At 32.3% G+C, this 72,089-nt stretch overlaps 2 protein-coding genes and 1 long non-coding RNA gene across 9 annotated transcripts; all 3 read left to right on the forward strand.

Moving 5' to 3' along the window:
* The first annotated feature begins 14,204 nt into the window (after positions 1-14,204).
* Positions 14,205-19,843, forward strand: LOC139487172 (uncharacterized). The gene is made up of 3 exons (XM_071272145.1): positions 14,205-14,303; positions 17,942-17,993; positions 19,175-19,843. Exons 2-3 carry the CDS (start codon positions 17,958-17,960, stop codon positions 19,730-19,732), a joined length of 594 nt encoding a protein of 197 aa, XP_071128246.1. The 5' UTR covers positions 14,205-14,303; positions 17,942-17,957; the 3' UTR covers positions 19,733-19,843.
* Positions 19,844-25,318: 5,475 nt separating this feature from the next.
* On the forward strand, positions 25,319-33,682 carry LOC139486530 (uncharacterized). 6 transcript variants are annotated; one of them, XM_071271440.1, is made up of 7 exons: positions 25,319-25,394; positions 26,252-26,314; positions 28,079-28,144; positions 29,707-29,781; positions 31,105-31,170; positions 32,199-32,249; positions 33,205-33,682. In XM_071271440.1, exons 1-7 carry the CDS (start codon positions 25,365-25,367, stop codon positions 33,655-33,657), a joined length of 804 nt encoding a protein of 267 aa, XP_071127541.1. In that variant the 5' UTR covers positions 25,319-25,364; the 3' UTR covers positions 33,658-33,682. The 6 variants fall into 6 exon arrangements, with proteins under 6 accessions (XP_071127541.1, XP_071127542.1, XP_071127544.1 ...); XM_071271441.1 differs by lacking the exon at positions 32,199-32,249; XM_071271443.1 differs by lacking the exon at positions 29,707-29,781.
* A 31,415-nt stretch (positions 33,683-65,097) lies between these two features.
* LOC139487173 (uncharacterized) lies at positions 65,098-71,629 on the forward strand. Of its 2 annotated transcripts, none has more exons than XR_011655780.1 (5): positions 65,098-65,234; positions 67,724-67,765; positions 69,677-69,742; positions 70,286-70,333; positions 71,113-71,629. It is a non-coding gene; the product is annotated as an uncharacterized lncRNA (long non-coding RNA). The 2 variants fall into 2 exon arrangements; XR_011655779.1 differs by having other exon boundaries at positions 65,116-65,234; positions 67,721-67,765.
* Positions 71,630-72,089: the final 460 nt, after the last annotated feature.

Raw genomic sequence — 72,089 nt, forward strand, 5'->3', positions numbered from 1 at the left:
CAGGTAAATATACTATTGGTATCGAAACTTGTTAATTATTGGCAATACTAATTATGTGGAAAACAAAAGGGTCTGGAGTGGTGTAAGTTTTAATCTACACCATTGTCCTATATTAGCTATATATATATATATAAAGTCAAATTCTTTGATTTGTCGTTTTTACCCCATGACGGCTGACAAATTGGACCTCGTTACTTTAGTATTGTAGATAAGTTATATGAATGTGATTTATACAATGAGTTCGAAAATAGCATTGAGTTATACTCTGAACTTGGTCACGTTTTTATTATTGGGGATTTGACTGGTCGAACTGGGCCGTTAGTCGATTTTGTGGAAAATGATGATATTCATTTTACTGTAAAGAATCGAATTTGAGGCGTTTTTGAATATTTAGCCGATCGTGTTCTCCTGAAAAGAGTCAATCCTGATTTAAATACAAACAGTTATGGATATAAAATAATTAGTATGTGTAAATCCTCAGGCTAAAGGATAGTGAATAGTAGGCACAAAAACGGATTTTCGAATGACTTTACATATTGTGGCCCAATTGGTATGAGCGTTCTGGACTACTTCATTGTACCTTCGTTTTATTTCCCGAATATAAACCAGTTAATTGTGTCAAACTTTACAACTTATTCGGACCATGCATTTTTACATGTAGAGCTGAATCTATTAGACACCATGCGAAACCCAGGCAAATGTTATATCGATCATGTACATGTTTTAAATCGTTCAAATCAAACCATACAAACTTAACTTGTGCAAAGAGGGAATATAAAGTTGTGGAACGTCGACTTAAGCGAGAATACCAACGTATAGAGGGTAATGCAATGGACTTTTTGAAATATAGTAACCCAAAACTGTTTTATTCTTAATTTAGGAAAAGGACCGAAAAGAAAAGTAATGTACCGTTACAATCATTCTTTGAACACTTTAAAAAATTGTCTTCTTTTAATATAGACATTACATGTGACGAAGATTTATTCAATAACACAGATGGCGATTGTGTATATCCTGAACTTGACGAAGAGATTACAGAGGAGGAGATTTCAAAAGCCATTCGCAATTAAAAGCGCAATAAAAGTCATGGAGTAGACGGTATATTGAATGAATATTTTATCGAGTATAAAGATGTGTTTATGCCCATATTAGTCAAGGTTTTCAATGGTATTTTACAGTCCGGTATATTTCCTTCTAGCTGGGCCATTGCTATACTTGTGCCTATTTTCAAGAAAGGAAACGAAGACGATCCAAATTCTAATTCAAATTCTAAGGGTTTTGATACAAACAGAAAAGACAGAATTGGAAAATCTGGCGGTGGGTTTTTAATTTATATTTCTAACATGTTAACCACAATAAGACGACATGATTTGGAAAATGATGATATAGAATCAATGTGGATCGAAATTATTTTTGTTCATCAAAAACCTATATTAATTGGTAACATTTATAGACCACCAAAAAGTAATGCAGAGTGGGTTACAAAATTTGAATTAATGTTAACAAATGTCGATATTGAAGATAAGGAAATGATTATTTTGGGTGACTTTAATTATATTAATTTGTCGTCGAGAAAGATTCCAGCTAAATGGTCACATTTAAAAAACATTTTTAACTTGTCTCAAATAGTATCAGTTCCTACTCGAGTCACACAAACATCTTCCTCTTTGGTAGACCATATTTATAGCAATGAACCACATAATATTCATTTTATATCTGTTCCGAAGTATTCTATCAGTGACCATTATCCAGTATGCATTTCTCACAAAAGAGGGTTAAAATCGAAAAAGAAAATTCATGAATATATTACGTTCAGATCTACTAAACATTTTAATGAAAATGATTTTGTCAATGACATATCACAGTGTTCATTTAATTGTGTATTAGAAATTGATGACCCCGAAGAAGCACTGTTGTCTTTTTTGAATATTTTTACTAAAGTATTAAATCATCATGCTCCACTCATTAAAAAGAGAGTAAAACGTTTGTATCAAAATGAGTGGATGAATGATGAAATTCTAGATAGCATGAGAAAACGTGATTTTTATCATAAGAAAAAAGATATGTATAGTTATAGACTTTAGAGAAATAAAGTCAAATATCTCATCGAAAACTCTAAACAAAATTATTATACCAATATCATAGAACAAAAAAAGAACAACAGCAGTAAATTATGGAAGCACCTACATACTGTCAGCGGTACCGACAATCATACCAGTATAAAAATCATAAGTGATTGTAACAAAAAGGAAATTTTAGAACCAAAAGGCATTGCTGATGTTTTTAATGCTTATTTCACAAATATCACAGATAATCTTAATATAGATCAAAACATCTACAATTCTAGTAGTTGTTTTAACAAACTTGGTGATTTTATATCGGGTCATGTACCAGATGACGTATATTTTTCTATACCACTTATGAGTTATGATTTTGTGTGTTTACAACTAAAAGCACTAGATGAATCAAAAGCAACAGGCCTTGATACCATAAGTGCAAAATTTTTAAAGATGTCTTCTCATGCTATTTCACTACCACTTTGTCATATTTTTAATTTGAGTATCAAAACATGTATTTTTCCATCCTCATTTAAACTGGCAAAAGTCATACCAGTTTATAAGAACAAAGGCTCAAAACAGGATGTTTTTAATTATAGACCAATTGCAATTTTACCACTCATTTCTAAAATCCTTGAAAAACATGTGAAAACACACTTAGTAAAATATCTTAATAAATACAAGTTATTGTATAGAATGCAGTCAGTCTTTCTTGCAAACCATTCTTGTCAAACTGCTTTAACAGCTTTAATAGATAAATGGCTTAAAGCCATTGATGATGGCGATCTTGTTGGAGCAGTATTTCTAGATCTAGCAAAAGCCTTTGATGTTCTCAATCATGAACTGCTTATTCAAAAATTAAACAAATACAAATTAGCTTATACTTCATTACGTTGGTTTACATCATATTTGGCTGACAGATATCAGAAAGTATCTATTTCAAATACATTTTCAGACGTACAAAAACAAAAAAACGGGTGTACCTCAAGGATTCGTATTAGGACCGGTGTTGTTTTTAATTTTTATTAATGATCTTCCTTTGTCTAATCCTAATCATAACACCGATTTATTTGCTGATGATAGCACCATATCAGTCATTGGACAAAACAAAAGTTGCATCAGTCAAAAACTTAATACGGTTTTACAAGATATTTTTCGCTGGTGTGATGACAATAAAATGGCTGTAAATGTATCTAAAACGAAAGCTATATGCATTGGATCTAAACAAAAGCTTTCCGTTACATCAAATGAAAACATTAATCTTGCTTTAAATGGACAACAAATTATAGAAAGTACATGTGAAAAAGTTCTAGGTGTTTTTATTGATGCATCTCTATCTTGGTCTTCTCATATCGATTATATAATCAAAAAAGTTAACTCTTCTTTAGCTTTACTAAAAAGGATAAAGAAATATCTAAATCATAAAGCTAGACAAATGTACTATAACCCATACGTTTTACCTCACTTAGATTATTGTTGTTCAATATGGGGAAACTGTAATAACTTTCTATTAGATAGTTTACTAAAACTGCAAAAAAGGGCAGCAAGAATAATTTTAGACGAACATGATTACACCAAACCTTCAAGAGAATTATTTCACAAATGTAACATTGTGCCAATCACACAAAGAATACTTTATCACAAATCATTACTAATGTATAAGGCAAAACATGGCTTAGCTCCAGAATATATGTCCAGTCTTATTTTATCAGCTTCTGCAAACCAAAAATATAATACGAGATTTTCATCCTCAGATAATTTTATTATTCCAAAACCAAATACAGAGTTGTATAAGTCTAGTTTCTCGTACAATGGACCAAAAGTGTGGAATGCTCTTCCTAATTCAATAAAAAAATCAAATACAGTATCCGAATTTAAACATAAATACAAATCTATGTACTTTTAACATTACCATCATATTTTTACTGTAATGCCATATCATAATTGTTTATTGTATTTTAAATTGTACATAATCTTTATTTACCATTATTATTGATGCATTGTTTATTTGTAATGTAATTATTATTGTATTAAGAGAGCCTTATTGAAAATTGGTATAATCCAAATGAGTTACTCTCTCTAAATAAAGATATTATTATTATTATTATTAAATAACTTTATTGCACCGCGGGTAAAATATCACGTTGCGATTGGTTTAACGCCGTCATGTGGTGACCTCCTATGAGACCGTAGGGGTTAGTAAGTTTCATAGGGGGTTCATGACGCGTTAATGGTGACATCATCTATTACAATTGTTGTGTTTCATTGTTTATATTTTAACATAACGCAGCAGAAACAGCAGTGTGCGATAAATTGGTTATACGGTTAACTAATGACCCCTACGAACCATAAAGTGTGAATAAAATCCATAGGGGATTCGGCCTCCGGCCTCACCCCCTATTTAACTAACCCTCTATGGATCCGTAGGGGGTCAGAAGCGAACCATATTACTTCTAATAGAGGTATACATAAGTCTTGTAAGTAATTTCGCAAAAGTATTTACTTCCGTATTAAACCAACATTTGGTGGACTGGTCCGATTCGTTTTTCAGTTCGGCTTTCGCCCAGGTTTTAAAACTGTAGATGCAATTTTTACCCCAATTTCTGTAATTGTTAAGTCCCTATTAGCAAGCAAGCGTCTTTATTGTTGTTTTGTTGATTACACAAATGCATTCGATACTGTTCAAAGGCTTCTGCTATGGTATGAATTATCAAAAATGAGTATTCAAGGTAAACTTTTAACTGTAATTCAATTCTTTATTACTTTGAGCAAATGATGCTCATCAGTACAAATATAATATATATGCAAATACAATATATCATAAATAAATACATAAAACATACATAACTGATAAATGAATACATCCGAGAAGAGTAATAATCTATATTAAGTATTGGTTATAACATGTCTGTTCTACGTTTAAATGCATGGAAAAGAAATTTACAAAGGTTACATATGTCTTTTACATTTTCTGTGCTCAACAACTGTAAAAGCTTAAATGACGATGGACGCTTATAATAATATGGCTTAATATACTGTCTTCTAATTGCATTATAACAATCACACTGTAAAATGAAATGAAACTCGTCTTCTATTGTATTTAAAGTACAGAGAGTGCATTTTCTTTCAGATCTATTAACACCGTGATATCGTCCTGTTTCAACAAATAAGTTATGTGAAGACAATCTTATTCTCGTTAGATACACTCTAAAATTCACATGTTTAGTAAGGTAAAATTGTAAACGAACATTATTTATACAGTATTTATATAAAAAACACTTTGACGAGCCATCCAATAATTGATTCAAATGTTGATTAGCTTGATCAAATATTCTAGTTTTGACAAAATACTTAAGAGTGTCATTTACAACTAAATTATCTTGGTTATACCAGAAGTCATTCAGACCCAAATTAAACAATAAATACTTCAGTTGATAAATCCAACTATTTCTGTTATTACATTGATTCCGTACCTGCTCTTTGTAACAATTTTCAAGAATACAATTATTCGTTGATAAAAGTTTAAACCAGTATCTTATAATATTATACAATCTAGAATATATCAAAGGATATCTTCCAAGCTCATAATACACCATTACATTTGTTGTACATTGTTTGACACCTAAAATATTTTTGCAAAAATCTAACTGAACTTTTTCAATATTAGGAGCTTTATGAAAGCCCCATATCTCACTGCCATAGCATAAAATACTACTTATATATGTATCAAACAAATTAAGGTATGTGAAAACATTCAAATATAAGGATGACACTTTTGATTTCAAGGCAAATACAGCTTTCCTGCCTTGCTCAGCTAATTGTTTTTGAGTTTTTAAAAATTTTCCGTTATAATTCAACAGAATACCTAAATAACAAAATTCATCAACAATGTCAATAACACTACCATCAAAATACCACTTTTCTTCAACCTTCACATTACCACCATTTCTAAATACCATTATTTTTGTTTTAGCATTGTTCACAGTTAAACCCCATTTTTGAGTATACAATACAAGTGTGTCTAACATATCTTGTAAACCTTTTACAGAATCAGAAAATAGTATCATATCATCGGCGTACATAAGCAAAAATAGAGACAATTCCTGTACTTCATACGGTACATTACCGTTATTTAAAAATTCCATTTCAAAATCGTTTACGTACAATGAAAAAAGGATTGGAGAGAGTACTTCCCCTTGCATTAAGCCAACTGTACTCGTGAACTGCTCTGAATAAAAACCATCAATTCGTACACATGATTTCACATTTGAATACATTGATTTTAGTATTGATAAAAGTTTCCCTGTTATACCAACTTTTGACAATTTCAACCATAAATTCAGTCTACATATTGTATCAAACGCCTGTTTGTAGTCTACAAAACAGCAATACAAACGATTCTTACTGGAGAGTGTTTTTTGAATGACAGTTAATAAACTAAACATCGCATCAACTGTACTGCTGCCCGGCCGAAATCCAAACTGTGCATCAGTTATAATGTCATAGGTATCGGACCAAAGTAATAATCTCATATTAATAATGGACGTGAATAATTTGGCCAAATTACTAACCAAACTTATGCCGCGATAGTTTACAGGATCAGACGGATCGCCCTTTTTAAAAACTGGAACAAGTATCGCAACTGTCCATGTTGTCGGAAAGTAACCAGAAGACAATACCCTGTTGAACATTTCCTCTAAGAACGGAATCAGCACATCCTTATATTCAATTAACATTTCATTCAGAATCCCGTCAATTCCATGACTTTTCCCACGTTTCAATTTGGAAATACATTTCAAAATTTCGTCCTGCGTGATAACACGGTCAAGTTCTTCGTATGTAGTGTCTTGTATACTCTGTGTGTCATTGACTATTGGAGTGTTACTTGATAACTCTTTAAAATGTTCAAAAAATGACGAAAGGGGGACTTCTGTATTATTAGCGCGCTTCTTTTGGAACATTCTATAAAACTTTTTAGGGTCGCTTTTACGTAGATGCTCCAGCATGTCACCTTCTTGACGTTTATACTGCCGTTTTAACTTATTTTCGAACACTTTGTATTGTCTCTTCGTAGAGATTAGTCTCTGATGATTTTCTGCTATTTTGTTCTTATTAAACATATTTAACGCACTTAAATAAACATGGCGAAGCCTTCTACACTCACAATTGAACCATGGCTTATCAGTAGTTTTACATACAAATTTTCGGCTAGTACGTTGAGCTCGAGAGTCAATTGATTTATTACTGGAAATTCTAAAAAATGGAGCAACAATATCCGTTAACTGAGTAGTAAAAGTTTCAATATAATTGTCAATACCATCTTGTGATTTTTTAGCATCACAAAAAACTATTTGGCTGAGTAACCCACTATTCAAAATTAAGGATTCGTAACACTGTTCTTTTAAGTCATCGTTCCACCGAAAACTGTCAAATGTACTTGAAGATACATTACGGTTTTGTTGTTCATGTGTATAAGACAGCGTTTTGCATTGTAGACGTATGTGAAGAGGCGCATGATCACTGAACGAAGTAAAGTTACTAACTATAAACTGTTCCACAATGTGAAAATAGTCAAACGGTACTATCAGGTAATCAACGACACTCATACCACGCGAACCACAAAAAGTAAAATCGTTTGCCGTTCCATCTTTGTGTCGACCATTCACAATTCGAAGTCCAGTACTTCTACACAAATTTAACAGTTTTGTTCCGTACTCATTAGTACCTTGATCAGGGTTCCTTCGGACAGGTAGATTATTGTCACTCATATAGTTAAAAATGTGATTGAAATCGTCAAAAATTGATCCATACAAACTATCATGCTTAATAAAATCATTACCTATTGCAGTTCTAGCATTCATATCACCTAATAAAAATACCTTAGAAGACTCAGTTGAATATTTTTCAACACAATTAATCAGTTCATAAAATATATCACATTCATACATTTTATAATAATTTGAGCTAACTGGTGGTAAATAGACACAACCAACATAATAATCTTGACCACAAATTGTCACATCTTTTGATACTTGTAACCATATAATTGTATCATGGAGAACTTTAACAACTTTAATAAAGTTAGTAAAACAGTTTTTAATCATGAGGAAAATACCTCCTCCCTGTTTATATTTACTTTTTAATAAAGGAACGGCTTTACATGAATAACCATCTATAACATTATCATATGCATTATCAATCCAACACTCAGATAAAATAATTACATCATAAGAACAAATATAATTTAAAAAGTTAGGCTCAGACAGTTTGTCATGTAGACCCCCATTAATGTTCCAATACAAAAATGACAACGATGAAATACTTCTCGATGTTTCCTAATCAGATTCAGTATGCATTTCGGCTAATATTTCAAACCGGGACCCATTTTGAGAACTAGAACTAGCTTTCGGACTACTAATCTTGGAAGGAATTCTGGACTTGGTTGCCTTCTTCTTGGTCCCTGAATATCCTGGAGCTGACTGAGCACCTGTTGTCGAATTATCTGACTTGTGAGTGTTTTTTGTAGACCTACTCGATTTTATATGACTGTTTATGCGTATGGTTTGGTGTATTTGTTCATCTGTATTCACAATTAAATTCCAATTTAATTAAATCTATGTATACTAATGTGTCTACTTGTGTATGTGTTGATGGTTTTAATTCTGAGGGGTAACTTCTTGACAAATAACAGTAAAAATCATTGCCAAATGACGTTTACAGTAATGTGACGATAAAAGGTTAACGTTCTTTTAAGGGATACATTTTTTTATTTATTTTTTACAGATCACGTTTAATTTATCAACAAAAATAGCGGTTACGATAATTATTTGAGACCTCTGACAAATTATGATGAGGACTATTTGACGAATCATGGTAAATTTTACCCAATTTGACGCTAAAGGTTGCCGAAAATGACCGTGTGATGTGGGATTAGGTTGAGTGTTCCCATGAAGAATAGTACACTAAAGTAAAAAGTACTTATTCAAAGTAACATGTATTATAGTTACTATTGTGCATCACTCAATAATAGAACGCTTTTACTTTTTTTCTTTCTATTCTAGAATAATATGCCGTCATGCACATATTGAGAAAATTCAATGCTTATATTCGCGTATTACGTTTATTCGACCATATGGATGAGCCTGTGCTTGCTTATTTCTTTTCGTCTTGAACATGCGTGAAATATTAGTCACTGGTCACATTGGTTGCGACATCGAAATAATCATTATTATAGAATTCTGCTATAGTTTGTACCTCCCCCACTCAAAATATCCTTCCCTGACAATAAATGTAAGCAGGACAAAACTGTTTTTAAAAAATAATTTCGATATTTTCAACAATTCTATATAGGAGTGTTGCGCATTCTTTTACAATAAGCGGACATGTGTTACTATATATATCTACTAGGTATTGAAACTTTAAAGATATTGAATGGTGTCTTTGTTCAATTATCGGAAAATGTTATGCACTTTAAATATACTTTTTTGAATTGTTAAGGTGTATTTTACCAGTGTTATTTCAACTGATCGGGCGGAGCTTACTTTTTAATTTGTATGAGGACAGTCTATTAGAAGATGGGTGCGATAAGGTTGATTGTCGTTATAATTATTATTGATTTCTAATCACCTATCAGTGTTACCAAACGGATATACAAAAGAACTGTGTGTTTAATGACAAGTATGTGACACTTTAATAAAATAAATTATTATTAATATATTATTTTTATTTAAAATTTGACTAATTATTACATGTACATTTCATTGATGAGTTTATCCCAAAACTCCTGTCTGTAGATGGACTGGTCGTAACTGTAAATAAGCGAACCGGTTAAACCCCGCCCAGTCAAGTGAAATAAATCAAGTAAAATATACACTTGGTCGATCTATATAATTGCATGTATTTAAAATGACAATAACTGTTATTTTTTTATATATTTTTAGCAAAAATAATAATGTAGAAAAATTCAAATTTGTTTACTTGAAGATGGAACTTTATTCAAATTTATTGTCAAATATTATTGGAATAGGAACAATTTTTATAAATTCTATAATAACAGGTAGTAAAAACGAACCCGGAAGTCGGAAATACAATATGTTTACCTTAACAACATATTCAGAGAAAAAGGGGGAGGGCATCTTTAATCGCCAACAAACAATGTATTGTCCCTTTTCGATTATCCTAAAAATGCATGCATCACACACGTATAGATAAATGTGTACTACGAATTTAAATACATTCTTGTACTAAAGTGTAGCATTGGAAAACATCCAAAATCATGATACAAGACTTCAAATTTTGCATCACTTCCGAAAAAGCTTGACATGTATTTCGAATGCCATTTACGGTTGCTGTAAAGTTTTGTTTTGTTCATTTTCGAATGGTTCCCCAACCCCTCTACAACTCTAGATGCGGCGAATGTAATAAATGTATTCTGTTATTCTTCGTATTCTTTTTTATGGCCCGTCTAATCTCTTTTCTTTATATTGTAGCACGCCATTATTCTCTATGTGCCCAGTTTTGTTTTGTTCAATATATGTTTCGGGCCGATTATCCTTTATTCTATCAGCCCCATCAAGAAGAATTATAGTCATTTCGTAACCCCCCCCCCCCCCCCCCCCCCCCTCCCCCCAAATTTCGTACCCTGGAAAAAAAACATTTCGTACCCTGCCCATTTCGTTACTGGACCATTTCGTACCTTGACCATTTCGTACCTCATGGAATATTAACATTTATACCATTTCTACATCATGGGAGATTTTTTTCGTACCTAATAGAAGCTCTGTATGTATGCCGTTTCGTACTCTCGAATACATACTGGTTTCCCGTTTGCATTGTTTTACACTTGTTGTAATTTTGGGGCCCTTTATAGCTTGTTGTTCGGTGTGAGCCAAGGCTCCGTGTTGAAGGCCGTAAATTGACCTATAATTGTTTACTTTTATAAATTGTTATTTGGATGGAGAGTTTTCTCATTGGCACTCATACTACATCTTACTATACCTAGCATTACATGTACGTCTATAATTCTCTATACAGTCATTTAAAAAAAAAAGTAAAATCACAAAAATACTGAACTCAGAGGAACATCTAATTAAACACGTCAATTGTTGAAATGCTTTGAATTTTATGATAGTCAGTGTGTACGGTAACGGTCACTATACGTCTTTAAGTTTAATAGAATCCGGTTCGTCAGTTTCGCGTTTATAAATAGGGTCAGTCATGCATTTTTTATATCGTAGGTTATATTTTCTAAATTTGTATTAATATATCCATACTTTAATTTTAGTTCAATTATATTTTTTGGGGAGTAGTAAGGTTTGACGTCCATTTTCACTGAACTAGTACACATTTTTATTTAGGGGCCAGCTAATACCCACCTCCGGGTGCGGGATAATCTTGCTACGTTGAAGACGCATTAGTGGTTTTAGGCTGGTATCTAGACTTTGGTCGAGTTGTTGTCTCTTTAAAATATTCACCATTTCTATTCTCAATTTTACTATATATAGTCAAATGGATTCATCTTATTTGATGGATTTCGAGTTTTTGTATATATAAATCACCAATAAGATAAACCGATTCTGATTGAAATTTTGAATTAATTCTTACTTTATATTTGCTATTCCAGGTGCTGATGCTGCCTCATGCTGTCCAGTCCTGTGAGCATGGCTGTTGTGGAAACGAATGCTGTGTTAATAAGTACATATTACAGAGGGAACTGATTTGGGGGGAGGGGTCTCATCACGATTCACGAGTTGATTTTTGTGTCAATCACGATTCACATAAAATAAATAACCATGATCACGGATCACGAAAATATGAAAAATAAATCTGTAGAAAAAAGGATCACGATAGCGAAAATTAATGCGCCGAACACGACGAAGAACGAAAATAACCCATTAGGCCCCTAATTACAGGATTTTTATAAACTCGATATATATTAAGTGTTTGGTTTTGATAATTCGGTCGAGGTCAGCAGACTTTTGGAAAAAAATTCCTCTGTGAAATACTGAGGGCTCATAACTGGAAAACGAATGAGATATAACAATTCACCAATACATTCTCTTATATTCTCGTCCGTTGCAGGCAAATGTTTTTCCCTACATTTCTGTTGACCCCGCAGTAACATTTGCTGGTAAAAATGTTCTTCTTCGCAACGAAATTTATCAGAATTTAGTAATGATTTTCAAAGATTGTTCTGTTTTAACTAGGACTACCTTCACAATAATAACAGTATGTAATATGATACATCATTATGATCATAGTATAATATATGATAAATATCCGGGTATCTGTCTGACAAATGTCCGGGTATATGTCGATATTTTCACTTGTACTATTACCTGATGTCAGCGAAAAGCAAATAGCAGTGTTAATTTGAACATTATATCGTTTTTTTCAGCAAATATTTTGAATATTTGCCATGTTTAACCCTTCCACATCCTTTATTTGCTTGTCCCAAGTCATGCCTGTCATATTTGTTTTTCGTTAATTGTTAAGTTATAAGTTAAGCCTTTAGTTTTCTCAATCAAATTGTTTCATATTTTTCATTACTGGGCATTTTAAAGCCGACTATACGGTATGGGGTTTTCTTATTGTTTGATGTCGATTTGTTGCTTATAATTGCTTACATTCACTTCATTTGAACTTAAGGCGATATTTGTCTCATTGGCAATCATAACTTATCACCTTATTTTATGTGTTTTGTTTCTCGTTCTTTTTTTTTGTTGTACTTCGCGCAGTATGAATTGGTAAAGCTTTTAAGAGTTAGGAGTAAAGAGTTTAAGGCGTTGGTTGATACTTGCAACAATTGGTTTAAGTTGAATGTTTTACCAGAAATTAGGCACAGTTTTAATCATTTTAATTGTTAACCTTTTGTTCCTGCAGTGGCCCTAATATCTTGCTAAGAATGTTTGGCTAATTGAAGGCTGTACGGTGCTATTACATCTACGAACTTTGGTTTTCAGTGTCGCAATATCAATCATGCCAAACTTCATATTCGATATCACCTGACCCAGATGAACAATATCGAACTAGAAAATATGACAGACTAGATAATTTAAATTTCAAATTGTAAATTTCCCATTTCTCTGCACCGTATTTGCTTATTTTCCTAAACGATATACAAGATTTGAACATCGATTAATTACAGTAGTCTTAAAAGAGGGACGAAAGATACTAGAGGAACAGTCAAATTCATATATCGATAACGCAATGGCTAAAAATGAAAAAGACAAACAGACAAATAATAGTACACAAGAAACAACATTCAAAACTAAAGACTGAGCAACACTAACCCCACCAAAAATTGGGGGTGATCTCATGTGCTCCAGAAGGGTAAGGGTTCTGCTCCACATGTGGCACCCGTCGTGTTTCTCATGTTATTACAAATCCGGTAAATAATCTAATTCGGTTGGTCACATTCATGAAAAGGAAAGGGGATTGTAGTGACGACGCAAGGAACATATATAATATCATCTGTGAAAAGGTTATTCCATAACGGTCAATCAACTCATAGTGGCGTCCTTGAAATATACGAAGGGAAATTTATCTTCAATTTTTCACTTTTAAAATTCAAGTTTAGTTTGTATTTGCTGACTTGAATATCATTAAGTAAATTTGAGAAACTACTAGCCACATTTGTATTTTTTATTTTATCATGTATGAATTGTTTTTTTGCTTTTGTTTTTGAGAGCTTTTCAAATAACAAAAATTAAAAAATTATTTACACCTTGCTGGTACAATTTTCTGTTTCAAATTTTTCGGATAAGAACGTTGTTATTTTAAATTTTAATTCTAAAAGGAAAAATAAATGACATATCAATTCTGCCTGAATTCTCGATAATGTGCTGAGTCAACTATACGGTGTTTTAGTGAACTTATTCAATGTTTCTCACGTGTCGTGACACACATGCACTAAATTAGTGATACATGGCTATTTTGTAAATACTCAGAAATCTAAATATTTGAATTATTAGAATTTTGTAACAAAGAAACGACAAGAAAAGAAATTTATAGAATGATGTTCGTCGGTTTGACCTCTTTAAAAAATCACTTTGATGAACTAAATAATTAGTTTTTGTTCGAATGCAATCCTATTTCCACGAAATTTAAACGAACAGAAAACTATTGAACGATTAAATTACCAAAAAATATTGAATGGACATTTGCATGCTGTGGTGGTTTTAAAAGCCATGACCAATCTCATATTTGCATCTGTTTGAAGAAAGGCGAAGACACATTTAAAAACAGGTATGTTCAACCTGAATTTAACTTTTAGTTTTTCTTCATTATTTTTTAATGTTAATGTTTTATATTATGTTATAATTACAAGTATTTCTATATGAGCAGACCTACGTTAATTGCAGGGTTACATCTTTATATTTTAGTTTATGTACATATTTGATTAGTTGATATTACAAAACATTGAGTTTTAAATAATCATCTTGTTATACTCATAATTTGAAACAAGTCCAACTCCCTGAAAAGGCTTTGTCAGTTGTGCATAAATAATACTTTATTTATTCAAAAATGGAATACTAGAAATCTAAAACAAAAGTTTTCTTCCGTTTGTTTTTCAAAATTATACGGCTACTATGTATATTTCGATTTCCCATGAATAACCCAGAAACATACAGCACACCGAAAATTTTAACGATTATATTTATATTATATTTTTAAGGAGGTATATGTAATTAATTATTGCTTCACTCATAAGGAAGTGTTTGACATGAATAATTGGAGGTTCATTTGTATATACTGTGTAATCTGTTTAATCTGACCCCTAAATAATTCAACATCCTTCTTTAACCAATACATTTGCATGGTCCCAAAACACAAATTATTCTGACAACCTGCTTAATCCGACATTCTTTTTTGGCCCCCGGTTTGTCAGATAACACAGGTTACACTGTACTTAGTTTTGACTGTATTTCAAAAACAACAGACATATTTATAATCGAAATAGTATTGATACTAAAGGTCAACAGACTGTACATTTCCCTTTGACCTTTTGGTTGATTTTATGCGGTCGGTTTTAATGTATCGATTCAGGCGCGGATCCAGAGGGGGGTTCCGGGGGTTGGAACCCCCCTTTTTGTTTGGACGATCAATGCATTTGAATGGGGACATGTAATTGGACCCCCCCTTTGTCCTGGGTTAGGAACCCCCCTTTTTAAAATGGCTGGATCCGCCCCTGCGATTCAATCCATCTCAAATACGGAATTAGTTAAGTCGAACTGAGTGCGCGTAAAATTAGTTTTGATGTGAAACATTTCAGATCAAAATGTAGACAAACTAGCAATATGTACGGGGCGCCGAATGGGACTCTTGTGGTTTTGTACAAAATTCAATTCTGTCATAACAAAATCGTTTTTGTCTTACAAAACTATGTGCTACAGACTTGTTTTGTGAGAACTTCAATTTTGTGATGACAAAATTCATTTGTGTAGACAAAATTCATTTTTGTCATGACAAAATTCATTTTTGTAGACAAAATTCATATTTGTCATGACAAAAGTCAATTTTGTCTAAAAGGTATGCAAATATAAACATATTTGCATACAAAATTGACTTTTGTTACCCGATATGGAAATTAAATCACAAAAGTCAATTGTGTGAGGTAAGATTCAATTTTGTGAGACAAAATTGACTTTTGTGGGACAAAATTAACTTTTGTGAGACAAAATTGACTTTTGTGAGACAAAATTCAATTTTGTGAGACAAAATTCAATTTTGTGAGACAAAATTCAATTTTGTGAGACAAAATTCAATTTTGTGAGACAAAATTCAATTTTGTCAATTTTGTTGAGACAAAAGTCAATTTTGTTAATTTTGTTGAGACAAAAGTCAATTCTGTCAATTTTGTTGAGACAAAAATCAATTTTGTTGAGACAAAAGTCAATTTTGTTAATTTTGTTGAGACAAAAGTCAATTTTGTTAATTTTGTTGAGACAAAAGTCAATTTTGTTAATTTTATTGAGACAAAAGTCAATTTTGTCAATTTTGTTGAGACAAAAGTCAATTTTGTGACGACAAAATTCATTTTTGTGACGACAAAATTCAATTTTGTAACAACAAAATTGACTTTTATGTGACAAAATTGACTTTCGTGAGACAAAAATCAATTTTGTTGAGACAAAAGTCAATTTTGTTAATTTTGTTGAGACAAAAGTCAATTTTGTTAATTTTGTTGAGACAAAAGTCAATTTTGTTAATTTTATTGAGACAAAAGTCAATTTTGTCAATTTTGTTGAGACAAAAGTCAATTTTGTGACGACAAAATTCATTTTTGTGACGACAAAATTCAATTTTGTAACAACAAAATTGACTTTTATGTGACAAAATTGACTTTCGTGAGACAAAAATCAATTTTGTTGAAACAAAATTCAATTTTGTTGAGACAAAAGTCAATTTTGTTGAGACAAAAGTCAATTTTGTCTCACAAAAGTCAATTTTGTCATACAAAAGTCAATTTTGTCTCACAAAAGTCAATTTTGTCAATTTTGTTGAGACAAAAGTCAATTTTGTCAATTTTGTTGAGACAAAAGTCAATTTTGTCAATTTTGTTGAGACAAAATTCAATTTTGTCAATTTTGTTGAGACAAAAGTCAATTTTGTCAATTTTGTTGAGACAAAATTCATTTTTGTCAATTTTGTGTAACAAAAGTCGATTTTGTATGCAAATTAGTTCACAGAAACCAAACTAAACTAATTTGAATACAAAATTGACTTTTGTCGCCCAATTTTCAAATTAGGTAACAAAATTCAAGTCTGTGTAACAAAAATGAATTTTGTCATGACAAAAGTGACTTTTGTCCGCTGATAGATAATTTTGTATGACAAAATTTTAAATTTGTAGTATGATACAATTTTTGTTAAACTGAACTTATTTTTGTTGAACAAAAGTCACTTTTGTCCGTACAAAATTTAATTTTGAGTACAAAACCACAAGAGTCCCATTCGGCGCCCCGTAATATGATCGTATCACAAAGAAATGGGTGTGTAAGGTGGTTACTGGGTCATTATTAAACCTTAATCATTATCATGTTACGGGGATTTAAATGTTAACGTCATACGCTATATATAACAGGTATAAAACAGAATATTAGGTGATAATGTTGTGTATTTTTGAGGCCCCTCATGGGGGGTCCTAGTAATCACATAATCACCATTTTTTTGCCAATATAATCACATAATCATTAAATATTTGCTTATCTTTAGTAATCAAATAATCATAAACTAAAAATACAGTCCTAGGTAATCAAATAATCATGAAATATTTGGCTTTATAATCAAATAATCATTAAAATAACGGCCAAGTAATCACATAATCAAAAACCCCATGAGGACCCTCATTTTTAAATTATGAAAACAACACATTATATCTTTATGGTGTTCGACGCGTTTTTCGGGGTTAATCCTCATCATGAACGCACATAATTGAATAAATGATATGTTTATCAATTTAAGAGATCATTCGAATCATTCAACACTCGCAGTTTTCTTTCATACGGAGTAGATTGTTTTAGCCAGACTTGTCCCTGCTTTCTTGTACTTACATATCATTTCTAATGACTTATATCTGTAATATACTTAAACAGCACCAATGAATTTATACAGCATCCATCTTCTGAAATACGTACTCAGAAATTAAGCAATTGTACCTAATATGTATTTTCGCCTTAATCATGGTCTTTTACAATAAAAAAGGCACAAATTAACACTTTGGCATCCTATAATGAATGTAATGTACCAATGATTTCGGTTGACAAAATGTATAAACACAACATCACTTTTTGAACAATACATTCATTAAAAAAATCAGGATTGATACCTAGGTAAAGATTCCATCAAAAAATATTGACAGTTATGTTTATTGATAATTTTAGGAACTTGCCATCAGCTATGTCGGCGGAAGGAAAACCTAAAGACAAGGCAAAGGTGATTATATTTGTCCTTGAGGTGTACGAATAACAATAACAATCATTTTAATCAATGCTGTTGACGAAAAAAAGAATTATAAAAAAATAAAGGATGAAAACGTCAACAAGAGAAAGTTTTAATAATTTCCCAACCTGTTCCGTTTCATGCCGACATGGTACTGCATGATTAGAGAATATAAGTTGTCGATTTTGTTTAAGTGAATCCAGAAAACTAAATTCATTGTCACTAACGATATAAGAGTAACTAGCGACTACAAAATAGACATTCATGAAAAACAACAAAAACATAAACAAAACAATAATCCTTAAGATATCAAAAATCAAAAACAATCAGTCATGGCAATTATCTAACGTAAACACTCATTTAAATTTGAAGTTTTGCAATCAGTACAGGTTTAATTAAAATTTAAAACACGACTGCAACACAGGTACGAGAAAAATGTAGGACAAATATTTAATACTGAAAACAAAACTCTACACAACTCGATTTGTTCAAGAAATAATGTATTTGCATTGTTTCTCTCCAAATATTTAATTGTTGTGTGATAAGGGCAGGTGTAGTCAGTCAAGATACTTTCGTAAATATAAGATTTAATCCTGGTGTCTATGATAAGTTTATTTCCAATAGATTTCTACAGTTTGTTCGATCGTAACACTGACACACACATACGGGGTCAGTGTTTGCAATGATAAATTTTGTTTAACCAATCGTTGATATGACGAAGAAAATTCCTAGGGTTGGACTTGAGCAAACATGTTTTTTTTCAGTAAAGGGAGAACACACGACGTTTATTATCACTGCCCTAGTATACATATGTTTAAGGGGCCAACTGAAGGACGCCTCCGGGAGCGGGAATTTCTCGCTACAAGACCCATTGGTGGCCTGCGGCTGTTGTCGCTTTGACACATTCCCCATTTCCTTTCTCAATTTTATTTATTGGTCAAGGGTTAAAACGAAATCCACAGTAACATTGGTATCTAATCGATCAATTCTGACAGCAGTATGTTTTCCTCACAAACATCTTTTTTATTACATTTGTAAATACCTAACTGGGTCTCAAATAAACTAAATTACCTATTGTGTTTACTCACAGAATAAAATCTAAAACAAAATGAGCATTTGGTATGTGTTAAACCAAATACAAAGCAATTACATACAAAAACTATATTTTTTTTCAGCTTTCAGATTCGCAAAAAGACAACGAGAGTACTATCGACCCTTTAAACAGATTTTCAGAGAGCAAGAAATTTATACAAAACATAGCAGATGTTGCTCTTATGATGGCAAATATTTCACAGCTGCGAGCAGTTTTGGGTCTAGGGGACAAAAACGAATTTTATATTCCTCTTCTTACACTTATAATTCTATCATTAGTGTCACACACGTTGTTCGTTTTTATCACTGTAATTAGAGGACATTTCATTCGGAAACATCAAACTGCCGTGCGTCGAGCGGTGAAGAAGTCCAATTCACAAGAGGAGAAAGTACAGCCTACTGGAAATAACCAACTATCACCGGGAGAATCGGACGCAGATCAGTCAAAGACAGTGGGGTTTTGTTGCTGCTGTGTTAAAAAGGAAAGAATTGAAGAGTATTCCGATACCACTTATTGCCAGTGTCCACATTGCCATACCGATCTTTATCTAGGATATTTATGTTTCTTTTTCGTATTCATAACTATTTGTGCTAATATAGGAATTACTGGCATTGGCATTTCTGGAGACTGCAAATCTTAAGAAACAATTAAAATTTAGATAGCAATGTTTGACAATGAAATAGTAAACTAATTATCTAGCCTTAATACTAACATGGAAATTTATTATTTGAAATAAACATAGTCCACTCTGTGTTTTTGTTAGATATATTTCTATTTGTATTCATTTGAAGAGTTAAACCTTTTTCAACTGATTTTTATAGTTCGTTCTAATATGTTGTTCTGTTAAATCACTGTCCCAGGTTAGGGGAGGGTTGTAATCCCGCTCACATGTTTAACACCGCCGCGTTCTGTATGTATGTGCAATTTGCAAGTCAGGAGCCTCTAAATCAGTGGTTTTCAGTGGTTTTCGTTTGTTGATGTGTTACATATTTGTTTTCCGTTCATTTTTTGTACATATATTATGCAGTTATTTTTCTTGCCTTTTATAGCTGACAATGTGATATTGACTTTGCGAATTGATTAATGCCGTACAGTGTTCTATAGATGTTAGTTTCTATGTCATGAGGTCTCGTGTGAAGAGATGTCTCATTGGCAATCATACCACATCTTCTTTTTTAAAGTACATGTAGTATTTAACGATATATTCCATGGTGTTATTTAACATATTTTACTGGTATAAAATGCATACTCAATAAACAAGCGTTATCCAAAGTCTGAAAACATACTATCATAACTTGATTGTACTCTTTTAGGAGCATAGAAACAAAGAACACAGGGATAAACACAATGCCTTAAACCAAAGAAATACAAAACTTTCAATTTAAGTTAAGAAGATGTGGTGGGAGTGCCAATGAAACAACTCTCAATCTAAGTCACAATTCATGAAAGTAAACAATTATAGGTCAAAGTACGATCTTAAACACGGAGTTTTTGCTTACACCGAACACTAAGCTATAAAGGGGACAAACATAACTATAGTAAAACCATTCAGACGGGAAAACCAACGACAAAATTTGAAATGATAAACGAGAAACGAAAAACACTTATGAACCACATCAACAAACGACAACTACTGAACATCATATTCCTGGCTGAGCACCGGTGCAAACAATTGCAGTGGGTTTAAAAGTGTTGATGGTACAAAACCATCACACTTTTTTGAAACAATAGTATAACAGCACAACATAGAAAGACACACTTTAAAATATAAATTTAAGTGGGTTAACTCAATCAAAAGACATATTAACACATGTGAACATACACTGAACGAACAAATTTGATCTATGTGCAGTTGTTTTGGTCGTATGACTTTTGTCGTGACTCGATTTTGATCTATGTGTAGCTGGTTTGGTCGTATGACTTTTTTCGTGACTCGATATTTGTTCATTTAGCTATTGTGTCTTTAACTTTGTGCGTTCTTTGTGCAAATGTGTCTAGATGTGACGAATTTGTACTTTATCCTTCTCTTCCTCATCATCTATCCCCCCCCCCCCCCCCATTTTGAGATCATCCGGAAAACTGTAGCAACTGTAAGAGGTTTCGCTAGTCACTTAGCAGGTTTTGAGAATCTGAAAACAATAAACTGACCAGCAAAGTCAATATCTACAAACAATGCGATCTTAATTGTCAATCATTATTCCAGTAAATGATATCAAACAATATACTTTTTTGGTTTTCTTGTCTTAAAAATAATCTGGTATTGTATGATTGCTAAATATTCACCAGAGTCCACGTGACGTCGATGTAAGTAGCTATATATCACCATACGGCCTTCAATAACAAAACTCATACCGTATAGTCAGTTATGGAAATACTTACATTAGAAACAACTCCAACGAGATAACTAACGCCATGCGTTATAACAAATCAATAATATATGCCAAATATGACAGACAGCAATCAAGGACAACTGCTGTACTGATAAGGGACAAGAACATATTGAATTTTGAAATATTAATTCAAAGATACGGAGATGTAGGAGAGCCAATGAGACATATTGCAGCAATAGTTAAAATTGTGTTTAACTATTTTAAGTCGTCATTAAGACCTTTAACAATCATTAAATTTCTAACTATAAAGTCAGCTTTTAAAGGTTTGATATGAAAAATATGAAAACAAAAATTCTAATCATGCAATACCATTTACGAAAAACAAATATGACAAATATGAATCATACACAAGTACTGAATTTCAGTGTTCTGACTTAAATATCACCAGATATTTGCAATAAAAAGTTTTATAACTTTTCTATCAGTCTTGTGTTTTAAATTATGTGTATAGCAGTTGTATAAACAATGAATCTACCTAAGAGTTTTTTTTACTTGTCTTTATTCATGTTATTCGTTTATGTCCTAGGACCTTTGTCGTGTCTCGATATTTGATCATTTATTCATCTGGTGTTTGACTTTGTGTGTTCCTGGTGCAAGTGGACATAGAGGCGCAATTGGGATGAAAGATATTTCGACAGTGTTTTTCACAATTAGATTTCTGTTTGTTTATAATTTGCATAATGTATACCTTATCGGAAAAGTGTACAATAAACGGCATTATGTATTTATTAAGAGTATGTACTATTAAATTATATAAATAATCAGATGTGATTGCAAATGAGGCAACCTTCTACAAGAGACCAAATAAAACTGAAATAACTAATAAAGGTCTTAAACAATGAGCAAAGGCCGTACCGCATAGTCAGCTTTAAAAGATCCCCTAATTACAATTAAAACAATTGTAACGACAAAAATGTCCTTCTCCTGCCCCTTCTGCATCTGCTCCTCCTCCTGTTCATCAATTTATCGATCGGAAAATCCATTCAGAAATTATTGCTAGTTGAAATTCTTTTTTTTATTACCATTCTACTAATCTTGTGTTTTAAATTTTCATGTATGTATGTCGATATTGACGACTTCAAGTCTAAACCTCCTGATTGCACTTGTGCTAGTTCCCAATTCACATATAATCCCGCTGGCCACGTTATTACCGGTGACCTTAACATTGTTAATAACACTTCTCTACGAAACGTGTTATCGAAAGGTCCGAAATATCGTGAGCCTAAATCCATCAATTGGAAATACAACTTTAAAATTTTGATGGATTCAGTCGAGGATTATGCCAGGCAATGGGCTAAGCGCGAGAAGGAAGACGTAGACACTCTATCCGAATGGATAAAGGCAGTGAGATCCTTAATACAAATCAGAATTAAGAAACTGAATGGGTCCATCAATGCCCATGCTACGTCAATTTTTAAAGACCCAAATGTTGCTAAACACCTATCCGACCTCCATGATAAATATGTTGTTGTCCCCGCAGACAAAGCCCCTAATAACATCGTTTTTGTCTGTAAAAGTCATTACATTAATTGCTTGATAAACGAATTAGGTATAGACAATTCACTTGGAAACTCAACATATACCCTCACGACACTTACCAAAGAGGAAATCCTGGATAATCATAGGTCTGTTCTTTGTTCCTTTGGTATTTCAACCAAAGATGAAGAACTGGATCTTCCATCACTGTATTGGATACCTAAACTACATAAGTGTCCTTACAAACAGCGGTATATTGCTGGGTCTTCCAAGTGCTCCACAAAACCTCTTTCTAAATTATTAACATCCATTTTATCAGCAATCAAAGACGGGCTTCAAAGTTATTGTGAAACTGCCTATTCTAGAGGTGGCGTGAATCAGATGTGGATACTTAAAAATTCCAAAGATCTTTTAGAGTACATACAATCTAACTCTCTTTCATCTTGTAACAGTATTAAAACATTTGACTTCTCTACTCTTTACACAAGTATTCCACATTCCAAACTTAAAGACAAATTAAAAGAGTTGGTATTACTTTGCTTCATAAAAAAGAATGGCCAACGTAGATACAAGTATCTTGTCTTAGGGAGGGATAAATCCTACTTTGTAAAGAATCACTCTGATTCAAACAAAAAATTCTCTGAAACCGATATTATCAAGATGCTTGATTTCTTGATTGACAACATATTTGTTACGTTCGGAGGACGTGTTTTTCAACAGACTGTCGGCATACCAATGGGAACAAACTGTGCCCCTCTACTTGCTGACTTGTTTCTTTATTATTATGAGGCTGACTTCATGCAGGAACTTCTTAGGAAGAAAGATAAGAAGTTAGCAATATCCTTTAACTCTACTTTCCGCTATATAGATGACGTACTTTCACTAAACAATTCAAAATTTGGTGACTATGTGGAACGCATCTATCCCATCGAATTGGAGATAAAGGATACTACAGATACAGTTAAGTCAGCTTCATATCTTGACTTACATCTAGAAATTGACAATGCGGGTCGGTTGAAGACAAAACTTTACGACAAAAGAGATGATTTCAGCTTTCCAATTGTGAACTTTCCATTTCTAAGTAGCAACATTCCAGCAGCACCTGCATACGGGGTATATATCTCTCAATTGATACGATATTCCCGTGCTTGCATTTCCTATCATGATTTTCTTGATAGAGGGTTACTGCTCACAAGGAAGCTATTAAATCAAGAGTTCCAAATGGTGAAGTTGAAATCATCCCTTCGTAAATTTTACGGACGCCATCACGAGTTGGTTGACCGTTATGGAATAACCATTTCACAAATGATATCGGATATGTTCCTCACGTCGTAACTACAATCCCCTTCCCTTTCATGAATTTGACCTACCGAATTAGACTATTTACCGGATTTGTAATCACATAAGCAACACGACGGGTGCCGCATGTGGAGCAGGATCTGCTTACCCTTCCGGAGCACCTGAGATCACCCCTAGTTTTTGGTGGGGTTCGTGTTGTTTATTCTTTAGTTTTCTATGTTGTGTCATGTGTACTATTGTTTTTCTGTTTGTCTTTTTCATTTTTAGCCATGGCGTTGTCAGTTTGTTTTAGATTTATGAGTTTGACTGTCCCTTTGGTATCTTTCGTCCCTCTTTTGTTGTTGTATAAATAAAAGATATGGCAGTCCTCCACTGTAAACCAAATGACGCCAAAACAAGGATCGAACTCGTACCGTATACCATTACATTGTATTGCAAGCTATATAAACACACACCACTGATTTTACCATTGTAAAACAGTCTGAATGAGAAAAAAATACGGCATGCTTTATGTTTCAAAAAGAGGTTTGGGTTTGGTTTTGTTTTGAGTAACGTAACGTGCTTTGTTTTATTACCGATTTAATATCGTCACATTCTTTCAGTTTTGAAATTGAATTAGACTTCTACAATCGTAACATAAATTTTCGGTCAACTGTTTATATTGATTAAATGTTATGTCACCCAAAAGCAAACCAATTTAAACGACTTTCACTAGTTGCACTGAAATAAAAAAAAAAATTAGTTGTGACAAAAAGAGATACGATACAAAGTGGGAGTTAGAAAATCACGATTAATATAGAAATAGATAAATGTAACACCATATTAAGAATATAAAAGACATGTTTGTCCTAATTTCTCATTTAATAATTAGAACTATTACCAAGAAGCACAAGAATACAAGTTTTTTTTACTCACCACAAAACAGAACTTAAGATCTGATTAAATAATGGATCTTTGTCGTATAAAGTCCTTTCCGGGTATTTAAACAGAAATAGAATCATTGTAAACTCCTTTTTAAAATAAATTTACAAAGAACTTTATTGATATGCATACCAGGTAGTTTTCTTACACTGATTTAAAAGTTCATGGTTAAAAATATTTTTATGAATGAATGGACCGGCAATGGCAGATCAAAATGTAAGTAGAACTTCAATCTTCTATAACTTTTACTGTATATATCATGTATATTGTTAGTATCATTATTATTATAGTCATTTCATTTTATCTTGTATTTTTATCATTATCGAAATCCTCACTGTTTACGACATAACGTGTTTTGTCCGTTTTGTTTTTAACACAGTGCATCGGCAAGGGGGGGGGGGCGTAATTTTAATTTATGAAATTTAAATTTTAATTTATTAATGGTACGAAAATGCATGTAGATCATAATCATTTAATTAAAGATGTACAAGTTTGTCTTACTTATAGGTCAGTATCATTGCGTTCCAGATTTGGTTAAGCTCCTGCAACATTGTACAAACAGTGTGTATGTGCATGATCCAAGTATTTTCCTTCATCACGAAATATAAAATCTAAACACTTGAAAACCAGCGATGCATGCAAACACTTTAACTTAGGAGATATATGACAAAAACGACATGAAAGGAATAGTTACGTACAATGTATCATTAGTAGATTATTATATCGTCCCCACATTTTATTCGAAACAAGAAGTCACAGAAAATGTATGACTTTATTGTTTTCATTAAGATAAGTTAGAAAAAATATTTTGAAGTATCTTTTTTAAGAAAAATGTATAATGCAACTCTGACATTTTGAGATATTCTTTTAAAAAACGTATGACACATTGATTCTTTTCTTACAAATAAGTAGAACACTGAATGTATCTGCTATCATTGATATATTTCTGTAACAAGCTGTTTACTGAAAATCGGAAATCTTGCTATTTTTGTTTTCCTTCCAAACGAAAAGAGATATTGAAATCTCTTAATAATTTTGAAATTTTCATAATTCACGTGCATTGATGATTTCAGGATAGCAAAAAGTCACCAGAGGATACATATGGTTCAACCAAATCACTCAATTCTGATGATGAGGTATATTGTATAGAGTATATTGTGCATCATAAGGGAACATCCTTACATCTTCCCTCACATTATTTAAAAAATAGTTAAATCAATGGTTACAGAAAAACTATGACAATTGTTTTCTTTCATAAAATAAGGCTGTTCAAATTACCTGCTGAAATTTCTTTATTCTTAAACGAATTGTATATCACCAATACAAAAACATGGTTTTGTTTTGAAAAATATTAATTAAATCTTCATTAAGGGGGTTCGCGGGTCTAAACTATTTACATAGGATTTCTCTATATTTTTCTATAAATGAACTTTATCTTATAGTTAACCAAAAAAATAAAATAAAAAAGTGGGGTCACCGTTTATTTCCGCTCACAATCTGCCTTCGAAAGAAGCATACATTTTTGTAAAAGGTGTTTTTTTCTGTTGAACTAATAGGAGAAATAAAGGTAATATCGAAAAAAAGAAAGAAATTTATAACAGAAATCGCTCAAATTTTACAATAATTTAGTTTAAGTACAGCTTATATGGAAATTGTATTAAAAATAATAGGTCACCGATGAGTTAAAAAAAGATATTTCAATTTTAAAACCAAAAAATGGCATTTTTCCACCAAAGGGAGATAATTTGGAACTTTTTCAATGATGTATACATTTTTAAAGTCATCTGGGGCCAACACGAATTGTTTGTTTTGAATGATTTTTGTACCATATGATAAGTAACAACTACAAAAGGTAACAAATAAAATTTGAAATGAAAAACAAATATTTATTTTTTTTCTGAAATGTTTATACCCTCGAGCCTCCTTAAGTTCTAAGTTAAGACCTTTAACACATATGTATTATAATTTATACATCTTCCGTTTATTTTCATCCATTATTTCCTTTCATAATTGTAAACTAGTTTAAACGTTTTGAAATGTAGCAATTTTTGATTTTTCAAGGAATAGTGTATTTCAATTTATTAACAAATGTAAAATGGGAAACATTTCCATATCTCTGGGGTAGCAACTCCTAAAAACTTTTTTATTTAACATATTATATCTATATGACGTTATTTCAATAGTTAAAAATTATTATATGAATGTCATGTAAAATACTGTATGTTGTATCTAGTAAATATGTTATGTGTATATGCCCCCCCCTCCCCCTGGGGACCTACTTCGGAAAATAAAACTGATCTTGTCATATCTTAGCATATCTTATAATTCATGTGCTTTGATAATGTAAAACAAGCATGTCATAATCCGAGACTACACATGTGTCGACAACCCAAGCACTGAATTCGGAGACCGGGGTGAAGGTTTTATATTTTTAATGTTAAAAAAATGTAATTGATGTCTTAATTAGGTTAATGTTATTTATACATGATATCGTTTACATATAAGTTATCTTTAAAATATGAATATATTAACATCTTCCCTTATATTCCGTTTATCTAAGTAACGTACAGGGTTCAATGAAAACGCATGATAAATTGTCTTTCTATGTTAGAAAATAGGCCAGTAAATTACCTGCTATAATCCATGCATATCTTTACATAATTGTATACTAGTATAAAATTTAGAAATTTAGCAATTTTTTATTTTTAAAAAAAGAACGTATTTTAATCGACTTAGAATTTAGAATGGGAAGCGAAAGATATCAATTGGACATTAAAACGATAAACAGCGCAAGTGCAAAAAAAAAAAACAGATAAGAAAATATAGAAAAATTGAGACTGAGGAGCACGAACTCCACCAAAATGTCAGTTTTTATAAATGATGTGTATTGATAATTGCAGAACAGCCCGCCTATACCGGATATCACACATGGAGAGGAAACACAACCCTTTGCGTCGAACCCTACGGTAAAACGTTGATGTTTGATGGAAATTAAAACAAATGCTAATACGTAGTAGTAAGATAAAAATGAATCATCCACATTTAAATTTTATATAATTGACAAAAAAGGATAAAATGTCATGTACTTATACTTCCAAGGCTTTAATTTTCTTTTAGTTTGAGCACTTCTGATTAAAGGGGAATCAAGAAATAGCTTTGCATCACGAGATGATTAAATGGTTATTTCGATGTCTCTTGTTTCTAAATCATATATTCTCTTTAAAAAGAGAAAGCAGAAGTACCGGTACATGCACATGTGTAAAAACCTAGACGATGCCTATTGAATTTAACAATGAAAAAAAAAGAAAGCTAACATTTCGGGTTTTGTTTTATACCTTTTCTTACGTTTATAAATTTAGATATGATTAAAATCAAAATATAAAGTTCGTTTTTATACCGAAGTCCGTCTAGAAACAGGTCTTTTTTTCTAACATATTTTGCATTTTCGTTTCATCGAAGATATGTATTGTTCAATCTTAAAGCTGCTTTTGACATATATTGCTAATAAAATCAACGGTACCATTTTGTTGCACCAGATGCGCATTTCGACAATACATGTCTCTTCAGTGATGCTCGTAGCCAAAATATTTGAAATCCAAAGCTTACATAAAAGATGAAGAGCTATAATTTTGCTAAACGTTCCTTCAATGTAGCTCCGTTTATGTGCTTCACATTGAGTGGTTTTTGAATACGTTATGTACGGTCAATGGATCTAAATGGTTTATGATTTGAACATTTAAATACTAGCAAAGTTCGTGTGAAGCATTAGCCTGATATACTATCTAAAATCAGCTGTTCATGCATAATCTGTAGAAGTACAATATGTAACATTTCAACTAAAAAGTAAAATCACAAAAATACTGAACTTAGAGGAAGATCAATTGGGAAAGTCCATAATCACATGGCAAAATCAAATAACAAAACGCATCAAAAACGAATGGACAAGAACTGTCATATTCCTGACTTGGTACAGGCATTTTCAAATGTAGAAAATGGTGGATTAAACCTGGTTCTATAGCGCTAACCCTCTCACTTTTGTAATGACAGTCTCATCAATTTCCGATATTTTTACATTGATGCGTTAAATAAACAGACACAATAAATATAATAGTCAAAATATGGGTACATCAGTCATCATCGTTTAACAATTTTAAAAGGAACAATTTAACAGAACACAAAAAAACATCTACTATCTACGAACACATTTATTGAGTGTCTGACGTCAGAAAATTTTATACGTCACATAAATTTGTCGTTCAATGTGCGTACAAACAATTTTAAAATTTTCATGGGAATGTTAGCATACAGGGTTAAAAAATCAAAAGTATGTAAGAATAAATTTAAGAAATAGACCGAGATTTAAACTAGTCCAAAAGTTATATATAGAATTTATAAGAATCCAAAAATAGTTAATACCACTACGCGATTGAATGATTTTGACGTTTGTGGTTCAACGTATATCGTAACATTTCGACTAAGTGTTCTACTTTTGATATACTCATTGTTTTCATGATTATGGTGATTTCAGGAACTCATACATTTAAAAACACAGTCTGATGAAGATCAGCATGCTGAAATAAAAGATATGATTGTTGGAGAAAAGGTGTGTATATAACACATACATTGTCTAAAATAAAATATTATCATAGCGTATTTGAATTTTGATTATAAGCTTTGTATCAATGACCAGAAGCTATGTATTTAGAATTTTGGATCATCAATGCTCTTCAACTTTGAAATTGTTTGGCTTTATATATTTTTTTATATGAGCGTCACTGATGAGTCTTATGTAGACGACACGCGCGTCTGGCGTACTAAATTATAATTCTGGTACCTTTGATAACTATTTGTATCAAATCTTTCTACTCACATATTTTAACTAACTTTTTTTCCGGAGATGTATTGATATTAAACATTTCACCCATTCCATTTAAGCAAGAAACAAAACACTCCAATTTATATTTATATTTTTATCTTTAAATGATGTTTATAAAAGCAGTGTAAGAGCCTGTAGCCTTTGTTAGTCTTGTATTATTTTAACTTTTAGTTTCTTGTGTACAATTTGGAGTTTAGTATGGCGTTCATTATCACTGAACTGGTATATATTTGTTTAGGGGCCAGCTGAAGGACGCCTCCGAGTGCGGTAATTTCTGGTTGCATTGAAGACCTGTTGGTGACCTTCTGCTGTTGTCTGCTCTATGGTCGGGTTGTTGTCTCTTTGGCACATTCCCCATTTTCAGTCATTTTTAAGACATAATAAGTAGTGATTTCGATTCATACTTCATAAGTGAAATTAATTTGACCACATACATCATTTGATTCTCTCATAAGTATTGTAAAGGAATATATATATTGTATTGTGCTTCGTTTTTTACTGTTACCTTGCAATCAAATTAAAATATTACATATGTCTACTTTCATGTTATTTATTTAACCGAAAATAACTTATCGTTACGCACTGTAATAAATTGATCAATCGCATGAGTGCTTGCATACCTAATTGGTTGATTTCATCTACCCTCGTGTCCCTTTTGACCCAGGTTCATAACAGAGTTCAATGATAACGTTTAAGAAATATTTTCTTTGCTATGGAAAAAAATACAACAGGCCAGTGCCTGCATTTGGCTGTGCTTTTTAACTTTTTGGTTTGACCCGCTCTTCAACATTTGTATTTGAATTTAGCTCTTCTAATATTTTGGTTTGAGAATCACTGAAGAGCAATTAATTGTCGCAATGCGCATCTTGTCATTGAAAGTAGTTGCAATTAGATGTTTAAATTATTTGTTTGCTACAATTAAAACATTTTTTAAAAGGTTGTTTGTTGACAATCAGAAATCTGTATTTATCTTAGGAATGATTTAAACCACTTCCTGTTCTAAATTTCAATTTAATGTTGAACATATTTCATGTGTGTTTATGATTTCAGGACAGCAATCCGTCACCAGGGGCATCAAATGATGAGTCAACTCATTCACTCAATTTGGAGCCTGAGGTAAACCCTTTAATATGTGTGATGTAAATGAACGAATGAACTAAACGAATAAAATGGAGAATGGAAATTGGGAATGTGTCAAGGATACAACAACCCGACCATAGAGCAGACAACAGCCGAAGTCTTCTTTCATTTGTATTTTAAAAAAAGAAGTTGTCGGTGCCACATAGTTTAAATCTTGTCCGTCATTCCGTCATTCCGTAATTCCGTAATTCTGTAATTCCATCATTCCGTCATTCCGAAACAAACCATTATACGGACCTTTTTTCTAAATGCTTTACGACATTGGGCTGATTTTTGGTTCGTGAGCTAACCATGATGAATTACAGATCAATTTTAAGTTTCGTTCCTGTCCGCTAATCTTTGTCGAAATTACGGGCTTTGGACTTTTTTGAAATTTTTGAAAATCACAGTTAAACGGACCTTTTTTCTAAATGTTTTCCGATATTGGACTTATTTTTGTTACGTTAGCTAACAATGACGAGTTACATATCAAGTTTAAGTTTCGTTCCGCTCCGCTAAGTTTTTCGAAAATTAAGGGTGTACAACTTTGAAAATTGTTGAAATCACAGTTTTATGGACATTTTTCTATTAGCCTCCAGATTTTAGGCTGATTTTTCATATTTGAGACTACCATCATGTTTGTGTTCACATGTGTAATTGCAATTGCAGACTTTTCATTTTTTTAGACGGGGCCATTCGTGTCGCTTTGAATGTAAATATCATTGTAAATATAACGGAATTTGATGAGACTGTCATTAAAGAGTGAGGTTTAGTGCTTTAAAACTAGGTTTTATCAACCATTTTCTACATTAGAAAATGTCTGTACCAAGTCAGGAATATGACAGTATTTGTCCATTCGTTTATGATGTGTTTTTTCATTTGATTATGGACTTTTCGATTTGATTTTCCTTTGAGTTCAGTATTTTTGATTTTATTTTTTAACACATCTAGTTTTTTTATATTTTTACAACGTATTTTAATTTAAAAATGACAATTAGACCATTTAAATGCATTGATATTTTTAGGGCATGACAACGCAAAGTGCGACTTCCCAGTCATCCAATACAGAGCGTAAGGTAACTATTCTTTCATTCATGATGTAAACTGACCTCATCTGTCGTTTATACTGTGCAGACGAAGGCGACATTATTTTACCGATTTTCAATATCAAATATAAATTAAGACGAGACATATCAAGGTATCAAAGACAAGCTAAGTAAGAACTAAAAAGGAGCGTGAGCAGGTATATCGACAGGTTAAGAGTCCCCTGGTATAAATGCATTATCTGTCATGAGAATTTAAACTGAATATCATAATCAGGAATGGATCACAATCAGTAAAATGACAAACGACTATAATACTTGTATTACAAAAATACTGAACTCTGAGTATAATTCAAAACGGAAAGTCCCTAATCAAATGGAAAAATCAAAAGATAATCCGCATCAAACGAATGGACAAAATCTGCAATATTCTTGGTACAGCCATTTTCCGATGTAGAAAATGGTAGATTGAACCTGGTTTTATAGTGACAAACCTCTCAGGACAAAAGATTGCATACTAAAGAACATTCTCGATCATCACGAATAACATGTTTAACCTATATATTTAAAAGTCATACGATGGATAAGGATATTTTACGAGTAAGAAAAAGAAACTTTATAATTTGAAAGTGGAAATCATCACGTGTGCAATAGATTTTAGTGGTCAACTTTTAAAAATATTGTGGATTGACAGATATCAAACAAATTTTGTTACTTAATGGTATCCTTATTCATTGTTATTTACAAGTCGAATTGTAATCATAAGATAAAAGCTCATTTTTAAATGTGGGTTATTGAGTCACAGTACGGCATCAACATATCTGAAATAAAATTAAAGAAATTAAGGGAAAGTTTTTCCATTTGTCTAAGAGAGGGTTATACTTGGGATAGCCCCAAAGACGTGCAAGGCTTTCGTTTAAGTAATTTAAATCAATAGTTATATTTTTGGAGAAAATAGAAGGTCATTTAAACCTATTTATCTTTTCAGCCGAAGACGTGGTGCTGCGTTTTGGTGGGCACAAAATGTAAACAAATCCTTGAAGACGTGCCACTTTTGTTGGCAAATGGTTCACAGCTAAGAGCAGTTTTTGAATTGGACGAGAAAACCCGATATCATATTCATCTTCTCACACTAGTTATTCTGTCGTTAGTATCATACATATTTCTCGTGTTTTTCACTATAATTGGATGGTATTTACAAAATAAACACAATGATGCACTGAATTCAGAAAAAAAAGATCAAGTTGAAAATGACATAGTAAAGTATTGCTGTTGTTGTACCAAAAAGTACCATAGTGATGAGTACAACGAAAGCGATATGTGTCAATGTCCATATTGCCATGTTAATGTGTACCTTACTAGTACCTGTTATATTCTTGTCTTTATAACAATTTGTGCTAACATTGGGATTACAGGAATTGGAATTTTTGTAGACTGCTAGCCAAATAAATTTGTTTTCAATTTGACACGACTGTGTTCTGAAATGAATATTTTGAGTACTTGTATGATTAAAAGTAATAACTTTTTCCAAAATTCTGAAAAAAATCAAAGTTCCAGAAGCTAAAGGTCAAATGTTTCTATCAAAATGTGAGCTGAAAAAAATCAATCAATTGAAACAATATTGTCTATAAATGAAACAATCTTAGATCAGGTGACAATAATTTCAAAGTTTATCCATTAACATGATTAATTTGAATACAAATTATATTTCCATAAAAAATATCGTAGGAACAACTATGACTTATAATAATTATTTTGTGTGTCGTGTTTTTTGTTAGACATTTTATCATTGGGACAGGACGCACTGAATTTATCTATGTTATTTAGAATCCGACCATTGCAATGGGCTACTTGTTTAACTATACTATGGTGCACGTAAACGAATTTCGGGTTGACTTAATTAAATAAAGGCAACAGTAGTATACCGCTGTTCAAAACTCATAAATCCATGGACAAAAAACAAAATCGGGGTAACAAACTAAAACCGAGGGAAACGCATTAAATATAAGAGGAGAACAACGACATAACACCAAAACGTAACACACACAGAAACGGACCAAGCACTTAAACTGTATTGACTTCAAAATATGTCTTTAAGTCTGAATGATTAAAAGGTGTTTTAAATGCGAAGTAGACGAACATTTACTCAATACGGGTTTTATTTTTATTCTAGAGCACAAGACTTTGTAATACTAAATTTTCAAACCCATTCGAAAGTGAAGGTTGATATGTAATTCTTAGATGTACGATTTTTTTAATAGTTGTTATTGGCTTTAAACTAGCTGTTAGTAATTGCACGTACTCTCAGTTCTGTACTTAGTTTTGTGTTGTTGTTGGGATATACAAGTACCCAGCCACGTCCACTCTGTGTTCTTGTTAAATGTGTTTCTTTTTGTATCCATCTGATGAGTTAAGCCTTTCTTGTCTGATTTTTATAGCCATCCATGTTGGTTGACCGTTTTGAAACAACCGTTTCACAGATGATATCGAATATGTTCCTTACGTTGTTACTACAATCCCCTTCTCTTTCATGAATATGACCTACCGAATTAGACTATTTACCGGATTTGTTATAACATGAGCAACACGACGGATGTCACATGTGGATCAGGAAGCATCTGAGATCACCCTTTGTTTTTGGTGGGTTAGTGTTGCTGATTCTTTAGTTTTCTATGTTGTTTCGAATTCATATGTACTATTGTTTGGCTGTTTGTCTTTTTCACTTTTAGCCGTGTCGTTGTCAGTTTATTTTCGATTTATGAGTTTGACGGTCCCTCTGGTATCTTTTGTCCCTCTTTTACACCACTGTCCCAGGTAAGGGGAGTGTTGGGATGCCGGTAACATGTTCAACCCCGCCACATTCTGTATGTATGTGCCTGTCTCAATCAGGAGCCTGTAATTCAGTGGTTGTCTTATTTTACATTAGTCACTTTTATAGTTGACTATTTGATATGGGTTTTGTAAATTGTTGCAGGCCATAAGGTGACCTTTAGTTGTTAACTTATATGTCATTTTGGTCTCTTTTGGACAGGTGTCACATTGGCAATCATACCACATCTTCTTTTTTTTCTATATTGATGCAAGTTGTGTTGAATACGTCAATAAGACAACCCAATGGCCAAAAACATTTACTACCAATTACATAATAACATATACAAAATATACCAACATTCATAAGTTAAAGAGGAACCAACACGAACTGAAACAACAAAAAAACACCAATAAAAAGCCAAACGGACGAACAAGCAAACAATAGTGATCAACCAAAACAAAAAGTCATGATACGATTTGTTGACGATTCTCATTCAGTTATTTGAAAACCATGAAAAGAGGATAGGATTATAGCTTCAATAAATGGGGCACGTCTGCGATGTTCTATGAAACAAATATCACATTGTGGTGAGTCGATACGTATGAGAACGTCTAAACGTTATTCATTTTATTAGTTATGAAATTAAGATATTTGGAAGCAGGAACTGAAAAGTCTGTCGAAATCAGGAAGAATCAATGAATGTGTTTGTAGATAGATGTTTTTGTTTTCTGTTAAATTGTTCCTTTTAAAATTGCTACACGATGATGACTGCTGTACCCTTATTTTGACTATTTTATGTATTATGTATGTTTAGTTTACGCATCATTGTAAATGTAACGGAATTTGATGAGACTATCAACAAAGTGAAAGGTTTAGCGCTATAAACTATTTCCACATAAAAAAGTCAATCTTTGGCCTGTTTCATATTTTTGATTTGTGATATTATTCTGAGTTTTGCACCTCAATAATATTGATATTATCGTCCAAATTATGTCAATTGATGGCTGTCTTTGTTGGACTTCTTAGTAATTGTTCATTTTGGAATTAAAAGGAACAATACTTTTAAATGTGTTCTATTTAAATATTTAAATTTATAGTGTCAGTCAACATAGTAATGAGTGCAGTCGTATATTTAAAATGTCCTATACAATGAATAATCCAACCCTACCAATACTTGGAATAATGAATGTAAACAGAAGAAAAGGTGCATTATGCAAAACACCAAAAACATCTACAAAACTTATTACATTTTGTATCGATTAAATGAATGATTAACTTCTCCCTGATGCAATACGTAACCCCATTCATGTCATTTCGGTTACAATTATAAATATTGATCTTCATTTCAACATTTAATCTATTATAACCTACGTTGAAATTAACATTAGAAGGAGAGTGACTGAGCAAACTAAAGTTATTTCAAATAAATTCCAAGAAAAATATATTACAATACAAGCACTGAACATTCCTCATAGTCAAGATCACGTCATTCATTTTCAAATAAAACCCAACGCGTTTGGATTAAATAGATATTGCAGGTGAAATTCCGATTTGTTTTCAGTTCATTCTTACCTCAATGATTAAACTAAATAGTATGATTGACATCTTTTTTTTTAAAAGATTTTATGAAAATAACCAGAACTATGTCAAACGATAACAGTTTGTGGTTGGAGTTTCTTCCAGTAGCCATGACCTGTGTACTTATAATTCGCTAACATTTAAAAATACATATTCAAACAGTTATTTTCAACGAAATACAAACTAGTTTAAGTTTACCTACAATTAAATGTTTTTTAACCAACATTATTATATTACCACGAATTCACAATACAATAATAACAACATGCCGTACTTTTTTATACGGATCATTGTGCCTATTCATCAACGTGTCCGTTTGCTTTCATTGATCATTGAATATTTATATTAATCCAAGGAGTTTTTCTTTACTTGCACTTGCTAATACCAATTGTTTCGAAGAAGAGCGTGTCAATACCTATATATAGCAAGTAGAAGAATAAAAATCACACGTTGGACTGTATAATATAACTCACTTATGTTTTCAATTTCGGTAAATAAGGCGTTAACATCCCCATTGAGTTAAATAGAAAACACATCACAACTTAGTGCTTATTAAAATATATGCAACGCAGTTTACTTATTGTAAACATCGTGTATTTTCTATTTAAGACGTCTAAATTTGTCATCCCATACTCTATTCGGTCAATTCATCCTGTATACTTAAACATTTATAGGTTAAAATTACTAAAATGAAATAATATTTAAAAACGTTTTGCTTAAGTTATTTTCAAACTTGTGTATTTATTGCAAATATTTCATAACATTTGACTTATTTGATTAATCTTAATAATAATGGGATTTTGTCTGATGCTTGGTCCGTTTCTATGTGTAAAAAGTAAAAACACAAAAATACTGAACTCCGAGGAAAATTCAAAAAGGAAAATCAAAAATCAAAAGGCAAAATCAAAAGTCCAAGCACATCAAACGAATGGATAACAACTGTCATATTCCTGACTTGGTACAGGCATTTTCTAATGTAGAAAATGGTGGATTGAACCTGGTTTTATAGCTAGCTAAACCTCTCACTTGTATGACAGTCGCATCAAATTCCATTACATTGTCAACGATGCATGAACAAAACAAACATACTCAAAGAGTAAAAATGTCAAAAATAAAAAAAGTAAAAAATGTTACATTGTAGTGTTGTGTCGTTGGTCTCTTCTTATATTTAATGCGTTTCCCTCAGTTTTAGTTTGTTACCCCGATTTTGTTTTTTGTTCACGGATTTATGACTTTCAACAGCGGTATACTACTGTTGCCTTTATTTAACATCCCCATTGAGTTAAATAGAAAACACGTCACCACTAAATTACTATTTCACTTCTCAGTAACGGCACTACGTAGAATGAAATTATGTTTTAGGTTTATTCTGTCAAAATATACAATAATTGTATACACACACAATAATGTATATAGTTCAAGGTTTTATTGATGGAAATTTAAACCGATTGAAATACTTCACAAAATATGATTATAAAAACGTACTGTGAATTTCTATATGAGTAACTATTCCTATTCATATGCAATACAATGAATCACTATTTAAGCATATTGATGCTTATTGGACGTCATAATTTAGAAAAAAAATAGCTTGTGCTACTTATATAAAAATTATTTGTTCCTAAAAGGTGAATTAAAATTCAAGAAGTTAAATCACAATAGAAAGACGTGTAATATCACAGTGAAGTTAACTTTTTTTAACGGACGAGGAAGTACTGTATGATGCTGATTAAGATGCGACTGTTTTCAATATTTTGATTAAAATTTTCTCAAAAACATTGATATATTTTTGTTTTCTAGTACCATAATTTGAAAAAGAAAGAAATATAAGTACTTTATTTTGAATAAATTATCTTATTATCATTATCATATTTTCTCTTCCGCAAGTTAGATAATTTGGCAAGGTCAAATCTGTGCTAAAAACATCCCCGGCTTTCAAATGTTGAGGTTTGAGCGTTCCTGTTAAAGGTAAATCCAGGAAATAGCTATGAACGCATGACATTTATGAAGTGTTATTTTAATCATCTACAGTAAATTAAAAGGGGTGAAGTATTTATTTCATGATTTTTTACTTTTCAGTCTTTAGGTTTTGAAAAGTATTTTGATGAATGTTATTTGCATTTTGTCTTGTAATCTTTTACTTGTTTTTTGACAGTTTTTTTCATGTCACCTTTTATCTTGTCTGAAACACATATTAGTCCGGCGGCTACAAGCATATTTCAGAAGAATTGTGCACATCCTGCTACAAGCATGAAATTTGGCATAGACCTTCCTCAACTATTACTCTTTTATTTCAGATAGGGAGGCTATTGAAAAAAATGTCTCACTTCCAGTAAAATCCAAAATGGCGGACATCATACTTAAATCAGTCCAATATCGAAGGCTAGTATGTGAAAAGGTGTTATTACCATGCTACTAACATAATATTGGGTACCAACCTTTGTAATATACTACTTTTGGATAGATGATATAGATAAGGTGTCTTCAAAAACCCTACTTCCAGTAAAATCTAACATGGCGGATATAGTACTAGAATAAGCTTATTTTTAGGGAGGGTAATTGAAATGTGTTTTAATGTATTGCTACTATCATTACATTGGGCAGGAACCCTTCTTTAGTGCTTTTTATGGATACAATGTATATGACATATCTATTTAAAACCTATCCGGTAATATTCAGAATGGCGGACAGAGAAATATCAATTTTCTATTTTAATATTCAACTTTTTTCAAAATGTAAAGAAAATGATTTTGTTGTAATTTTTGCTTGTCATTAAACTATAGGCCTCAAAATCACTAATTTTATTCTGTTGTAAATTTTTAAATCATACTTCCGGTAAAAAACCCAAGTATGGTGTAAATTTAAAAAATGTGTTCTCAATCCATATCTTTGATTTAGAGTTTTAGATAGATTGGTTAAAACAAAATAAAATTACTGAAGTACTTTAACATTTTTCAAATTACGACTGATTGGCTAAAAATACATATTTATTCACAGTCACAACACATGCAAACAAAGCAGTGCACGGGAGACCCGATTTTCCACATTTACAAAGACCGCGACATCCTCTGTATCTGTATCTGTATGAATACGTTGTCGATACCAATTTTGGCTTTAATATAACGGTAAAAGAGAGCGCCGCCGATTTACTGACGACAATGTGACGAGGCGCAAGAGCAGATTTGACGCTGTCTACGCTTGATGCGCGCTCTACAGTCTCATCTAGCTGATTGTACGCTATGGCTGTCTTTACAAAGAATGAGTTTGAGTATTGTGGTCTTTTTCGTAGTTGAATGTCAAAACACTTAGTGATTATTTACCTGCTTTTTCACAATATTTGTTGCGTGGTATTCTTCGAACTTCTTGGCAGTTATGTTTCTCTTAGGACGTGATTTTTTGGAAAATTCGTCCGGTTCAATAGCGGGAATCAGCTCTAATCCACTTTGTACATCAATATCAACTCCTAGCTTGTTCGTCTTCCAATTGTCTGGAGGTCTTGTAGTTCCAGTTGGGCAAGCATATTGGAGACAAATCCGTCCTCTCTTGACTTGTAATCTATGGTGATAAATTTTGCCGTTTGACGTTGTATCCTTTCTAACTTATTTATGTGTGTTACCGTCTAGGGGTCACATACTATGGCTTCAAATTCCATCGTTGATAAACGAGCGAGATGTAAGCTGTTTTTATGCAATCATGTGGGCAGTATTTCAAGTTTCTTCTTTGAAAGCATAGTGTTTAATTTGCCTTTCATTGCCACGTTTTATATGTGGGTGGTCCATTTGAGGTCTTCCTAAATTTGTAAGCATAGGTACGGGTTATGCTTGACTTGTTGTAGTATGTGTCCATTTAAACTGTAGATTTTATGGCTTTTGTTTCTGATGCTCAGGATGTAGAATATTTTGGTATTAGACCGCATTCCCTAGGACATTCACAATGTACAAGCTTCTGACAAAATTATGAGGCCTTAGAAAGAGTTATTTAAAAGTTATCCTCTTTGTCCCTTCGCCCTCCATTAGCGCCTGAACTGGGTAGCATAAGAGTCAATCCCAAGCTCGTCCCCCTAAACACCTGCCTTAGTATATTGCACGTTTTACATGCTGGAAAAATTAGACCAAGTTGAAAGAATACCCTCAATTAGTCTTCCCTTTTACGCAAATAGTTATTTTCTTTATTCGTTAACCATGTTAATTCCATCTGATAAGTTTTTGTGATCTTACAGTTAAACCTCGGCGATTTAGGCTGATTACTCATCATTCTTTATGTCAAAGTTACATCTTCAAAGCCATCAATGTCTAACACGCAGTCTTTATTGGGCCTTTTCAAACATTCTGAGAACCATATCACAACTGGTAAAGACACGGAACAAACAATAAGTGTGTGTAATCACTCATTACCAGGTGCATTTTAAAGGTCATTGATATATATTTATCCACAGCAATTTGCCCTCCCAAACACAATCCATAGTTTGTCTACCCCTGTCACGGAATAGCGAAACAGTAACGATTATTCGAATCATGACACGTGCAAGTTTGTGTTTCATTGCATCAGACACATGCACCATGATTCTATTGTCAGCCTCTTAAGGTGAATATGGTGATAAACTTGAAATACATCTCAAGGTAGATAAGATGGAATATCCTGCGCATTTGTTATTAGAAGCAAGAGCTACATTTAGGGAAAAGGGGATACACTTACGAATCAAGAGTCAAAACAAGATTACGACAATAAGAAAGAACTTTATGAGTTTCTTTCCCAACAGCTTGCTCAAAAGATTTTGAGGAAAAGGTAGTTGTAGCAACAATTGTCAGGATGTTCTGTGTTATCCACCACATGGTGATGTTTCAAGCTTAGCATCATGTTCACGTGAAGAGGCTGACATTTGAATGAAGATGCATGTGTCTGATGCAGTTAAACACAGATTTAACTGAGTCATGACTCGAACAGTCGATACTGATGTTGCTGTCATTCCTGTTTCGCTTTTCAGTGACATAGGGGAAGACAAACGTTGGCTTGCATTTGGAAGTGGAAAAAGCTTCAGATATATATATATATATATATATATATCCATGACCTTTTAAACACTCAAGGCATTGGGAGATTACACGTTTGCTGGAAAAGGAACTGCGTTGGTGACGTGGTTTGTGTTTAAAGATGCGACTCTATCATTTAGAATGATGATTAATCAGCCAACATCACCAGATATGAATTTGACAATGTCATTGATCGAACGATCCGTGGTTTTATTGTAAGACCGAACAAATTTATCAGATGGGGTTAACGAAGCAACAAAAAATGTGTTTTTGGAAGAGGAAATACTTATTTAGGCTATTCCCACGACTTGGTCTAGTCTTTTTCAGCAAGTAAAACGTGCAATATACCATGGCGGGTGCAAATAAGAAACAAGCTTGGTATTGGTTCCTATGCTGGCTAGTCCATTGCTTATGGATGACAAAGGGAAATTATGATCCATGGGAACCTTTTTGGACAACTCTTTGTGAGGCCTCTTCATCTTATCAGGAACTTGTACATTATACTAGAAGATGTAAGAAACAATACCCCGATCTTTGTAAATTTGGAAAATAAGCTCTTCGATTGTGAATAAACATGTTTTTGCGGCCATAAATAAGTCATTCTAATGATGTTCAAGAACTTTGAGTGATTTTATTTTGTTTTAATCAATCTATCCAAAACTCCATATCCAAGATATGGATTGAGGACTCATCTTTGTAATTTACGCCATATTGGTTGTTTTTTTTTTCACCGGAAGTGTTTATTTTGTATTTAAACATATAAAGCTGAATAGAATTAGTGGTTATTAGGATGATTTAAAGCCAAAAGTTTAATGACCAGCTAAAAAAACCCCATTTTATTTACATTTTGAAAAAAGTTGAATATAAGAATGAAAAATTATCAATAGTTCTATGTCCGCCATATTGGATATCACCGAAAGTAAGGGTTTAAAAGACATATTTCTTATACATTGTATCCATGAGAAGCACCAAAGAAAGGTTCCTGCACAATATAATGATAGAAACAATACTTTAAAATACATTTCAATTACCCTCCATAAAAATAAGATTATTCTAGTACTATATCCGCCATGTTGAATTTTACCGGAAGTAGGGTTTTTGAAGACATCTTATCTATATCATATATCCAAAAGTAGTACAAAACAAAGGTTTGTACCAAATATTATGATAGTAGCATGTTAATAACACCTTTTCAAATACTAGCCTTGGATATTGGGCGAATTAGAGTATGATGTCCGTCATTTTGGATTTTACCGGAAGTGAGACATTTTTTGTAATGCCTCCATATCTGAAATGAGAGAGAAACAGTTGAGGAAGGTCTATGCCAAATTTCATGCTTGTAGCAGGATGTGCACAATTTTTCACAAACCCGCCGTACTATATGGGCTATTTGATACAATTGCATTAAACATTTTAATACAGTTTAAAATTATTCTAAATGTTCTTTGTTTAGCATTTTACAATGCACGTCTTTATTTGTTTATTATATGTACTTATGATTAAAGATGATTCTTTCACCGTGTTTCGTCATGGTTACGTACAAAATCTATTACATTTTGAAAATTTGAAGGGATCTTCATTTTGATAGTTTAAATTTATTAGATTATTTTGCCAAAAATTAATTATGTGCTCATAACGAAAGTTCAATAAAAAAAAACACCCATGGACAGAAACATTAAGAAACTTATGATATCAGTTGCAAAACATTAACCTCTTGAAATAGACAGCTAATCAACAGCTTATTGCTTATTATAATATAGTATATGATATGTTGTTAATTTGTTGTTGACATTGTGTATTTTCTATTGGTGCAATCAAGCTTTGCAATCCCTAAATCTCGTTATAAAGGTAAATTAATATGAATATGTTACACTATCATACATAGGTTCATTCGTTTGATGTGTTTGAGGTTTTGATATTGCCATTTTATTAGTGACTTTCTGTTTTTGATATTCCTTGGATTTCAGTATTTGTTGTTGTTATTGGTTTTGGTGGGTGGCTTACTTATGTAGTAATTCACTTTATATTGGTATAACATAAATATAATGTAAATACGATCAGTCCTTGTTTGGTTTTAGCCTCGGTCACACCTTACCGGATAGCTCGAACGGACGCCTAGCGAGTAACTTTTTTTCAATCCGTTCATGTCCGTAAGACGTCCGTTCTTTTCCGTTAGACGTCCGTCCATATCCGTTGCATGTCCGTTAAGCATACGTTTAATCCGTCGACGTCCGTTGAAAGGACGTCAAACGGAAAAAATGTCCGTTAAACGTCCGTTAGGCGTCCATTTTGTACGGTACACGTCCGTTTCGTTTCCGTTTTGTATCCGTTACGTGTCCGTTATACATCCATTGGAGGTCTGGAAGATAAATTCACCAACGGACTTCTACCGGACGTTTAACGGATAAAACGGATGTTGAACGGATGAGAAACGGACTTCTACCGGACGTATAACGGATTAAACGGATGATGAATGGATCTGAAACGGATAAATGCCAATTGAACATTTCGCGTCACAAATGCCAGTCAGATTTCTTAAGGTTCATGAATTCTTATTATTCATTATCGATCTTAGAGTATAGGCACGTCTTCATAATCAAGCAGTTCTTATCCAGGCCAGGCACTGCCCTTTGGTGGAATTTTGAAGAACAAACCAAAACCAGTTACACAGAAACATTTTGAATATTAATGCGATTTACATGTATTATTATTGTCGCCTTTGATTTTTCAGTAAATCTTGTTCATCTGTTCAATCAGGTACGCTTCCGTTAGGTGTTCGTTTTATGCGGTACTCGTCCGTGGGATGTACGTTCAACATCCGGTCCGGTACGTTTCTGTTTCTCGTACGTTGCATATCCGGTGTGTGTCCGTTATGCATCCGTTGCACGTCCGTTTTATTCGTTCAGTACATCAACGGACTCCCAACGGATAACAATTTTGTCAACGGACAACTTTTATTTTCAACCGTTAGGCGTCCGTTCGTGATATCCGGTAAGGTGTGACCGAGGCTTTTAGTATTACATATTGACAAGTCATTATATGAAAATGTGACGTACAGTATTTTTGTGATTTTATATTTATAGAATGATTAATTGGAAATAACATTTGAAGACCTTTTTGTTTTATCTATTTTTATATTTCATTCATTGTTAATTTTTCTTAACATTTAACTTATCTGATTAAGTGGAAACACGTCTGATAAGAACCAATGTCTTGTAATTGTTACAATGTCACTTCTAAGTGAGGAAACTTCTGAGAATTCAATTAGGTTTAAGTTTTACTTGTCAAAATATACAATTATTGTTAACACAGAACATAATCGATTTTAGTTTTCTGTGTATTGAATGAATATTTAAACCGACCAAACTGCTTAACAATATATGATTATAAAAACGTACTGTAAATTTCTATATGAACCATTGTTCAAATTCCTACAATACAGTGACTCATTATGTAAGCATAGTGATGTGTATCGAACGGTGATAATTTTATTATATAAAAGCTATGTGCTTTTTAATGCTGATTGAAATGTGATGGTTCTAATTATTTTCGTACACTGTTCTCTAAGACATTTTTATTTACTTATGTCCTTATTTGAAAAAAAGAACATAAAAGTACTTTATCTTAGATAAACTGCTTCATTATCATTATCATATTTTCTCCTCCGCGAATATTATCCGTTGCAATAAAAAAAAAAACCTCTAATCGAAGTGAAATCATCAACTATTAAAATGAGGAAAACAAAGAAACAACAGGAACACTGAAGTGCAACATAAAAAAATCAAATACTGAGGTTTTTAAAAGCGTTCACTTAAAGGTAAACCCATCTTTAGCCGAATGAAAAGTGTTATGTTAGTCATTTTAAGGGGGTACAGGAGTCTAAATCAAAAATGATAGAATGTGTTTATACTTTGTCAAAAATATAATAAAAATGACAGGTCACCGGGCATTTTTTTTAAGTTACAGGTTGTAACAAATTGACACATTTTGTACGGATTACACAGGAAAAAAACAAATTTTGTAATCAGAAGTTTTAGTTAATGCTGTGAGAATATCAAAATAAAAGATAGGGTCACCAGGAGTTTTTTTCGGCTTAAATGTTGAATAGCAAAATTTTATGTAGATTCCTTCAGAAATGCACTATTTCGGAGTTATCTCTTCTTAAAATGCTGAATTTATAAACATAAAAAATCAAGAAAAAATAATCTTCGCTTGTAAAGTTATTAATATTTTTATAAGTTAAAATCTTATAAATGTATTTTTTTAAATGAAAATTCAAATTAGTTATCTTCATTCATCCTCAAATTTTGCTAATTTGATTTAAAGTTCACTCGCTGGCAATCATGCCACATTGTCTTTTTTATACTTAGATTCTCTGTTAACAATACAAGATGGTGAAAGACACCCATACCACCTTATCTTGTCCAGAATATGTAGTTCTCGGGGCATGCTGTTTAGCTGCCAGGAAACATAATTTCTCTGTCTTAACTCTGAAATGCAGCTGAGCTACATTTGTACTCCTCGTCAACTCAATTATGTTCATGTTACTTGTACCCTGTTTGGAATATTGGATACACGCACTTTGTATTCAACAATATTCAGTAAGAAACAATATCAAATTCTAAGTTTGGAAAATTAACCTTCAACCTGTAATTTCTAAACTATATAATTCCTATGTTTCAACCATAATAATAGATATGATGAAATGTTTTATATCAAAGAGAGAGAGAGGGGGGAGGGGGTTTAATTGTAAAAAAATTAAGATCATGACAAAACTATCGATAACAAGTATTGTCTCGTAAAACGTGCTGAAGTTATAATTTACACATTATGCCATTTATAGTTTCAAGAAGACAAATAAAACAACATAACTGTTTGGGTAAGAAACACGGGAATGTGAGGTCAGGAGCGAGAGTCAGGAGCAGAAAAGATTGGTATCGAGTCTGTTAGCTCCCTAAACCCATATTCTCATTCTACACCCCTATCTGTTTTATTCAAAAACATATTGAATTACTAGACATGAAGTTAAAAATATGTTGTATTCTTTCTTTGTGATTGTGCTGACGAACTTGGTTTCAATGTTGGCGACTTAGCAACACTATGATCGATATACCCTGATTAGATACTTTAGATGTTTAAAGAATATCTTTGAGGAGTTTGAATCTGCTGTTAGTCATGACAGGAGACGATGAAAAAATCTTTTTAAGGAAGGATCGTTTTCAATAAGACGCCAGTGTTTGTTCACAAAAGATGCAAGATATGTCACAAAGAAAATATACAACATATAAATAGCATCCAATTGCAGAACGCAAATTTGTGTGGATGTATTATTATGTGGAACTTACAGGTTGCAATAAGTTGGTGAAAAAAAGAAACACCATTTAACATCCAACTGAATAACCATCGGTCATGTTTTACAAAAGAAAGAAACTGAACAATCACAAGACTTCTTTTAAAATTTACCACACTTGAACATGGCTGACTCAATGAGAGAGACGAGAAAAGATTTAGAAACAAATCAAAACAATAATCTTAAAAATCATACAATCTAAAGAACAGCTTTTCATGTTCCAGCATTGATGGTTATTAGCCCTTTGAAACCGTATTATACGGTGCCTGGCTGTTAGGGAGGACTCTTGACAGCTAGAAGGGCTTTTAGGTAGCCTCTATAAAGTCAACAAGCCAAACTAACACGATAATCTGTATGCCAGTGGTGTCTAAGGTGTTTGAAAGGAGTAAATGGGTTGTCCTTCACTCGACCAATTAGCAGTCTGTCATCACGATAGGTAGTAAAACGAGGTCTTCCGGACCTTGTCTATCATTTTGAATTCCTGATTCAACATGGCGTTGTTCAAAATCTGACAATGACGGTGTGATTAACATTGAAATGGTTACCAATGCTCCTAGTGCTCCTACCGATATTTGACATGTTAATTGCATGTCAACGTTCAGTAACATATAACTTACGCCTTGCCATAGTTAACAATGACTTGATAAAGGTCATATTTCACCTGTACGAGGTACAGTAGGAATATGATTTAAAGGCATGGAAACAGTGTAGTTGTAAAAGTTCAGATGACTTAAAAAGATGCTTGGCGGGTTTATCGGCGTTTTATTTGTTTTGGTCGAAATGAATTTTCTTAGTGTATGTCATAGGCAATTCATAACATCAAACCTTAATATTGTTTTCGCAACAGTTAAAAAGTAATGGAAATTAGATTTAGGTGGTGCATAACTTTTGTCGAAAAGTACACATGGACAAGTCTTAACATAGACTTAAGTCGAGAATGTGGCATTTGTTATCGATTCATTTGAAGTGTTTTTAATTTTGATTTTGTTGTTTGATGACATTCAGTTTTAGATTTTCCTCGAAGTTCGTTATTTTTGTTATAATTTAACTTATTTTTGCAAACAAATGAGGTCACATTCCTTATATATACTTGACACAGAATTCATACATTATGTTTTAATAGAGTTGAGGGGTTCATGGACAAACCGTTGTTGAATCCGTCAGCTTGAAGGAAAATTGGGACCTAATACTGACCAAACACAGAACATTGTGTTGCATTGTAGATTTTTAGATAAATAAACAAACCTTTTTCGGCTTGGCAAAACTAAAACCTTTCCGATGTCAATTTGTCAGTACTGTTAATCATAAAAATATATATAACATATCTTTTGTTGGGTTTTATCTATTTTTTCACTATTGGTAGTATCTTGCAATAACTGCGCTTCTCTAATAACATAAACGATATCAACTTATATGCATCAGTTGTGCATTTTGACAATCAATGTCTCTTTAGTGATGCTCGAGGAAAATTATTTGAAAATCCAAAGCTTAAATATATCATACTAATAAATCATTTACTTTTGTTTGATGTTAGAGGACCTCCTATATACTCTGAAGTAAAAGAGAAAAAAAGCGTTTGTATTACCAGTATTTGATTCACTTCTTTTCTAGAAAAGACATTTGTAGTAAATCAAGCCGTAAGTTATGTTTGGGTAGTAGAAGTTGAAAAGGTGGATTATGACATTTCAAAGCGAAGAGAGTATTTTTTTGTAATACTACAAAAATGTAAAGATTGTGATTAAAGAAGTTAGAGTAGAATTGCAATTTTGTCAAGCGAAACAATTCCGCTTATTGCATATTTCTCATCGTAACATTTTTAAATATCTTTTATTACTGTTTTGCATCAAAGAAGGATACGGATTTTTCTCTTGAAAAACCAGGTCCATGATTAAAGGCAACAGTAGTGTACCACTGTTCGAAACTCATAAATCGATTGAGAAAAAACAAATCCGGGTTACAAACTAAAACTGAGGGAAACGCATCAAATATATGAGAAGAAAAACGACACAACAGAAACACAACATAAAAATGTAACACACACAGAAACGAACTATAATATAACAATGGCTATTTTCCTGACTTGGTACAGGACATTTTAAGAACAAAATTCTTAAAATGGTGGGTTGAACATGGTTTTGTGACATGCCAAAAAGTTATCAAAGGTACCAGGATTATAATTTTGTACGCCAGACGCGCGTTTCGTCTACATAAGACTCATCAGTGACGCTCATATCCAAATATTTATAAAGCCAAACAAGTACAAAGTTGAAGAGCATTGAGGATCCAAAATTCCAAAAAGTGGTGCCAAATACGGCTAAGGTAATCTATGCCTGGGATAAGAAAATCCTTAGTTTTTCGTAAAATTCAAAGTTTTGTAAACAGGAAATTTATAAAAATGACCACATTATTGATATTCATGTCAACACCGAAATGTTGACTACTGGGCTGGTGATACCCTCGGGGACGAAACCTCCCGCTTGTATGGCAATGTTAAATATTACATTTAAATGACAACATTACATGACAGGACTACAATCCAATTCATTTGGGATTGTATAGGACAGAGAAGACTAACCAACGAAGCTCAGATGAAAAAAGTTCGAAAGCTAAAACAAGTAAAAAGTTGAAAAGCACTGAGGAAAAACTGTGCCCAATACGGCTAGGGTTATCTGCCTGGAACAAGAACATCCTTCTTATTTAGAATAATTCATACTTTTGCAAACAGTAAATTTTATAAAATATGGTCTTTTTGAATTCTGGCTATTACCAAAGTTTTCCCTTGTAATAAGCATGATTTATATTTTTCATCAGTTCTTTAGATTTTTAGTAGATACACTATTATTGCCTATATTTTTCATAAGACTAAATAGGAGATGTTGATTCGAGTATATTGAGAAGGGGGGACGAAAGATACAAAAGTGACAGTCAAATTCCGTGACCAATAACTTTAACCTGAAGGAAAGACGGACGAACGGAAAGACAGACTGACGACGAACGAACGAACGAACAGACGATGGCACAGACCAGAAAGTATAATGCCCCTCTGCTATCGTAGGTGCGGCATAACAATGAAGGTATCAAACACTAAATATTAATATTGCATCTGTTTGGTTTAATAGTGTATAAAAATGCATTTCTGGTTGACGCAATAATTAAAAATTATAAAAATGGTTGTGTTTGAGACATCAGAATTCATAGACCAGGATTATTTGTTGGTTATTATTTATTCATATATTGTAATATATGGGCTTTAAACGTTGACAATAAGGTAAAGGTGTTGCTGTTGTAAGAAATTGTACAAGTTCCAACTTTTGTTTTCATACCTTTTTGTAACCACCAACGCTCTCTTATACTCGATCTGGTCTTTCGAATTGGTTTTTATATTAACATCTGATTATTACCAACCCAAAAGAAAAACCTTCACAGTAAATCTGAATAATAATCTTGAAAGCTGATAAAACTGATGTTGATAGTTTGAAAATTTTCCAAAATTTCATGGACGTCATCCCGAGTTGGTTGGTCGTTAATAAATAACCGTTTCTCAGATGATATCGGATATATTCCTTATGTCGTTACTACATTCCTCTTTCCTCTTTAAGAATATGACCTTCCGAATTATACTATAAACCAGGTTTGTAATAACAAAAGCAACACTACGAGTGCCACATGTAGAGTAGCATCTGCTTACCCTTCTGGAACCCCTGATATCACCTACAGGTTATGTTGGGGTTCGTGTTACTAAGTCTTTCGTTTTCTCTGTTGTGTCATGTGTACTTTTATTCGCCTGTTTGTCTTTTTTCCTTTTTATTTTGCCAAGTCTTTTCATTTTATTTTCGAACTATGAATATGACTGTCCCTATGGTATCTTTCGCGCCTCTTTTGAAAAGAAGTGTTTGGATCAGTTGGTAGACTAAGCAATACAACGTTAATTAAAACAACTGTTTAAAGACTCTTTAAGAATTGAGTTCTGGATCAGAAAAACAAGATAAAAGAGGGACGAAAGATACCAAAAGGACAGTAAAACTCATAGATTGAAAATGAATTGACAACGCTACGGCAAAATAAAAAAAACAAACTGATGAACAATAGTACACATGACACAACATAAAAAACTAAAGAATAAACAACACGAACCCCACCAAAAGTTAAGAGTGATCTCAGGTGCTCCGGAAGGGCGGATTCTGTTCCACATGTGACACCGTCGTGTTGCTTATGTGAACTTTGAACATTCAGATAGTTTTTGGCATATTGTTGGAGAAAATTAACAAATTTCTAATTCGATGTCACAGAGTTACAAATAAAAAATTAAGTGTCTGTAGGCTCATACAACTTGAGTATAACAAGTTTTTGAAAGAGAAATTCTACACCAGTGACCCAAACCATAAAAAGGAATTAAGATGTTAATAAATTCATTTTCGTTTGCAAATTAAAGTTTGACTTTTGTCATGTTGTAGAATGCCACATTTGCTATATCGTATGTTCACTTAAAGATGCACTCACAATATTGTACCCTATCATTTAATCTATATCCTAACTAATTTCACATCATGAAAAAATCCAGGAAAACATTGGTTGAAAGTATATAGTAAGTATTAGGTCAGTGCGCATTGTTTATTTCCAATACTTGGTTCGTAGTAATAAGTAATACAGTAACGTTTTTTTTGTATCGATATGATGAGTTGATAATTTTAAGTTCAATTGTTATAGTTTGTTCAAACTTTGTGATGTTAATCTACTATGCCAGGTGACGGAATGGTTGGGACCTCCGACATGTGTTGCCACTATTTGTTTCTATTTGTGCATGCTGGACCTGTAAATGAGTGTTGGTCGTTTGTTGCAGTTTTTTTAATCTTTATCTTCCGTTGTTAGTTTTTACATACTTCGTTCTTGTATTTTGTAGTAGCTCCTCTGTTATACATTGGGAAATATTGGCTTCTTCAAACATATTTTACCCTGCATTAGTGCATGTTTGTATATCAAAATTCTTGAAACTATAATTCAGAGGTCGTTGTTCGTTCATGCCTGTTAAATTCATTTGTAATTTTTTAGTTTCATTGTTTTCATTATTTTGATGTCAGGTACTTTTTCTTAACAAGGCGGACTGTAATCCATTGTTTGATGATTTCAGATCAAATAAAATTTCGGCATGTGATAAGTGAAACAGGGCCAGCCAGTCAAAACTCTAAGAGAGTTCTCAAGGTAAACAAGCAGATGTGTATTTCGACCATTCTTGCTCCTCATTTTTTACATTAAAAACCTATTATCAACAATGATTAATCTTTCTTACCAAAACGGAACGAATATAATTCCAAGAAACACGAACGAGATAATTTGCTGCTGAATGAGATTCAATACCTTAAAACTATTCAAAATCCCCTATTATTGATATGTTTTACTTTCTTCGTGTTTTATATTGTTTGTTTTGTTGTATCAATATAAGGGAAATTGACACGACGGTCATACAAGGAATATGTTGAGCTAGCTATTCAACTAGCTTTAATATCCTATTGTTGAAAATGCCTTTGCCCAGTCAGGAATATGCCAGCTGTTGCCCATTCGTATGGTGTCTTTAAGCTTTTAATTTTGCAATTTGATTAAAGACTTTCCGTTTAGACTTTCCCTCGTAGTTCAGTACTTTTGTGATTTTACGTTTTGTTTATTGTTGACAGATATAATGTACATTGATGCATTTTATATGCCAAAATGTCGATAATGAATAGTTAATTTTCATCGAACATGTCGAACAAGGAATGGTTAAAAAAGGGATTTTAGAAAGCATATTTGTAAATAGTACTAAATTGCAAAGAAAAACAGACAACGCTAATATTAAAATAAAATTGAAAATGGAAATGGGAATGTGCCAAAGAGACAACAACCCGACCATAGAAAAAAAAAAACAGCAGAAGGTCACCAATAGGTCTTCAATGTAGCGAGAAATTCCTGCACCCGGAGGCGTCCTTCAGCTGGCCCCTAAACAAATATATACTAGTTCAGTGATAATGAACGCCATACTAATTTCCAAATTGTACACAAGAAACTAAAATTAAAATAATACAAGACTAACAAATGCCAGAGGCTCCTGACTTGGGACAGGCGCAAAAATGCGGCGGGGTTAAACATGTGTCTGAGATCTCAATCCTCCCCCTATACCTCTAGCCAATGTAGAAAAGTAAACGCATAACAATACGCACATTAAAATTCAGTCCAAGAGATGTCCGAGTCTGATGTCAGAAGATGTAACCAAAGAAAATAAACAAAATGACAATAATACATAAATAACAACAGACTACTAGCAGTTAACCGACATGCCAGCTCCAGACTTCAATTAAACTGACTGAAAGATTATGATTTCATCATATGAACATCAGGCACAATCCTTCCTGTTAGGGGTTTAGTATCATACCATCATAAAATATATGAGAAGAACATAACCCGTGTCATGCCAACAACTGGTGTTTGAATAAATGTGTTTAGTTCCGATGCAAAAGTCTTCTTTCGAGTAAACCAAAAAAAAAAAACCCAACAACAAACAGTTAATATATGCAATTTAACATAGATATAGATATGAAACATCTACACTAAATTATCACAAGCAATTACATATTTATAACAATTCCATTTTCCTAATATTTCAGGTCACGCATCATTGTATCGGATTTGAGAACAGAAGACCTCTTCCTAAAAAACCGAATGTATGCCAACAACATTAATTAGATAGTATCGCACAAATGAAAGTGAAGGTCAATGTAACGCTTCGTGATTAAAAATCACTTGATATGACAAAGTGATATATCAAAATATCTTTCATTAAATAAGCGTGTAACATAAACACTATTCTGCTAAATAAAACAAAATACAAATTTGAAAGCAATGGATATTCATATATTGATTATCATGACCGTTTAAAAAAATAACTTCAATATGAACAATGCTTATATGATAATAATTGATGATGAATAAAAATACAAGCATCATCAACATAACGATACTTTCATACGCCAATTTAATTAACTATCCGTTCTAGATATATAGATTCCACCACTGCAACGAGTGTGAAACACTATTCATCCGCCCGAGACAGTAAAATTTTCAAATTCAAAACGCAAGGCTTGCCCGAAAGTTTTAAAAATTTAAAAATTACTGTCGATTGTAGATAGGTAATGTAACACACGAGATTGTTATACTGTAGGCAGGCAAAGTTATTCTTTCTTCTAAAATAGTGTGTTCTTATATGTGACGTCATTAGGCATTTTTTTGTTATCAATTACGCCACAATCAAACCAACTGTTGATTAAATAAAAACAAGTCAATATGTAAGAAAAACAATAAATCGGCGAAGAATTAAAGAAACACCAATAATATGTTATTTTCAAGATATCAAATTTTAGTAGTATTTCGTTTCCAACCTGACATGAAAATTAAATGGTATTTTATATAACTTAGGATAATCTCATACTATATGTATAATATATTTATTTTGAAATATAAGCTGACGATAAGTTTTGTCTTACTTGAGTAAACCATTTCGAATTTGACAAAAACTTTTGAACACGCATAAAATTAGAAAAAAGTTTAATTATAACAATTTAATGAAACATAAGAGGTTAATCTTAATTTTTTTTTTATCACAATAGCAATTAAAACGTCGCTAAGGACGCAATGACGTCACACCCTTTGGAATCAGGGCACAATAACCAATATAATCCCGGGCAAATATAAGGTTATTACATATGAAAAACCCAACGTACTCGTAACCAATTTGTGACAAGAATGTTCTATTCCACTGCCTAAGCTTTGTATACTATTTGAACTTCAAATATGAGTTTGCATACCGGTATTTTATAATCTGCTTGTTTTATTACTAAACACGACATATTGATAAAAAGTACGGATAAACATTAATAATTTAATTAGTCTTTTTGTTTTAACGTCTGAAATAAATTTGAACACGATAATGATATTTGCTAATAAAATTGAGAATGGAAATGGGGAATGAGTCAAAGAGTCAACAACCCGACCATAGAGAAGACAACAGCAGAAGGTCATCAACAGGTCTTCAATGCAGCGAGAAATTCCCGCACCCGGAGAAGTCCTTCAGCTGGCCCCTAAACAAATATGTATACTAGTTCAGTGATAATGAACGCCATACTAAACTTCAAATTGTACACAAGAAACTAAAATTAAAATAACACAAACCTAACAAAGGCCAGAGGCTTCTGACTTGGACCAGGCGCAAAAATGCGGCTGGGTTTAACATGTTTATGAGATCTCAACCCTCACCCAATGCAGAAAAGTAAAAGCTATTTAGAAATTAAGTAGTTCAAGACGCTATTAACATAAACTGCGAATAACGTCGCATGATTTAGTCAAGGATTTGAAAGGGGAATATGATATTTAAGGTGAATATGAAGTTTATTTTCGACTTCACTTGTGAAAGATTCAACCAAGCAAATGTTGATTTCACTATCAAAATCAACATGCAGTGGATTAATTCCATTTGTTACATCAAATAATATCATTTACAGTCGATTAAGATAACCATGCAGATTAACAGTTTTAATTCACAGTTTATTTTATAGATAAATTTTACACTTACACAAATGTCAATACTCAAAAAATTTCAAAGCACGAGGTTAAATAAATATTTTACTAATTCAGATGATCTTTTACTAATACTACTATATCATACTATTTTGTGATAGGGGAAGGGGAGGGGCCAATCAAACGAATTCCTTAAAACAAGAAAAACAGTTAACGATTCGGAGGACTTATGTTGACAACCTGACATTTTGAATTTACATTTAAACATTCGAAAGACTCGTATCAACAAATAAAAACTTATATATTTATAATTTCAGACGAAGAAGAAGCTAGAACTAAATGGTGCAATTAAGAATCAAGAAGCAAAGAACGAGGATGTAATGCAGCACAATGTAAACACCCGATATAGTAATAACAAATTTAGAGACAAAATATTAACAAACAAAAAAGTAAAAGATATTGAATGCATTATGATAAAAAAAAATATGATAATAAACATTAAGCCTTAGATCAAAATCCATTCTTTAACTTGCGGAAAATGCCCGTACCAAGTCAGAAATATGGCAGATGTTTGATCTTGTTCCGTTGATTGCTAGCGTTTGAAAAAGCAAGCTTTTATAGACCTCCAATTTTTGGTATTTACCTTGTAGTCCAGATTATCATTACATGTTATAATCAAAATGCATTAATGATGATAATTAAACGTAGAATAAAAAAATATATACTACCTTCCGAGGAAAACTAATCGTTAATTATCCATTTTTAGATGGTGACGTTCCCTTGTCACCATCTTACGGTATGTATATATCTCAACTTGTACGATTCGCTCGTGTATGTAACAATGTTTTAGATTTAATCGAGAGAAATTTATGTATTACTGAAAAATTATTACACCAGGGTTTCCGACATCACAGACTATTCAAAACATTTACTAAATTTTATCATCGGTATAAGGACAATATGCACATGCAGACTTCTTATACGTTCCGATATTGCACATCCAATATTTTATGGAATTATTCTTTATAAAGCACAAAAATGTCAGTATTTACCTCAGAAGCTAACAAAACCTTTAAATAGACTTACTAAGAAGGGATATAGTTACGATAATGTTGTCAGGTCATTACAGATTACATATTTTGGCGTTAATATGGATTCACTTATAGGGTCTTTGCATCGAAACTGAACACATTTATTTAAAAACCAGTTGTTTGCATGACACGGGTTTTGTTCTTCTCATATATGTTATCTTGTTTAGGGGCCAGCTGAAGAACGCCTTCGGGTTCGGGAATTTCTCGCTGCATTTAAGATCTGTTGGTGACCTTCTGCTGTTGTCTTCTCTATGGTCGGGTTGATGTCTCTTTGATACATTACCCATTTCCATTCTCAATTTTATTTCAATTGATATTAAATGTTGTGTCTATCTATGTTTGGATGTAACACTATTGTTTCAGGTAAAGGTAAAGGTTGGTACCTATTAAAACATTTTAAACCGCTTCATATGTTTTTGCACCTATGTTACTCGTTTCCAGTTTTTTATATATAGATTAGACAGTTGTTTTTCCCGTTTGAATGGTTTTACACTATTCCTTTTTGGGGCCCTTCATAACTTGTTGTTCTGTGTGAGCCAAGACTCCGTGGTGAAGACCATACTTTGAGAGTTTTCTCATTGGCACTCATGTCACATCTTCTTAATTCCATGTACATGTGCAAAACGACTTACAATGAAGGGTCTATTGTCATTTTCAGGTAACGGAGGAGCCAAAGAAAAATGATACAAAAAGCAATACAAGAGCTAAAGACGAGGATGTAAGACAATTAACTAAGTAAAACGTAATTCAAAGATTTATTCGATTACCGATTTTGACGTATAAGTAAGAAAAAAACAAAAAATTATAAAATACATTATAGATGAAGAAGTTGTTCTACATGTTTTGTGGTTTGGAAAACAAATCAATCACGACATCATTTATACATTTTTTTTTATCTCAATTTGGATGATAGCCGAATGCGAGTGAAGAGTATAAAAACTCACTTTTTATACATTTTTTTCCAGCAGTAAGAAATAAAAATGTATTTTTCTACCTCATTGGCAGTTTTTTAAAGGTGTTAAAGTCATCTTAATGCATATCATATTTAGGAATACAATTTAAGGTTGTACGAAACTCTATAAATTAAAAAAAAAAGATTTTTAACAGAAACATTTCCCGACACATTTAAATGGCATATGATTAAAATTGATAGTATACATATAAACAGATTAAAAATATAGTCCGTTTGCTGGTGTTTTTAGTCATATGCCATTTAAATGTGTCAGGAAATGTTTCTGTCTATAGCTAGTTTGCATACATTGGAAATTTTTTCTATCAAAAATGATCAGAAATAACATGGATTGTAGTAAATATTCAGCCATTACTTTTTAAATCAATCGTAATCAATTAATAAAAAGGCATGTGAGGTTGAGCGGGCAAACATTAACATGGCACTGCATAGATAAAAAAGTTTTGAAAATCTGACAAAAAGACTTCAACAAGAGCAGAAAATATCATCAATAACTAGTTTGAAGATAAAAAGTAAAATCACAAAAATACTGAACTTAGAGGAAGATCAATTGGGAAAGTCCATAATCACATGGCAAAATCAAATAACAAAACGCATCAAAAACGAATGGACAAGAACTGTCATATTCCTGACTTGGTACAGGCATTTTCAAATGTAGAAAATGGTGGATTAAACCTGGTGCTATAGCGCTAACCCTCTCACTTTAATGACAGTCTCATCAATTTCCGATATTTTTACATTGCTGCGATAAATAAACAGACACAAAAAATAAAATAGTCAAAATATGGGTACATCAGTCATCATCGTTTAACAATTTTAAAAGGAACAATTTAACAGAACAGAAAAACATCTACTATCTACGAACACATTTATTGATTAAAATATTTTGATTATCTTTTTGTTTGTTTTAACAATTGTTCAATTTGAAACTCGATTAACATATGATTTCTTTTTTTGTATGATGAACTCGCAACTTGTAACTTGTGATTTATAAAAGTAACATTTTGTTTTCAGTCAGCGCTGAATGATTCTCACAATATCAACCGTTTTGCAGAGACTAAAATTTTTATACAAACAATAGCAGACGTGTCTCTTTTGATGGCCAATTTTTCTCAGTTGAGAGCAGTTTTGGACTTTAAAGAACATAATAAATTTTTTATTAGTCTTCTAACATTTATAATAATATCTTTACTGTCACACATATTTTTTGTTATCATCACTGTAATGAGAACGAATTTTAACAATCGCCACCTTATTACAGTGGAACGTGCCAGAACAGATACAACTCAACAGGGAAAAGTAAGGTATTGCCTTTGTTGTACAAAAAAAGAGAGACGTGATGAATATGTTGACACCGGTCTTTGTCAATGTCGACATTGCCACACGAATCGGTATCTGAATTATGTCTGTATGATTCTTGTTTTCATAACAATTTGTGCTAACATTGGAATTACAGGAATTGGCATTTCTGAATGATTGCAGTAGAACTAAATACTAGTTGATTTGAGAAGAATTAGCCAAGTGATCCATATTTTAATAGCAATCCAAAGCACGTATTTTTCAAATACATCTATTCATGTTATATAGGTGTTTAGTTTTATAGTGTCTTCTTCTTTGGCAATAAAGTTTTATCTTGTTTATGACTTATGCATTAATGCCTGCGCTGAGTTTTTATGAATCCAAGTATAACTGTATAGGATGTTTACCCTATCATACTAAAAACAGAAACACCACCATGAACTCAAAATTCCACCTTATGATTCTATTGGTGCAAAATAAATAAAATATATATACAAATACAATGCCTACAAATGAACGTTATTTTGCACTACCATGTCTAATCATTTTATACTATAGATATTTAAATGTCCTATACATACATATTTGATCCGTAACTTGTACTTTGACATTTATACTAATTACGATGAATATCAACAGAAAGCAGTTTTAAAATATGATACGAACTTCCACATATTTGTCATGATTTTCTTCCAACTGATTGCACACGTATACATTCAGTCACCGAAATGTTTAAATTGTTTTTCATTTGAAATAACAATTTGCAGCTGCTTTGTTGATCTTTTGAAGTCATACGATTGGTGATCTTTTGAAGTCAGTAAATGTTATTTTTTAAAATAATCAGTCAAAATATCTAAGCAATAATTTTGAACGAACATACATATAACATGCATTTTATTCTTCATCGCATTTACAAAAATAGATAAATAAAAATATCAACATTACTGTATACTATCACATTTGATTTATAACGTTCCTATCGTATCTTCTTTCTTTATTTTTCAAACAAATTTGACATATAAAATACTAGTATATTACCACATAAGAATATATAAAATTGAGTATGGAAATGGGGAATGTGTCAAAGAGACAACAACCCAGCCAAAGAGCAGTCGAAGGCCACTTCTGTTTCGCTTTCTACATTCTTTCAAATGTATTAATCTTAAATTGTTTACCGACATTTTCTCCCCCGTGGCCAACAATCTTTGATAATTCTTTGAATTTATTTTGGTATACTTTAACAAATGTGAATGTATTATGGATTTTGATTTGAGATTTACTGGTAAACGGGAGATAACTAAAATTTTACTTTGGTATTCGATTATTTATAAACATTCTATATAAACATTATATGAGCAAAACCTAGCGTGAAGAAATATTTGTCAATACGTTTTGTTTCTTTTCCAGTCTTTTCTATGATTTATAAGATAATCTTAAATCTATGTTACTTGAAACCCTACTACCATTTCATTCTATTTATAAAAAGTGATCTTCAGCGGCATATAATGAAATGCAGCTTTGTTTTCATCGGCATATTGGTATTTGGAATTTGAAATATTGGGATTGTGATACCATCTCGCTTTTATAAATTTAAAACCTAAAGTTGACAAACAATTATATATACTTAAGAATATATTACGAACAGCATTGTTCATTTAAGTCTGAAAAGTACTGAACCTATATCAACAAAAAAGTTCAATTACAAAGTTGACACGTTTTGGAGGATCTCATTTTTGTCGATTTAAAATCTCATGATTGCACCTCATTCAATAGTAAATGCCGTACGATTGAAGATATAAATATATGGCATGACATATATGATTTCCAAAGATACAAGTCTCCACATGAGACAAAATGTTCATAAATAGACCCCACAATATCTAATTATCAACTATGTCAATACAACAGTTCACATAGAACAATATAAAAACTTTAAATGTGCATTAATGCCAGAATTAACAATTTGCCACAAAAGAAGTAAGCAGTGCACTCTACTACTATCAATTGAAACCAATAAAAACTATCTTTATCAGTTACATAATTAACGAACTAAATATGAAAAAAACCGATATAAATAACAAAACATAAAAATAAATAGGGGGAACGTAACGAATTCGACATTATTTAAACATTAAGATCTAATTTATATGCGTAAGTAGGATGATTAGTTATTGAAACCAATACAAACTTACAGCGATCATTTATGATATTGCAAGTCACATACATTTCAATCCAGTTCGCACTGGAAAAGATGAAAAAGAGAAAAAAAATATTTTTAACTTTCCTATGCCAACAAAGGTCTCGATGCCGTCAACTTGGGCAATATCCTTCATCTTAAATTGTTTAATCGAAAATACCTCTCTCATCTCTCACACCTTAACCAAACCTATAGCAACTAAAATGTTCGATTATATTACAAACACGTTTTGGTGAATCTCAATTTTGACGAGTTAAAACCCCCTGATTGCAACGGTGCTAGCTCCCCATTTATATAAAGCTCAGCTGGCCACGTTATTACTTGTAACCTCAACATTTTCTTTTACACATACTTTAATGTCAAAGGTTCGAAACATCGTTAGCCCATATTCGTTAAAATTAAAAATCAACTTCAAGATACTGACAGATTCAATCGGGAAGTATGCAAGACAATGGGTTAAACGCGTGAAAGAAGATGTAGATGCTCTTTCGCAAATGATTAAGGATAGGAGGTCATTCACATCAGAGTTCAGAAACTGAATCGGTCTATCGATACCCAGGCAACATCAATATTTAAAGACTGAATTGTGCAACACACTTGACCTACCTCCATGACACATATGTTGCTATCCTCGCAGATAAAGCCCCAAACAACATTGTTTTTTAAGGTATTGACAATTCGCTTGGAAAATCAACAAATACCCAACGACACTTACCTAAGAGAAATTCCTGGATAATCATAGGTCTGTTCTACGTGCCTTTGGAATTTCAACCAAAGATAAAGAGATGGATCGTTCCTCAATGTATTGGATACCTAAACTCCATTAGTGCCGGGTGGATTATTTCCCGAGTTCATTATTAACTTGGTAGCTTTCTGCTTGATAAAACAAATAATACAAAGAACAAACTGACTGGAACGTCATCCTGGTAACCAAGGTCCTCGTTTGCTGCACGGAACACTGTAGCATTTGATTTGTGTGTTCCACGGCATATCCTCCAGGATACCCGTGATTGGACGTATGTTCAGCCAGAAGGTTATACATATTTTAATAATTCAGATACTTTTCAGTAATTAAAGCCATGTTGCGTCAATATTTTCGACTGTTTAAAGACACCTGCTACAAGTGAATTAACACCTATGATTTCATAAACATGAAAATGAAAGAGGAGTACGTTAAAGTATGGAGCCAACACTGCCTCGTTATGAATTTTTTCATTATATGATGTGCACTTGTCATTACATGATGTACATACAACTCTATACGATGTGCAAATATGCTAATAAGATGTGCACATATTCTTGTCTGATGTGCAAACATCATTATATGATGTGCAAACTTACTAATGTGATGTGAATATATACGTATATGATGTGCAATCGTTTTTCTATAATGTGCAACCATTCTTAAATGATGTGCAAATGAACTTATATTATGTGCAAAGATCCATATATGATGTACAAATATACTTATATGATGTGCTTATATACTTATATGATGTGCTTATATACTTATATGATGTGTACATATCAATATATGATTTGAAGTTTTCCTTCTATTATGTGCAAACATCTTGATATGATGTAGTTGTGTCATTATATTATGTGCTTGTAATCTTATATGATGTGGTTTGGTTTACTCCATTATCTGATGTCGAAACGTCGTTATATGATGTTCTTTCATGGTCATTATGCCCAATGACCATGATTACGATTATCGCTATTGAAAGTGCAATTAACATGAAAACTGAGACAATGCAATTTAACAAAATAAACGTTTCAAACCAATCAGAGGAAGATTAAGTTCAATTAATGCAGGAAATATGTTGTCTTTACGAAACTTCTCTGTGTAGCATGTTTTACCCTTTTGTTCACTATTAACACAATTTGCATTATGATATCCCAAAGTAATAAATTTATAGCATATGCTACCATTTTTATGTTGAAAGGCATTGTGGATTATTTCTTTTAGGCCATTTTTCAATTTCACACGGGGAATAGTGGTATAAAGGGTTGAAAAATCAAAAGTTTTAATAGCACTTATTTCAGAAAAAGACCGAGATTTCAAATGATCTCGAAGTTCTTAAGAATTTTTAAGAATCCATATATGGTTATGACCACTACCAGAGTAAACAGTTTCACAGTATTTCTTGCACTGCGGAGAGCATTTTAGTCAATTAAATAGACAATTCTCAAATGAGGCGACAATGTATTGTTGTTTGTACGGAATTTTGTGAAGCTTATGTATCCAATACAAACAAGGTAAGTCCTCAGATTTGTTCAATGTAATGTTCATTTAAGCCATGAAGCCAAAATCTCATCCTTGTCCAATGATATGTCTTTGTATGTGGGATTACCGGAGTTCTCATTTATTATTTCTAACTCTTTTACAAGATATTCGTAGTAATACAATTTACAAGCAAAGACAATATTGTTAGAGCTTTGTCCATTTGTCCGCAGGAACAACAATACACTTATCATGAAGAGATGATAGACATTTCACGGCCTCTTTGTCTCTGAAAACGGACTTTGGTCGATCATTAACTCAGTTTTTGAACTTATAAATGCGAAATATTATCAGAGAAAGAACTTTGGACACTGTGGAGACATACATATTATTTGCTATTTATCGTCTACGTCAGCTGTTCTACTAAATAAAGAATCATAAGATACATGTATATATTTATACGTTTCATTTGTACGTTCTTTTGTCTGCGTAAAGTCATATTTTAACACCAAATCCCTATTTTTTTACAGAATAGATATCGGTCCTCGCTAACCAATTTAAAAAAAAATGGCAACTCTGTTTCTAATCTCATATACCATTGCTTGAATTTTTTGGTGTCTATGGTTATGTAAGGTTTCATCGACTCATTGAATTGGTATATCCTTTCCCCGTTTCAGTACGATTTCTACTGTTTAGAAATCACTGGTTACAAATTCAAAACCTTCTTGGAGATGTCACACGCTATTATAGTTTCAGTTTCATGACTCAACATTTTATAAAGGAAGTTATATAAAGATATAACATCTTCTATGTGATTTATTAGAAATCGAAACAGACAATACTGGTAGTTTCAAAATGTTCTTTTCTTGTTGAAGTGGACAGCCTTTTAACATGTCACAGATATTCTGTTGAACAATTAAAAACATATTTGAACTGTAGGTTAAGTAGACCCTACTGTACATGGCTATTCGTTTGGGTTACTCTGGTTTGTATAGCTCCATGAGAAGCCGTATCCATGTCAATTCGTTGAAACTAAATATTTGGTTAGAAATACTTCATAAGTTACATTTGACTCCATTGGCTCTGAAATTAGTTTGAAATATTTCTTGAATTATTTGTTATAATTAAGAAATATTTCATTGCAGTCGTATATTTATTTTCATTTGACCATGGATTGGGCATTTATATTCGAATTTTTTACCTTGAGCCTAATAATTAACTGTGCATACTGTAATATTAATCTAGTAGTGCGGAAATCACTATGTTATCCGTATAAACTCATCGAATCTTAAACAAAACTTATTAGTTAAAGTTATCAGACCAATGTTGTAATTAGATCTTGGAACATAGTTTACATTGACACTAGTATCGGGTTTGTCATCGGCAATTTAAAATGAAAGTTGATTTAAAACTTTTAAGATGCTTTTTCTTTTGACCCTTTTTGACAAGTTAGTTAATAGGTGCTATGTGGTAAATATGACAACTACAAACAAGAGTAGAGAAGGCTTGATGATAGCAACCACTGCGGTTTTATTCCAATTACTTACTTCCTATTACAAATTATTACACGATAACTATTAATAATATTTGTATGCAATACTCGGTTAAACTTATTATAAACAATAATCGGATGGTATGATTTATATAATTCGATCAAGGATAATTGGTTTGAATGAACAACTTCTTAAAGGGATCACAAGGGTATTTATTAAATAATCTTAATTGTTAACAAACTACAAATGATAAATATATGTGTCAAAATCTCATATACATGATATCAGTCGCATACATTTATATTTGTTTTACTTTAGAAAGGCAGTCATTGGAACTACAAGGCAGATGTTAACTACTTTAATTAATTATATATTTTGATAGTTGTGTGTTAGAAAAGAATTTCACGAGGAACATTTATCTTCAGTAAACCTGGTAATTTCACTATTATTTTCAATATGAGGGGTCTAATCGCAAACATTACATGCATTAAAAAAATGATTTCATGAAATAATGTTCCATGCTTTGTACTAGAGATATACGTTAGTTTAACGTGTTCACATAAAATTAAACATTTCTAAAAAGGTGATGGTCTGCAACAATGTATATATAATATGTTTTATGATTGAAAGCGGGCATTAATATGTAAACTACAAGTCACCACATGGGGCTTAACAACGAGAAAAAAAACATATGAATTTCTAATTTCACCTAGACGGACAAATATTGTCCTTGTGGGTTAAATAGTCCAAGCGTTTACCTATATATAAATGTTGATGGCAAAGGAAACTTAAAGCTTCAAATCATAAATTTGATTCGGCATGTGATTAGATAACTGTTAATCACCCAATCGCCATCCTACTGGATGTTTACGTTATTTGCATACAATTTATATAATTTCTAGCAACGTCAGACATAAATACATCAAACATATGCTGTTCGGTGTGAGCCAAGGCGCCGTGTTGAAGACCTTACCTTTACCTATAATTGTTTACTTCTATAAATTGTTATTTGGATGGAGAGTTGTCTCATTGGCACTCATACCACAACTTCCTATATATCTATTTAGTTAATTATGAGCTAAATCCCTCTGTAATAATAATGCTACATGTATGTTTTAAAAAGTAATGCAACCTTTTAACTCTGATCTGATTAACTGCAATGGAGAAGGTCCGGTAAGGACTCATTTTGGCCTCAAATTTCAGTTTCATCTGAAGAAAGATTTTGACCACTTTTTAAACACTTAAGTGTCTATTTCACTTGATTCAATTAGTTTATGTGAAAGATTTTAACTGATTAAGTCATTAAAAACGATCCGATTGAAGCTCATATATGAAAAATCTCTCAAATATGCCAAAAAACGTCACTTTTCAGATTGTTTTTGTCAAAAATGAAAGTGGCCGCATCCGTGTTCATCCACAACCTTTATATATGTTATGTATTATCATAAAATACAACTTACATTGCAATATTAAGGATGAACACGAATGCGGCCACTTTCGTTTGACACAGAAACCGTCTAAAATTTAACTAAAATGATAGAATTTTGAAGATTTCAGTAATTTAGCATGACTTAATGGTGCTACAACCCGATATATGTGCATTGTATTGTCAAAAACAGCCCATATTTATGTAGCAGAAGCATTCAACTGCCCAATAAATAACTAAAAGTTTACATTTTAACAATTTTGTAAAACTGTTATATTTTTGGGCCAAAAAGGGGCCTTACCGGACCTACTCCTTTAAGTACACAGCTACTTTAGCATAGGTTATATTTCTGTAACTAAAATCTATAGTATTAGAAATCTACTTGTAATATGCAGTACTATTTAATTTCTCTAAGATTATTGTAATATTTAGGTATCTGTATTTTACATTACTTGATTTGTACTTGAAATTTAAGTACTATAGATTTTTGGTTATACCACTACGTTTTCGGCATTTTTTAAATTTGTTTATTTCAAAATTTCTCAAAGTTATGATTTTCAATCATGTAATATTGTGATCACTGTTGGTATAATTTCTGTACAAATTGATTCAGTACACATCAAGTACTGTAAAATACCAAAATATTGCAATTTTATTTTGTAAAGAAAATAATACCTATGCAAAAGTAGCAATATACTAGTACTGTACATTCTGTACATTAGAGCCACTAAAATATTGGAAAGAAAATATACAAGAGAAAAAACAGAACTACACTTGAGCTGAGTTTACTTATTTGCATTCATACCACATTTCCCTTTTTATATTCATGGAAAACATAGTTGTGTAATGCAGTTGATGTGCATTACTATTTAGTACTCGTGTCGTCTGTCAATTAGATGCAGATTTTCGGATTATTTATTGATCAGAACGTTTATGAAATAAGCAATTTACATCCTTTCGAAATAGATGATAGTTTGCTTGAAATGCTTGATATACACCATTCTGACAGCCTGGTGTTTGGAAATACACATTATATAACTAAATAGGTATCCAAGGCTCCGTGTCGAAAATTAAAAAAAATGATGTGGTATGATTGTCAATAAGACAACTCTCCACAAGAGAACACAATGACACAGAATTAACAACAATAGCACAACGTCCGGCCTTCGACAATGAGCAAAGCCCATACCACATAGTCAGCTATAAAAAGCCCCGAAATGACAATGCAAAACAGTTCAAACGAGGAAACTAACGGCCTTATTTATTTAAAGAAACGAACGAAAAACAAATATGTAACACATAAACAAACGACAACCACTGAAATACAGTCTCATGAAGGCCGTACGTTGACCTATTATGATTTACTTTTACAAATTGTGACTTGGATGGAGAGGAGTTGTCTCGTTTGCACTCATACCATATATTCTGATATCTATTTTCATCATATTCATTTATGTGTAGAATAAATCTAAAATGAAAATTATTTCTGTTAGCAGGAATGCAGATAGACAACCATGAGTGAACAACATAAGGCACAGGTAATGATATCTGTCATTAAACTGTAAGATGAATAGACAAATATATTCAACTAGGTAATAAATTCCCTACCTCCATAACAAATATGTTGTTGTCCCTGCAGATAAAACACAAATACTATCGTTTTATGTGTAAAACTAAATTCAATCAACTGCTTGATAAATGAATTATGTAACGACAATTCACTTGGAAACTAATCATAAACCCTCACGACACTTACCAAAGAGGAAATTCTGAATTATTATAGATCTGTTTTATGTTCGTTTGGAATTTCAACTAATAACGAAGAACTGGATTTTCCATCACTGTATTAGATGCCCAAACTACATAAGTGTCCTTACAAACAACGGTATATTGCTGGATCTTTCAAGTGCTCCACGAAACCTCTTTTTAAATTTTTGATATCTATGTTATCAGCAATCAAAGCCGGGCTTCAAAGTTATTGTGAAACTGCCTATTCTAGATCTAGAGTTAGCGTGAACCAGATTTGGATACTAAAAAAATTCCATAGATATTATATAGATATATAGATGCTTCAAGTATCTTGTCTTAGAGTGGGATAAATCCTACTTTGTAAAGCATCACTCTGATTCAAACAAAAAATTCTCTGAGGTGACATTAACAAGATGCTTGATTTCTTGATGTCCAACATAATTTTTTACGTTGGAAGACGTGTTTTTCAACAGACTGTCGGCATTTGGAAACCAATTGTGCCCCTCTCCTTGTCGACTTTCTTCATTAATATTAGACTGATTCCATACAGGAACTTCTAAGGAAAAAAAGATAAGAAGTTAGCAATATCCTTTAACTTAAAATTCGGCTATATAGATAATGTTCTCTCGCTAAATAATTCAAAATATGGTGACTATGTTGAACGCACCTATCCCATCAAACTATAGATAAAGGATACAACAAATACAGTTAAGTCTGCCTAATATCTTGACTTACATCTAGATATGGACAAAGAGGGTTGGTTGTAAACGAAACTTTACGTAAAAAGAGAATATTTCAGCTTCCCAATGATGAACTTTCCATTTCTGTGTAGAAACATTGCAGCAGCGCCTACGTAGTATATATCTCCCAATTAATAAAATGTTCCCGGCTTGTATTTCCTATCATGATTTCCTTGATAGAGGGTTGCTGCTGACAAGGAAGCTATTAATCCAAGGGTGGCAAATGGTGAAGTTGACATCATCCCTTCTTAAATTTTGAGGACACCTTTACGAGGTGGTTGACCGTTTCGGAATAACCGTTTCACAGATAATACAGGATATGATCCTTGACGTCGTAACTATAATCCCGTTCGCTTTTCATGAATGCTAGACTATTTACCGGGTTTGTAATAACCTGATCAACACGACGGATAGTTCATTTTGATCAGTTATTGCCTACTTCCGTAGCACCTGAGATCACTATTTGAAGAATATATATGTCTTATATAAACTCGGTGTTATCCAGTTGTCCTATACATATCCGATTCGTATATTACGTACTTCATCTTATGAATCGAGTTTCCTTGAAATTTACGCGATAGTTTAATTATCGCGTTTCAATGCTTATTGCGAAAATTAAACTGTCGCAAAAATTCCCGGTTTACAGTAATGGGCGTTTAATTTAGATGGGATGTGAATTGACAATCGGACATCTTGAGATATACATCAACTTTAACTGACTAGCAAATACTTTATTATAAAAAAAGCTTTAAAGCAAGGTTTAATATACCATGTTCTACATAAGATATACATGGTCAGGAATGTGACAGTTGTCCATGTTGTCATCTATTCGTTTGAAATGTTTGAGCTTTTGATTTTGCCTTTTGAATAGGAACTTTTAGTTTTGAATTTTCCTCGGAGTTCTGTATTTTTGTGATTGTACTTTTTTTTCTGACAAATTAGGTAGAGTTATAATTTCAGGAATATTCATACAATGGAAAACAGAAGAAACAGAAGAAAAAATGGAAAAATAATGGCAGCCCTCAGGTTTGTATTTTTGATGTCGATAAAGTTAAGTTTAAAAGCAAGGAAAAATGTTCGACAATATTCGAAAGTATGATAAAATAAAGAAAAAAAAAGATAATGAAATATAAAAATGTTAGATTAACAAAAAACACAATTAAAACATTTAAAGAAATGTTGACACTTGCAAGAAATAATAATAGATTTAAATAGAAGTGAGATAGGACGCCGAAAAGTTCATTCACAGTGTGTCAAAATATAACAATAATAATGGAGTGAATCTTTGTATACGACTATTCTTGGATCTGAAGATAGAAGAGTACATCAACATGTTACTAGTGAGTTGAGACATAGACAAAATTATCCAACCAGAAGTAAATATATCTCCCTATGTAAACTGATCAGGTATCAATAATGTAATATGCATTTGTTTGGTAGGACAAAAATTGGCAAACAGGCATGTTGAGATATATATTTGTTCTTGACAATTAGCAATGCCGTGAAACATATAAGAGTCGTATTGACTAATAAATACGTGTTACAATTCATGCATAGTAATAATTACAGGTCGTCCCAGAGGACTATGAAAACGAAATAAATAAAGGGGACCCTAAGGTAAGGTTTTTTTTAATTTGTTATTTATATGCAAGACGAATTATCAAAATAGAAAAAAAAGACATATACACAGAAATGAAATAGGATAAAAAATATAGGAAATTTCATCAGGTTTATAAATAGTTAAGTCACCTCCAGATGTCGAGGTTCTAGGTTGACTGTGACAGATCTTAAATATGTTATTTAATATTAAAAACAGGTTGATTTTATCAAAAATATTTCGAAGCACCATCCACTTGTTGGTTGCACCATCATTGACGGATAACGCACTAAATTGGGTGCCAAACTTGATGTGCGATTTTTTAAATTTCTTACGTGTTGTTGTTTATTCTTTAGTTTTCTATGTTGTGTCGTGTGTGCCGTTGTTTGTTTGTCCTTTTCATTTTTAGCCATGGCGTTGTCAGTTTTTTTTTTAGATTTATGAGTTTGACTGTCCCTTTGGTATCTTTCGTCCCTCTTTTACGAAAGGGATGGAACGAATATACAATTGTTTCAAGTTAATGTATTCCATAAACTACATGTTTTGGTTAGTTTGTTAGTTGATTTTCGCGAAAGAACCTTCAAAGTATTAAAAATCCACGTATTTATAATATGTGTTTGTCAACCCTTGTATCTCTTAGTTTTTTTTACACAGTAACACTTAAATATTATTTTCTCTAACGTGAAACAACAATACCAGTCTTTATCTAACTTATATGAATCTTTTTGATTGAGTGATGGAAGTTGTAATTAATACATGCATTGTATAAAACATGTTTAAGGACCATTGCTTTTTTCAGAAGAAGAAGAGGAGCGATAAAGGCAACCATCAAAATTCAAATCGCTTTTCAGAAAGCAAGAATTTTATACAAACTATAGCAGACGTATCTTTGATGATGGCAAATATTTCACAGTTAAGAGCAGTTTTGGGTTTGGGCAACGAAAACCAATTTTATATTTACCTCCTAACGCTAATAATCTTTTCGTTAGCGTCACATATACTGTTCGTTTTATTCACTGTGATTAGAGCGCATTTTAATTACAAGCACCGTATTGCAGTCAGCCGAGCAAAAGCAAATGGAATCAACAAGAAATCTTTTAAGTTCTGCTTTTGTTGTAAAACCAAATATAGACGTAAAGAATTTATTGACAGCGATCTGTGTCAATGCCCACATTGCCGTACGGATTTATATATGCACTACGTCTGTTACTTTCTGGTTTTTATAACAATTTGTGCTAACATTGGGATTACAGGAATTGGAATTTCGGGAGACTGCTAGTCTGAGGATTACGTTATTTTTATGTTGTGACTTTATATGAAATGCTTGATTACAATTTTAAGCATCTGAATGTTGTTTTGTTTTTTTTTGTTTCTGTCAAACTTGATATGAAAACTAAGGATTTTCTTATCCCAGGTATAAATTAATTAGCCGTATTTGGCACATCTTTTTGGAATTGTTGCCTCAATGCTCTTCAACTTTGTACTTACTTGGCTTTATAACTATTTTGGTTTGAGCGTCACTGATGAGTCTTATGTAGACGAAACGCGCGTCTGACGTATCACATTATAATCCTGGTACTTTCGATAACGTTTTAACGCAGATTAAAAGTTTAACAAGAATGATATATATTCATATTTTATTTTATAAATATGTTTTTTAGTTTACAAAAAATATAAAAATATAATTCATTATTATTAAAGATATGAGAATTGTCATCACTTATTGATTTGACTTGCACTAATCTTAAATTGGGTTCACAGACATTTGTGTACATT

Source organism: Mytilus edulis, chromosome 8, assembly GCF_963676685.1.
Source record: "Mytilus edulis chromosome 8, xbMytEdul2.2, whole genome shotgun sequence".
Classification (NCBI taxonomy): domain Eukaryota; kingdom Metazoa; phylum Mollusca; class Bivalvia; order Mytilida; family Mytilidae; genus Mytilus; species Mytilus edulis.

What these genes read in the sequence shown, in the direction of transcription:
- LOC139487172 (XM_071272145.1), top strand. Translation starts at nt 17,958, where the DNA reads ATGTCGGCGGAAGGAAAACCTAAAGACAAGGCAAAG. An exon ending in AACCTAAAGACAAGGCAAAG is followed by an intron (nt 17,994 to 19,174) that starts GTGATTATATTT and finishes ATTTTTTTTCAG; the next exon opens with CTTTCAGATTCGCAAAAAGA.
- LOC139486530 (XM_071271440.1), top strand. Translation starts at nt 25,365, where the DNA reads ATGAATGGACCGGCAATGGCAGATCAAAAT. An exon ending in CACTCAATTCTGATGATGAG is followed by an intron (nt 26,315 to 28,078) that starts GTATATTGTATA and finishes TGATAATTGCAG; the next exon opens with AACAGCCCGCCTATACCGGA. An exon ending in CCTTTGCGTCGAACCCTACG is followed by an intron (nt 28,145 to 29,706) that starts GTAAAACGTTGA and finishes TGGTGATTTCAG; the next exon opens with GAACTCATACATTTAAAAAC.